Genomic DNA, 72,089 nt, shown 5'->3' with positions numbered 1-72,089 from the left:
GTACAGGTTATAGGTCACATTAAAGGTGGGAAATTTTTGAAATGATTTATTGTGGTCTCATTTTTTTATATCACAAAAACATGGCATTTTAACAGGGATGTGTAAACTTTTTATATACACTGTGTACACACACATATATATATATATATATATATATGTGTGTGTGTGTGTGTGTGTGTGTGTGTGTGTGTGTGTGTGTGTGTGTGTGTGCACGCAGTGTGAGTGTGTGTGTGTGTGTGTGTGTGTGTGTGTGTGTGTGTGTGTGTGTGTGTGTGTGTGTGTATGAGTGTATGCTGAAGGATGCGTAGCTTCAGTTGAATGTGTGTGTGTGGGGGTTGTTTACTTGGATGGTTACAGTAGTGAGATGTGGGATTAGTTAGTTGATAGGTAGAGTAACACACACACAGCACCACCACTACATATCTGGTAAACTCCCCAACACTTACCTCTAATGCAATCTCACCCCCTTTGGAAGCAATGGGTGAGCATGAGGTTTTGACAATGTTCATTAACACAGCCTGCCAAGGTAACTTAGCACATATGATTGATTCTCTGAATTGCTCAGCTGCATATATGCCTTACTAGATGCATTTTGGGGGAAATCACATGGCTGATTAATATAAACCACTACCCCAGAATGCCTTATTAGCATCTACTGTAGGGAGCAGAAACAGCCCACTGCAGAGCTAGACCATGTCATGGCACAACTCTGTGCTAGTGCTGCCTTTAAATTGGAAATAGTTACCACAAGATGTACACTAATCCTGCACCTCATGGAAAAAATGTAATTAGGCCATGTATCTTCCGAAAGATATAAAACGTGACCTATTACACTTAAACACTTGTTGTTTAAGGCTCTAGCTCATTGTTTTCTTCCTTATCACACATGATAATTCTCACTATAAACTGTAAGAGAAAATCCAACAAAACTGAATGTGAATTATTTATAATGCACATAATTCTGATATACAATTGGGGCAACTTATCAATTAATCAAAAGTGTATCTTAGAATTATTTAATTTTATTACGTTTAGTGACTATGTATGCCAACTATACATGAGCATATGCAATCTGTAGTGACCCAAAAGCATTCTCTGCTGTACAGAGTTTAATAAAAAAATAAATAAATAAACCTAAGAATACAGAATGAATCCATTAGCAGCTCTCAGCTTTATTGCTCTGAGCTGAACTGCCAGCTATAACTTAATAAGGGCTGTATCTGTAAACAGTTATCACCAATAATCCTACCTTATGAGCAACTAACAAAACAAAATATATACGAATTGTGACAGTTGTTTTGTTCTGAGTGTGGAATAATACAGAAAATATGCATAAGAATATAAATGCACAAAAACAGAAAACTAATTGTACAGAACAAATACTCTTGACATTGGCATACTAATTATTAAAATAGAATGTTGACAAAACTTATGTAAGATCCATGCCATAGATAACTTTTATTCTTATTAAAAATAAGAAAGCGATATTCAAGCTTAATGCTTGTTTAAACCATGGTTTATTGAATTAAAAGATAAGATTAGTGCTGTTGTCCTTGTCAGAGCTTCAGATCTAAGTTATATATAACAGTAAGAAGCAATATGTCCTTTTCTAGTTTTTATATGAAAAGCTAAGTAAATTACAGATAGGCTTTATTCTAAGTGCACTTAAACAGATCACATTCAGTGACAATGAGGGCAGCATACATAGTTTGCATCTTTATTATGACTGGTGCTTTTCACCCCTTATCCAAGTAATCAACTACAAAGTCATTGGGTATCTGGCAGTTGATTATTGTACTGTGTATAATGTCAACTTAACAATATAAGTATATAGTGCTGTGTTTTTGTTGCATACATACAGTATATAATAACAAAGATGACACTGAAGCTTCACCATTTCTTTTATAAAAAAAATATACTCGTCATGGTGAACTACTATGGGTGACCTCGGTGTGCCTGAGATTCAAATGTTGTGCATAAACTACCTAGTTTTAAGTTAGCATGATGTCAGAATAATGCAGTAATATTCTGTGCAGATGAGGGGATAAAACATAAGACTGGGAAGATGAATGCAATATTTTCATGTCTGAGTTGATACAGTAACTGCCACTGTATTTGTAAAGTTAGCCATCCAATTATTAACAATTGCTATAGTGAATGAAAGCTAAATCATTTGTAAAACTGTCTCTCTCTCTATATATATATATATATAAATATATATATATATATATATATATATATATATATATATATATATATATATATATATTATATATATATACATATCTATATGCAGATATAGATATAGACATTCTTAGATTAAATACTCTCTAGTATAAATAGAGTTGGGAGTGGAACCAAATAAACATAAGGATAGACAGATAGACAGATTCTTGTATTAAATACTCCCTAGCATGAAGTGAGTTGAGAGGTGAGTGGTGTGTTGTTCACTACTCTTAAGATTAAAAAACAATGGGCCAGATTTACAAAAGCTTGCACGGAGTGCAAGAAGAGTGTAGGAGCTCACGCCGGCAATATGTCTGCCATGCGATCCAGATACAGCCGGCAGGGGCGTGCACAAGAGCTGCTAAAGCTACTCTTGCACAGACAGCATCACGGTATGCAAATAACCTAATTTGTTGGTGAATGCCATGCAAATGAGGTAAATTTGTGATCCAGGAAACACTAACCTGTCCGTGGAAGATTAGTGTTAGCTGCAGAAATGTACTCTGTTGGTAACAGAGTACAGTTCTGCAAATTTCTAAAAGGAGCTAAGATAGCTCCAAATAAAGGATGCATACAGTTGAGGAACCATGCCAATGGCCAAATATAAGGCCACTGGCATTTATAGATGTTTAAAAATATAAAAATTTTACTTTTTTTTCCCCCGATCTCCAATGTTTAAGCATAGTGCAGCACAGCACAAACGTGTGACGCTTATAAAAACAAGAAAATAATTTAAAAAAAGCCAAAAATAGGCATTTTCACTAAAAAGCTTATTCTGCCATGCAGGTGAATGGCAGGCTGAAGACAACATGACCACTAAGTAGTGGTTGCTTGGAGGGGGGAGCTCAGTGTGAGAGATGTAACTATGCATTAGTAGGCAATCCTATGCAAATGAGGATAAGGATAGTGAATCCCAATTTTCCCCAGCATGTGAGCCATGTCCCAAGAGTGTAAGAGTAAGAGTAGGTGAGTAGTAGAGTAGAATATAGGTGACATCATGACGGTGTGTGTCAGACAGGCTGTAAGCTAATTGGAGCACAGTGGCTTATGTTTGCTTTGAGTTGCTCAGGATTGCAAGAGACGTGCCTACAGTTGTCCTATTTGAAAACCTCAAACCAAAGGTGCACACTGTTAAATGATACGAAACTCCTTGCAAACATGCACACAGCATGTGCGCACATGTGCGCACGTTTGCGTGGCGCTTCCCCCCCGGTGGAAACAGAAAGGCAAAAGGAAGGAAAGGAAGTAGTAGGAAGTTAACCAAGGAGAACTAGCAGAGCTGCCACGTGAAATATATCAGAATCAGCCAATTATACAGGCAGCAGACTAGCCCAGCCCAGCACTTTAAACTCTGTAAACAGCATCCCCCCTGTTTTTTCCCCAAGAACTCTGCAACACTGCAGTATATAAAGAGGGAAAGCTTAAAAAGCTTAAAACAGAAAAAATGTTAGAAACTGCTCTTGCTATCATAAACCAACATGTGCAAGGTGCTGAGGGTGGTGATGTTGTGAATGCTGCTGAGCAACCCACAGTGAGGAGATGGAGAAAAGTGTACAGACCCAGGGTAACCTACCAGGAGCTACATGAGCTGGAGATAGTGGAGCGCTATAGGGTGGACAGAGACCTCCTACAGCAAATTGTTGAGCTGTGCCAGCCACACCTCGCACACAGAACCAACAGAGGGAAACCCATCCCAGTGGATACCAAGGTATGTGTTGGCCTAAGAATACTAGCTACAGGTACCTTCCAAAGACCAACTGGTGATATGATGGGGATTTCACAGGCATCAGCATCCAGGGTACTCCACCAGTTTCTGGATGCCATGTCAGCACATGTCGGTGACCACGTATATTTCCTCAATTCCCGTGAGGCATTGGCCAGCAATATGCGTCTTTTCCACCAAATAGCAGAATACCCTGAGGTAGTGGGTGCAATAGACTGCACGCACATACACATCAGAGCATCACCCAGTGAGTGGGGTAAGGTCTACATCAACCGCAAGGGCTTCCCCTCCATCAACTGCCAGGTCATGTATGATGCCCAGGGCATAATAATGAATGTGTGTGCTGGCTGCCCTGGAAGCTGTCATGATTCCCACATCTGGCATCTGTTGCAGCTGTACCACAGATTTGCCGATGGGGACATCCCTGATGGTCACCTAGTGGGGAATGCTGGATACGCACTGGAGCCGTGGCTGATGACACCCATCAGAAATGCACACACACCTGAACAAGAACTCCATAATGAGGCACACGCACAAACAAGAAACATAATTGAGCATGTGTTTGGGATGCTCAAGTCATGGTTCCAGTGCCTGGACACATCTGGTGGAGCCTTGTAGTACCCAGATTGTTATGGAATGTGCCATGCTACACAATATGATCCTGTGGAAACAGCTGCAGCAGGAACAGCATGGGGAAGGACCAAACAGCCCCCCACCATTGCCAAGGCCTGCACAGGCACAGCATGACTTGGAGGAGGAACAACCTGAGCCTGCCCCAGTAGGCTGAAGGAGGCGTGCCCAGTATGCCCTGGCCTTGGCAAAAAGGCAACACATAGCACATACACTGACTCAGTAGGAACCCTGGAAATGACACCTCTCTCTGACTCTCACATACAGTAAAAGGGATGCCTAACTTGACACTACCTGTTTTCAAACATGTATAGGGAGTGTACTATATGCATCTGACATAGGCAGCCCTGCAGCTCCACCTGAGGCATGAGTGCCCTATTTTAAGCAATATAAAGCACTGCTAAGCACATTTTATCAGTATTGAGCATATTTAAATACAATTGTGCATAGTTGCGCACCAAGCTAACCAGCGCAACATCGGGCAGCGTCGGGCAACATAAGGCAATGTTGGGCAAAGTCGGGCAAAGTCAGGCAAAGCTGAGCAAAGTCAGGTAAACACGCTCACACCTGCTTTACTGTTCCTTAACCAGTCAGGTCTGCCCAGCAGGAAAATAAAAAGCAGTGACAGGGCTTGAACACAGGACACTGTGCACTATAGTCACAGTACTGAACCACTAAGCCATGACAGAATTTCACTGGCACAGACACAACTTAAGTCACTCACACATACCAGTTGAGGGGGTCACATACCTAACAATCACAGCCAGCAGGACAATTGTAGACAAACGCAAACACAAACAAATGTTGTATCATGCCCTCTGAAGAGGCATATGAGTAACCTCCCCAAAGGCCTATGCAGACAGATAACAGCAGGCCAGGCAGTGTGATGTGGGTTAAGTAGGCTATGAAGTCACAAACTAATATGCGTGTAATTGGAAGCTAAGGTTTGTAGTACAGTGGTATGCCTCAAGCCAGTATGATAGGCAATGGTACAGACTGAAATGGAACACCTGACCTTGGCACACTCCACAAGTGTTGTTGCACAACAGACCATGGGAACTATTGTTGTATATGCCTAATAAGCCTGAAGTGCAAGGCCATGGAGTCCATCATTATGGAACCCATAAACAGAGCTATTGGGAGCCTACAAACACCCAACCCTACCCATTTTGGTTTGGTCAGGGGCAGATCATGGTCCCTAAACCTGCTAGACAGTTTTCAAGGCAGTCACCCAGGACACACATCAATGAAATGAGTTCCACACAGCCTACATAGACCTTGAAAAGCCCTTTTCTAACATCCCACACACATGTCATATCCACAAATTCAACAACCTGTGCATAAACAAGTATGTCATCTGATGGATTGCCAACTGGGGCACAGATAGATACCACAAGGTAATAATTGTGGCCTCCCTGTTGGACTGTAAGCTGGTAACAACTGCTGTCCCCCATGGCTCAGTCCTGGGACCCCTCCTGTCTGGTGTATACTTTTCAGAAATGCAGTCAAACACACGAGGGCTATGGTTAGCAAAGTATGTGGATGACTGCAAAAAGGTTGTCATAATCAATGTTTGGGACAATATAGACATCCTTAAAAAGGGTCTCAGTCAGACAGATGTGGTGTCAAAAGTATGGCCTCGAGCTACAGTCATACAAATACCACATAGGTGCCAACACCCTAAATATGGAGTTAATAATAAAGGATCTATGGACACATGTGGATAGTCATCTCTACTTTCAGAAACATTCACAAAGTGGTTAGAAAATCATGCTATGTGTTCCCACAAATTGCCAAAGTCTTTGCATGTAGGTTAAAGGAGGTTCCCTCTACTCATCAGTCATCAGACCCATCAGAGAGTACCAAGACACACTTGCGATGAATCTGACTAGGCACCTTCAGCAGCTGGAAAGACCACTGAAGTACCTCAACAAGAGGATTACTGGCCTCAAACAGTTACCCCATGAAACAAGACTGAAGTAACTTAATCTGTACTCTGTTGCATACTGTCTACGCAGGCGATCTCTGCCCATCAGACAGGTCCATGTCCAATGCAGAACTGATGTACATGCTCTATCTGAAGTAAACCCAAGCTAATTGTGCAACATGCTCTAGGGATATAATCATCACAACAATAAATAGAACATGTTGGAGGGATACATTACTAACTCACAGACTTCCCTTCCTTTGGAATAGGCTTCCAACCTACATTAAGCTGAGTCCTTCACTGACACTCTTCCAGAGGAGCCTAGATGAGTGTATGTGAAACTGAACTATCACACCATGGATCACTTCATCAGCTCTACTACACAGAGGCATAGGGAACTAACCCCATGTGTGGTGATAGCTGCACACTCTAGCCATACTAATATATGCCTTCAGGCAGATAGCCTATTACCTACCTATGTACCTATATATATGTAGGTGGAACACAGTATAATAAGCCAAAGATGGATGGGCAGAGATGTGTGTAAGAGGGTGACCATGACAGGGAGCCATCCAGGACTGTCCCACCCAGCACACATCCCAATGGCACAAAAGACATGAGATGCACATCTCACCCACTGTACATAATAGCCACCAGTATCTGTAAGCATTGCAGTGTATGTGGTGCATGTGCCTTCTGTACAACATGACTGTACAATGAAGTACACATCTACTATCTGTAGACATGTACCTGTCACATAGGTTCATAGGTATGTAGTAGACTATCTTCATGAAGGCATATATTAGCCTAGGCAAGTTGTGCAGCTTTCACCACCCCATTGGTTAGTCTCCTACGCCCTAGTTCTAATAGTTAGTACCCTAAGCCCCTTTCTAGTGGGGCTGTTGATGTGATGCCTGGTGTGAATTGTCTGTTTCCCATCCACTCATCAAGTTTCCTATTGAAGAGTGTCAGCAAGGGGCTCTGTCTGATGTGCATTGGGACTCTGTTCCACAGTAAGACAAGTGTCTGGGATGGTACTCTATCTCACCAGCATGTTGTATTCATTGTTGTGATGAGGTTCATATCCCTGGAGTGTGTAGTGCGACTCAATTTTGTTATCCTTAGATGGAGCATGTTCAACAGTTATGTGTTGGACATGGCTCTGTATGTTAGGCAGAGTGTGCCTCTGAGTAGGCGGTACGCAACGGAGAACAGATTTAGTTTTACCAGTTGTGTTGCATAACACAACTGTTTGAGGCCAGTAATCCTCTTGGTGAGGTACCTTTGTGGTCTCTCCAGCTGCTGGATATGCTTAGTCGAGTACATCCAAAATGGTGCATTGTACTGAATGATGGGTCTGATGACTTAAGAGTAGAGGGCCACCACTACCTCTTTTGATCCCGATGCAAACCGTTTGTTGATTAGGTGGGCCACATAGGATTTCCTAATCACTTTGGCAGCATGGTTGTCAAAGGAAAGACGACTATCTACTTGTGTCCCCAGATCCCTGATTACCTTGTCAGTTTTTAGGGGGTAACACCTATGTGGTAGTTTGTGGGTACTTTGTTTTCCCCAAAGGGGATTACTATGCATTCTTTCACATTGAGCTTGAGGCCATGATTCTGACACCACACATCTGTCTCATAGAGTCCCTTCTGGAGAATATTTGTGTAATCCGGGAATCTATTATAGCAAACACTTTACAGTTTCCAGCATACTTAGTCAACCACAACCCTCCTGTGTTGGCATGTACTTCTGAGAAGTCTATACCAAACAAGAGGGGCCCCAGGACTGAACCCTGGGGACACCAGTTGTTACTGGTTTAGAGTCTGACAAGTAGCCAGCAACTCTTAATTTGTGGGCTCTATCTGTGAGCCAGTTTGCAATCCATCTTGTGATATATGGATTTATGTCCAGGTTGGTGAGTTCATCTATGATACCTGACTGGGGAATGGTGTCAAAGGCCTTAGCAAGGTATAGGTAGGCTGTGTGGAGCTCCTTTCAATCATCTGTAGCCTGGGTAACTGTCTCAAAGAAATCCACCCAGTTCATGAGGCATGATCTGCATTTGACAAAGCCAAACTGGGTGTGCTTAACTGTGCGAAGGTTCCCATTGACTTTATTGTTGACTTCCATTATGATTGGCTACATTGCCTTGCAGATCAGACTCGTTAGGGTCATAGAGCAGGAATGCCAAGAGTCTTTTGTGGCCCCACCCCTGTGGAGTGGGAAAAATGTTCCTATGCAACATTCTATGGGTACATATCCTGTAGAGAGGATGTAGAGAGGGGTGTAGGTATTCTTGATGAATATGGATGCATCCCCACCCTATGTGCTATGATCCAGGTTCTGATGCTGGAAGGTATGGAATGAGTAGTATCCTAGTAGTGCTGGTGTGCTCTCTGGAGCCTTGAACTAGGTTTCTGTTACTGCACAGATATCAATATTCTCCATACTGAGAAGTGCCTCGAGTGTGTGCATTTGGAGGCTGAGACTTCTGGAAATGAGTAGCATTTAGCTCACTTTGTGGTTATTTGTGTTGGTTACGGGGTTTGGTTTGTCTTGTGTGACTGGTGTTCCACACCTGAAGTCAATGCCTCATTGGTCCGATCCGACCATAAGCTAATTACCCTACATATCCACATTCTGCCCCCCCCCCCATTAAGGAAACCATGTTAAAAAATTTCTCCAAAGCCAACTTCATGCTTCTTAAGACAGAAGTGGTGAACTTTATGACACCCATGCAGATGGACAATACAGTTACGACTACTGAGTACTACACAATTGCACTGTATAAGCACTTACATGAGTACATGGATCGGGCTATCCCAAACAGAACCAAGATGCTATCCTACAAAAAAAGGAAGCCAATCTGGTGGTCCCCTGCCACAAACAAACTGTACAACAGAAGGAAGAAACTGTTGCAAAAAAGAGTAAAATCCCATGAGTGGAGGAGCTCCCTGGTCAGCCTCAGTAAGAAGCTGTGATCCCTGATAAAATCCTCCAAAGCTAGTTACGAAAACAAAATCACCACTGATTCTAAAGACATCCACAAAGCATTCTATAGCTATGTCAAGAATCTCAATGGCAACACTCAGATCTGCTCTAAGTTACAGCACAATGGCACTAAATATACAGACCCAACTGATATTGCTAACATCCTGGCAGATAGATTCAGTGCTAACTTTATCCCCCTCTCACCCATTAAAGAGCCCATCTCTATACCAGAAGAATGCAAAGTTCCTGTAATCACGGCTGCAAAGGTAAAACCACACTCTCCAAAGCCAGGAATACAGCATCCATGGGACCAGACAATATCCAAGGCTGCATTCTACATGAACTACAGAATGAACTGGCACCACACCTAAGTACCATGTTCAATCATAGCCTCACCTCAGTCTTTGTGCCTACTGAATGACGCACAGCGACGGTTATCCCACTACACAAGGGGGAGCCACCATGGACCCCGGGAACTAGCACTCCATTAGCCTGATGAGCCTGGTCTGCAAGGCCATGGAACGTATCATCATGGAACTTATAAACAAAGACATTGGTAATCTCCAAACTCTGGACCCCAACCAGTTTGGATTTGTAAAAGGCAGATCATGTCTCCTAAACCTGATAGACTTCTTTGAAGCAGTCACCAAAGCCATAGACAAGGGTAAGGTGGTTCACACAGCCTATCTAGATCTTGCTAAAGCTTTCGACACCATCCCCCATTCTGGAATTATAGATAAACTCATTAAACTAGGTATAAATCCCTATGTCACAAGATGGGTTGCCAATCGGCTCACTGACAGAACCCACACTGTGAAAGTAGCAGACTCCAAATCTGACTTCAGACCAGTGACAAGTGGAGTACCACAGGGTTCAGTCCTGGGTCCTGTCCTGTTTGGTATCTACTTCCCTGAAGTGCGGGCTAACACAGAAGGTCTTTGGGTAATGAAGTTCACAGATGATTGCAAACTAGGAGCTATAATCAAAACTACTAACGATGTGGTCATCCTACAAAAGGGCCTCACTGAGACAGATGCCTGGTGTCAAAGCCATGACCTCAAGCTCAATGCCAAAAAGTGCATTGTCATCTCCTTTGGTAAAAACTCTGTACCCATGATCTACAACATAGGCGGTAGTATACTTAACATCGAAAGTGTGATAAGAGACCTTGGGACACAGGTGGACAGTAGTCTCTCCTTTGATAATCACATCACCACAGTAGTCAGGAAATCATTCTACATGGCACACCTCATCATAAAAGGTTTCTCATGCAGGAAAAAAAGAGGTCATTGTTCCCCTCTACTCATCACTCATTAGATCCATTATAGAGTACAACGCCCCTTTTGGTATGTACCTCATAAGACATCTACAACAACTGGAAAGGCTGCAGAAATACCTCACAAAGAGGATTACCGGCTTCAAACACATGCCATAAACAGACCGCCTTAAAAAACTCCAGCTTTACTCCATCGCATATCACCTACTCAGAGGTGATCTCTGCCTAACATACAAAGCTATGTCAAACCCAGAGCCTTAAAGAAATCCCAATCCCTCTGAGCTACACGCTCTAGGGACATAAACCTTGTCACCACAATAAACAGAACAATGCCGGTGGGGTAGATTCCTGTCCCTGAGACTTCCCATACTTCGGAATAAACTACCTATCTATATCAAACAAAGCTCCTCATTAGCACTCTTCAAGAAAAATCTTGATGACTGGATGGGAAATAGGAAATTCACCCCGAGGATCACTTCTGTGTCTCTGCTCGACAGTGGCACAGGAAAATAAATTTCTTGGGTGGCAAAAGCCAGGGTACCTTTTTGGCTGGGCTTGTATAGGCCCCAGGGTCAATAGCCTAGTACCTACCTATGAACCTATGAACTTTGATCCTTGCCTAAAAAAAGTAATATGGGGACAGGAAGAGCCTTGGCTACTATTCAGAAGCATAGCGGCGACAGGTGCAAACCATCTCTAGCAAAGCAATGAGGCTTGTCTATCATGTCTTCACAGGCAGACAGAGACTAGATCCCCTTTGAATGACACCAGAAGCTCAGCCAATTGTTGAAGTTTATCATCTTTCTGTTATATTGAAGTATCATGTAGGTGAAGGTAAGATGCTACTCAAAGTCATGGTCATACCAGCCTGGGCTACATAATCATAGAGCTACTATATATCTCTTGTCATGTTGTCCTGGGAGGTATGTCTCAGATCATTCACACTGACATGTACAAAGAACATGTCATATATGTACCTGTTCTGGAGTGATGTAAGTGCTTGTGTTATGTGGCGGATCATAGCACCTGAGAGACAACTGACAGTAACCTTCCCCTTGTCCAGCCGAGTGAGTGGAACATCTGTGTGCCTGTCTATGGGGTCAATTATTACTAGTGTATTGGGTATGTTGTTTTGCCTTAGGGCCTGTTGTGAGGCACACTGCTTTGGCGTATTATGTGTTTTCTGGTGTGTGCTTGGAGGTGCATGTTACTTGTTTGTCTGCTTAGGAGGACACTCTCTCTTTTTCAGATTAATATTTGTATTCCCCGAGTATGGTAATGTGCATTTATGTGTGTGTTTTGCTGGTGCTTATATTGTAGGTCTATGTGAGACTGTTGGTGTTGTGGTTGTATGACCCTACTCCTCTTGACTGTATTGTCCAGTATTGGGTTGACAGAGCTTAGCCACCAGTTTGACCCTGTGTGTGCCAGCATGTGGTGCATCAACCCATATATGATATGGTCATGGCCTATGCGTACAATATGCTCATAATACACTAGTATGCTAAGCCTGCTGAGGTTAACAAATGTGAAAAAAGCCTTTGGGCAAACTGTCAGCAAGTAATGTCTGTATTGCACCCTGTAACTCCATATTGCTTGCTGAAGTGTAAAGACATACTTAGTTTCGATTAAGAACCCTGCACTTGCCAACTGTGTGGGAGAGAGCAACCTTTTTGGAGACTACTCATACCCCTTAAAAGTGGTATATTCCTCTTTGTCAAGTCTGATGATTTCACCATCCTACAAATATACCTGTGGAAAGTTGAAATCTCAGTAATGTATATAGCGTGTCATGTAAATGCATACTGTTGCAATATCATAATGCTGTTATATAGGGGTTTGATTTCTGCACTTGCCAACTGTGTGTGTTTTTCCCTGGGGAAGAACAACCTTTTTGGAGACTACTCACACCCCTTAAAAGTGGTATACACATCTTTGTCAAGTCTGATGATGTCACCATCCTACAAATATACCTGTGGAAAGATTAAAGTCCAGTAATGTGTATAGTGTGTTGTGTAAATGCGTACTGCTGTAATATTGTAATATAGTTAAATAGGGGTTTGATTCCTACACTTAGCATCTGTGTCTTCTTGGGGAGAAGCAACCTTTTTGGAGACTACTCACACCCCTTAAAAGTGGTATACTCATCTTTATTAAGTATGATGATGTCACCATCCTACAAATATACCTGTGGAAAGATAAAATCCCAGTAATGTTTACAGTGTGTTGTATAAATCCGTACTGCTATTGTATCGTAATATAATTAGGTAGGGGTTTGATTCCTGCACTTACCAATTGTGTATGAGTGGGTCTTCCAGCAAAAAAGCAACCTTTTTGGAGACTACTCACACCCCTTAAAAGTGGTATACTCATCTTTGTCAAGACAGATCATGTCACCATCCTACAAATATACCTGTGGAAAAATGAAATACCGGCAATGTGTATAGTGCGTTGTGTAAATGCAAACCCTCAGATATGCTCAGAGTTGGTTCACAACAACATAAAATACACTGAACCCACAGATATTGCCAACATTTTGGCTGACAGGTTCAGTGCAAATTTCTCCCCTCCTTCACCCCCAAAAGAAGAAATACTTATCCCAGCTGAATGTAATCTCCCTGTCATCTCAGATGTCCAAGTGAGAACCGCCCTAAACAAAGCAAAAAACACAGCATCAATGGGACCTGACGGTATCCCGGGTTGCGTGTTACGTGAACTCCAAGAGGAGCTAAACCCACACATAAAAATGCTATTTAACCTTAGCCTTACTTCGGGATATGTACCTGAACACTGGAGTACAGCAACAGTGGTCCCACCCCACAAGGGGTTGCCTCTACAGACCCTGGAAACTACCGCCCCATAAGCTTAACCAGCCTGGTCTGCAAAGCTATGGAAATCATTATGGAACTCATAAACAGAGACATAGGGGACCTACAGACACTTGACCCCACCCAGTTTGGCTTTGTAAAGGGCAGATCCTGCCTTTTAAACCTGGTTGACTTTTTCGAAACAGTCACTAGAGCCATTGATGAGGGCAAAGCAGTCCATACAGCATACCTGGACTTGGCTAAGGCCTTCGACACAATACCCCACTCAGGCATCATAGATAAGCTCAACAGCTTAAAAGTAAACCCTTATGTCACTAGATGGGTTGCAAACTGGCTAAAGGACAGAACCCATAAAGTTAAAATCGCTGGAGCAATGTCAGACTCAAAGCCAGTCACAAGTGGTGTCCCACAGGGATCTGTCCTGGGACCCCTCTTGTTAGGCATTTATTTCTCAGATGTTAAAGCAAACATGGGAGGGCTGTGGCTGACAAAGTTCGCAGATGACTGCAAACTAGGTGCCATAGTCGATACGCCAGCAGACACACACATCCTACAAAAAGGCCTCACAGAAACGGACAGCTGGTGCCGGAGTCACGGCCTTAAACTAAATGCCAAAAAATGTATAGTCATCCCCTTTGGGAAAAACAAAGTACCCACAAATTATCACATAGACAGCAACCCACTGAGTACGGAAAAAGTAATCAGAGACCTAGGGACCTAAGTCAACAGCGACCTCTCATTTGACACCCACGTTGCCAAAGTGGTTAGAAAAACATTCTACCTTGCACACCTCATCATGAAGGGATTCACATCCAGATCCAAGGATGTCATTGTACCCCTATATTCCTCCCTCATCAGACCCATGATTGAGTACAATGCCTCATTTGGTATGTACCTCACCCGGCATTTGCAACAGCTGGAGAGACCACAAAAGTACTTCACCAAGAGGATCAAGGGTCTCCAACATATGTCTTATTCTGCCAGACTAAAGAAACTTCAGCTCTATTCAGTAGCATACCGCCTGCTCAGAGGTGATCTCTGCCTGACGTACAAGGCCATGTCCAATCAGGATCTGATGGACATGCTCCACCTCAAAAAATCCAAATCCATCAGGACCACGAGAGCTAAAGACTTAAACCTCGGCACAAGTATGAATAGGACATGCTGGAGGGATAGATTCATAACCCAGAGGCTTCCCATGCTTTGGAACAAGATCCCAGTTCGTATTAGGCAGAGCCCCTCACTGACTCTTTTCAAGAGAAATCTTGATGAGTGGATGGGAGATCGTAAGTTTACCCCAGGGGTCACATCTGTGTCACTGCTAGACAGGGGCACAGTAAACTAATTCTATTATATAAGGGGACATTCATTGTGTCACTACTAGACAGAGGCACAGTATTCTAAATTTATTCTGTACATTTTTTGTACCATTTCATGGGGTGGCAAAAGCCACATCACTATGGCTAGGCTTACAAATGCCCCAGGGCAGATAGCCTAGTACTATACTATGAAACTATGCTGTAGTATCATAATGTAGTTAGGAAGGCGTTTGAATCTTGCACTTGCTGACTGAGTGTGTGACACTGTTGGTCAATGTGGATTGGGTTTTGATTTTTCTAGTGTATGATATATCACAATGACAACTGTATGTGCATTACACATGTAAGGTAGCTGTGGGGAAAAGCCATATACATACATGTGACCTAAATTATTTCATAGGTGGGTACTCATCATTTAACAATCGTTTATGGTCAGTCTGTTGAGGATATGTGTAATACCAGAATGTGGGATAGGTATGAAGTGCTGGTGAGCTATAGCTTGGCTGTGTGGACCTCCCCTCCCTCACCTATAGCCTTGTTAACTGGCTTGAAGTCTACTAGGTGTAGGAGCCATGATCTGGCCTTTAGAGAATCTAAGTGGGTATGGTGCAGTGTTTGCAGGTTCATAATGTCTCTGTTAATGAGTTCCATAATGCTGTGCTCCATAGCCTTCCAGATAACATTTGTCTGGCTTATAGGGTGAGAGTTTCCAGGATCTGTTGTAGTTCTACCCCTAATCAATTTATGTTAACATTTGCACTGGGTGTGATGAGGGTGGACAGGATTAGGAATAAGTATATTAGAGGGTCAGCCCAGGTTTAAAGGTTAGTAGACCAAGCCAGATAGCCAGGATTAAGTTGGTTTGTACATGTGCTGAGGAGGGATGCAGAGTATATTGTGAAATAGATGCTAAGGATGAAGCCACCAGGTAACAGGAAAAGAGTAATGCCTAAGATGAGGTTTATGGCTGTGGCGAGAGAGGACATGCAGGTGGATGGTGTGACAGTGCAAGATGCAGAGGGCAGGAAGACATGGAAACAGATGATCTACTGTGGAAACCCCTAATAGGAGCATCCAAAAGGAGAAGAAGAAGAAGACGACGTTGTAGCTCAACCCTTGTGGACTGTGAACACCATTACCGTGCATCATTCCACAAGTATGTAACCTGTATAGAGGCTGCATCTGGACAGAGTGTTTAGGTGAGTGGTGACTTCATATGTCAGCTTGTGTATGCACAGCCAGGGACATTATCCAGTACCATTGCCACTGTGGTTTGGACTTTGGTAAAGAGATGGTTTAACTAGAGTGTCTGTGAATCATCAGGTTTTACATTCTTCAGGTCTGGAAATGTGGCCCTTGTGTAATGGCAGGGTGGTAAAATCCGCATTCACACTGTCTGAAAAGAAATTGGTAATGTCAGTCAGATAAGTGTACTTTGTGACCCGATCTGAGATTTCCCCTGTATATTATAAACAACACTAAATAAAGCTTTAGTGTTGTGTTTGGAATCCTTGCCATTTTGTATTTTGAAGCTTGCCTTGTATGTTTAATGAGGGCTTGTATTTTCCCAATGATACTGACCAGAGAGGTTACCCCTTCTTAGTATGTAACTCTTTTTTGGTGCAACTTCACATCTTCTATTATATATTTAGTTTATGGCATGGGTCCATGAGACTAATGTACTTTTACTGTATAAGTGAGAATTTCTTGCGATTGTGATAACACGGTCCATGCAACCCTGTATGTGAAAAGTGGGCATTACTAAAGGATTATGCAGCTGGGACAGTGTTAACCTTAGTAAAGCAAACCAATGATAGATAGCAACAACAGCATCACCCACAGCACAGTGTCAACCCATGTCATACACACATGTGTACTCAAGTTCCAAAATATGTGTAGTACAATGCATACAGGTCACCAATAGAAGCTATGGAGTGTTAACACTGGCCAATTCAGGGCATGTCACCCTGCCAATGTGTCCAATATGCATGTACATGCAGACAGTACACCTCCACCATGTTCACAAATGGATACCTGCAAACGTGTGTTGCACAACCCCCACACTTACTGTCTACTGTATAACGCATGCTGACACAACTACACACATCAGCCAAGTGGCACATGGGCAAACAAAACACAATTGGAATAAACACTGGTGAAAACAATACAACATTGGTAATTACAGCTTTAATGCATCATGCCTGCTCAGCTACACCTTCAAGGATATCATTACACTTTACTGCTGACAACATACTACACATCCAACCATTGCTATACTTTATTAAAGTCATGCTGTGCATCACCACCATGTTAGCCTGTTCAAGCATCAATGTTACAGATGACGGGAGGTGGCACAGGTTTCATCATATGCACAGGATGTGTTGTTGGTTTGTTAGAGGCCTACACTGAGCCATACAATCGACATGTGTGTGTGAGTGAGTGTGTGTGCGTGTGAGGGCCATGAGTACTGTTATGGGCCAATGTTGATGTCATGTGTGCGGGTATGTGTTTGCCATAGGTTTCTGGTTTATGTGTGTGTGTCTGAATGCACACAGTTCCACCATGTGGCTGCCATATATGGGGATTTGTGAGACAGCTACAGACTGTACCTGGCAGGCTTTACAGATCACCATCTCTGGCCACGGATACGGAACCTGTGCCTGGCAGGGGTGCTACAGAGAGTATCAGGTACTAATCCAGATTGAGTACTATCCGAAGAGGTTGACATATGTTCACTGGATCCAGGTCTCTGCTGGGACTGGCCAGAGCCACGTGCACGTGGTCTGCTAGGACGATCTATGGACAGCCCCCCAACATTGCTGGGGCTGGTACTGGCACTATGGGAGCGGCTGTGACTTGCTGGACATCCACGGAGACCTCCAGCTAGTAATATTGCTGGCATACGTCCACATCGAAGTCTCAACCGTCCCACACTGTCCTAACACATGGACATGACATTGTGGAGGACATCCAATGTCTCACCCCAACGTCTATCAATGACCTCAGTGTAGTTACGTATGGCACCTGCTAGGTCACAGATACTGTCATTTATAGAGGTGTAATGAGCCCTCTGTGCCCTTAGCCCCTGTCTGGTGTACCGCTCCATTCATGTTTGTGCCTCCATGAAAGCCTGGAACATGCATGTGGTAGAAAAAGGTGTGGCACATCTGCCAGGGGTATGATGACCAGCAGTGCTCTGACGAGAACCCCTGGGCATCTGCCTATGTGGTACCATTCCAGACATCTGGCTATGGCTGCTGTGCTCTGATACATGTGCCATAGATACCACACTGTCCTGGCCAGTGCCAACCGTACACTGTTCCTCAGCTAAGGGCAATGGTGATGATGGATGTACAGGCAGTATGACTCTGTGCATGGATGGGGTAGAGACATGTGTATTGTCAATTGGTGGCCCAACAACAGACCCTGTCAAACCTACCTGTGCCTCAACATACCTATCCTCATCATCACTGTCTGTCTCAGTGACATCAGGTTCCCTGCTGTACTGAACCAGCCCCACCTCACCACCTGTGAGAAGAAAACAGGAAACACACTTTAAGACCTGAACATTACTTCAGACCACATGCACACATGCACACATGCACACACACAAAACTACGCTCCTCCCAAAAGCAGACACACACACCACCAGCAATCACAGAATATACACAATAGGAGGTGATGGTGGGGTACAGTATCACAAACAAAACAATCATATCACACGTCAGCATGCAGGACATGTGTTGCTCAACAGCATGCAGTGCAAGTGTAGTCAGTCCTTCTTACTAACAGTATATATTGCTTTGATTCATACGTTTTGTTATTAGGTGATGGCCCTCTCCCTGAAACACAATTTCCTACATGGACACAACATTGCTGTGCAGACATTCATAACCCTGTGATGTACTGTGAACCATAAGTCACAGGTGTACATACCATTGCTGGATGTGTATCTGTGTCAAACAGGTATCCAATGCTGATTACAGCCTCTGTGTCTTTAGTAAATAATTGTAAACACATTTTTAGCACATGCATGATGACTATTCACACAACATCATCTGTGTGCATGGATAATTGATGGAATACCATTCGGCCACATACCCAATGTACAGTACTTATGGTCAGTGTAGATCATATTGTGAACATGCCAGTCTCATCCATGACATGGCATGCTAAAACACAACTGCATATTTAAACACTACACATACCCAATATCTGTCATATGACATAGCCACTCAATAGCATCACAAAACATATATGTGTCAGTTGTGCAAATGGTGATTGGTATGCATACTGTTTAGAGGTGCATATGTGTGCACATACGCATCATTATAGTGTGTAGCAATGACAGCTATGTGTAGTACTGTGGTTACAATGACTGGATGGGGTATAGTACCATAGGCCATCATCATGAAGCATAAGGTGGTCACTCAAGGCTACAAATGTTTCACAAACCAGCACTAATCATGCTGTGCTGGAAATGTACTACCTTGGCTAAATTCACAATTTCACAACCAGTTGTCACGTGAGTTTGTAAGGAGGCCAGTAAGGAGCATTCCCTGACATGAATGTGTAGTGTGTTGCAGAGTGTTTAAATGCCCCAGGATAGGCCTCTACCCCTCAGGTATATTATGTGTAATGTGTGGATGAGATTTTGGATACTGGAGTGTGTCTTTACAGAGGGTTTGGGAATCCTTTATGTGTAGCATGTTAAAATACTCTGTGAATGACATAGATGTGTATGTTATGTGCATGTTGAGTATCAACTGTGCCTATCCAATGGTCACTACAGTCTAATCACATTTGTTTGAGATGGTCTGGGTATTGCATGTGTTTGAGGCAGCTAATCACATTAGTGAGATGTGCATACTATTACACCAAAATTGCACAGCATGCGTTATGTGTAGGTGTGTTACATGTGTACATGGCCTACACCTTAACGATGACATGCACTTTTTATTTACAATAATAAATGTAGAACACACTCAACAGCATGTGTCCGCTGCCTTGATGTCACCCCACAGGGACCTACATAGAGATGAGGCAGTTTGTCAGTGGCCACAACTGTGGCATTGCTACTGTGTGTTTGCAATCTTACAGTACAACAACAGTTTACATTCACAGGGCTACCGATTATGTTCCAAATTATCAGTATTGCACAACAACAGGCTCCACATGTTTGAAGGACACACTCCACATCTCACATATTTCCGTTTGGAGCAACACAATTACTCACGTCCACAAAAACCAAACAGATGCTTCCTCACACTGCAATTTCAGCAAAATAAATCCACCGTTTGTTAGGATAAAAAGAATTTAATGCGTACGATACTGAATTTTATGTTGAGCACTTTCACTCGTCACAGCGAGTTTCATCAGAACACAATAAAATGATTACTGAGGTCTATTTTTATACATAAAAAGGTGCCAAAATGGCTCATTGATTTTAAAAAAACTTTTTCATGTTAAAATACTTTTTTCATATAAGATGTAATGAAATAACTTCCTAGTAAAAACTAAGAAGCACCATATCTCCTGTATAAATGTTCAAATGACTTGTTACACAATGTAAAATCCACATTTTTCTTAATATAGGGAGCAAAATGTATGCATTTAACATTAGCAATGGTCTGATAGAGATAGTATCATTAATTCCAGGTTCTGTTGTGGCATCTGTTAACACCTGCCAATATAACTCCCTATATAGCAAATAGTTCTTCACATTTCCTCCCCTGGGGTCATTTTTAACTCTTTCTAAAATAGCAAACTTAAATTTATGTTCCGTTCCTTTCTCCACTATATGCCTAGCAAGGGCATTCTTTGTATCTCTGCATCTAATACTGTATAAATGTGAGTATATTCTCTGTCTTAGTTGTCTTTCGGTCTTCCCTATGTAAAATGAGGGACAGACCAAACAAATTGCAATATATACCAGCAGATTAGTCCTACAATTACCTTTAGGTAATACAATTTTAGTATTACTTATATTTTGTAGTATTACCTGGTTCTTTTCATATATGCTGGAACATTGATTGCATGACCACATTTTGCTGTATGTGTCACCTTCATTCTTAGTTGTTAACTTAATTTCTAACAATTTCTTAATGTTCTTACCCATTTTATTTATAAATGTGGGACCTGTTCCTACAATTTCTGCTACAGCCTGTTCATCTGTTAATAAATGCCAATTTTTTATCAAAATGTCTTTTATAATATGGCTGAATGGGCCATATTCTATGACGCATGCTTTATTATATTTGTTGTTATTGTTACTAACTGCAGGAACTAGTTCATTCATCTCATGAACTTGTGTAATATTGGGTCCCGATGTACAAGAATCCTTCGATTCTGTTGTCTTATTACTTCCCAATAATGATGTATACCTGTTGTCCCTTTGACTTAAAACATATGCAGAAATATCATTCATACTTTCAATATCATATCCCCTAGCCGAGAATAATCCTGTAATAAATTCTATCTCTATAATCATATCTAGGTAATTGGAAGTCATTCGTATGGCTCTTATACATTGGCCTTTGAAGATATTCTTTTTCACCCTTACTGGATGAAAACTACTGTAGTCCAAGTAAGAGTTGGTGAAGGTGGCTTTTCTATGTATTCTAGATTTTAAACAACCATCTTCTACACTTACTAAGGTGTCTAAGTAGGGCACCCCTGTGTTGTTTACTTCAGATGTAAATTTTAAAAATTCACTGCTTCCATTGATATATGCCAAAAATTCAGAATATGAGCTGTTGTCTCCTTTCCACAATATATATATATCGTCCAAGAATCGAGAGTAGTATAGTATAGATGGAAAATATGTACTATTGAAGATAGTATTTTCCTCCCAGTCCAACATTACCAAGTTGGCAAATATGGGTGCGCAAGCCGCACCCATAGCCACACCCCTGGTTTGTTTGAACATTTCTCCCTCATAGTATATAAAATTGTTCTGCAATACTATGCTCATTAATTCAGCCAATAGGGAGATCCTATCCCACGTCATATCAGTGTGTTTTCTCAAACTTCTTGTAAAGGCTTTTATTCCTTCTTCTATCGGTATACAACTGAATAAATCGATCACATCAATTGTACCGAAGAGCGTATTTTCTTGATGTTCAAAAATGGGAAAGTTCCTAAGAAAATCCCAAGAGTCCTTTACAAGGTGCTTCACCTCCTTATATATAGGTTTTACCAAGGTGTCAATAACCTTAGGAAATAGGAAATTGCACTGACATAAATTTGTAAAGATCTTCAGAGATTCTTTGTTCGATATAATATTCTTCTAGATACATATCTATTCTCCTATAGGCTATATTGATCTCATTTAGGGATATAGTATCATAATGGCCTGAATTGTACAATTTCCTATTTTGTCAACTATAGTAGGGATACCCAAGGTACATAAAGACATCGAGAACCCTCCATTTCGTCCCATTATATCTGGGAGTAAATCGAAGACGTTTCCCATTGGAGTGGTTATTGACACCTTGGTAAAACCTATATATAAGGAGGTGAAGCACCTTGTAAAGGACTCTTGGGATTTTCTTAGGAACTTTCCCATTTTTGAACATCAAGAAAATACGCTCTTCGGTACAATTGATGTGATTGATTTATTCAGTTGTATACCGATAGAAGAAGGAATAGAAGCCTTTACAAGAAGTTTGAGAAAACACACTGATATGACGTGGGATAGGATCTCCCTATTGGCTGAATTAAAGAGCATAGTATTGCAGAACAATTTTATATACTATGAGGGAGATGGACTGGGAGGAAAATAGTATCTTCAATAGTACATATTTTCCATCTATACTATACTACTCTCGATTCTTGGACGATATATATATATTGTGGAAAGGAGACAACAGCTCATATTCTGAATTTTTGGCATATATCAATGGAAGCAGTGAATTTTTAAAATTTACATCTGAAGTAAACAACACAGGGGTGCCCTACTTAGACACCTTAGTAAGTGTAGAAGATGGTTGTTTAAAATCTAGAATACATAGAAAAGCCACCTTCACCAACTCTTACTTGGACTACAGTAGTTTTCATCCAGTAAGGGTGAAAAAGAATATCTTCAAAGGCCAATGTATAAGAGCCATACGAATGACTTCCAATTACCTAGATATGATTAATGAGATAGAATTTATTACAGGATTATTCTCGGCTAGGGGATATGATATTGAAAGTATGAATGATATTTCTGCATATGTTTTAAGTCAAAGGGACAACAGGTATACATCATTATTGGGAAGTAATAAGACAACAGAATCGAAGGATTCTTGTACATCGGGACCCAATATTACACAAGTTCATGAGATGAATGAACTAGTTCCTGCAGTTAGTAACAATAACAACAAATATAATAAAGCATGCGTCATAGAATATGGCCCATTCAGCCATATTATAAAAGACATTTTGATAAAAAATTGGCATTTATTAACAGATGAACAGGCTGTAGCAGAAATTGTAGGAACAGGTCCCACATTTATAAATAAAATGGGTAAGAACATTAAGAAATTGTTAGAAATTAAGTTAACAACTAAGAATGAAGGTGACACGCATACAGCAAAATGTGGGTCATGCAATCAATGTTCCAGCATATATGAAAAGAACCAGGTAATACTACAAAATATAAGTAATACTAAAATTGTATTACCTAAAGGTAATTGTAGGACTAATATGCTGGTATATATTGCAATTTGTTCGGTCTGTCCCTCATTTTACATAGGGAAGACCGAAAGACAACTAAGACAGAGAATATACTCACATTTATACAGTATTAGATGCAGAGATACAAAGAATGCCCTTGCTAGGCATATAGTGGAGAAAGGAACGGAACATAAATTTAAGTTTGCTATTTTAGAAAGAGTTAAAAATGACCCCAGGGGAGGAAATGTGAAGAACTATTTGCTATATAGGGAGTTATATTGGCAGGTGTTAACAGATGCCACAACAGAACCTGGAATTAATGGTACTATCTCTATCAGACCATTGCTAATGTTAAATGCATAAATTTTGCTCCCTATATTAAGAAAAATGTGGATTTTACATTGTGTAACAAGTCATTTGAACATTTATACAGGAGATATGGTGCTTCTTAGTTTTTACTAGGAAGTTATTTCATTACATCTTATATGAAAAAAGTATTTTAACATGAAAAAGTTTTTTTAAAATCAATGAGCCATTTTGGCGCCTTTTTATGTATAAAAATAGACCTCAGTAATCATTTTATTGTGTTCTGATGAAACTCGCTGTGACGAGTGAAAGCGCTCAACATAAAATTCAGTATCGTACGCATTAAATTCTTTTTATCCTAACAAACGGTGGATTTATTTTGCTGAAATTGCAGTGTGAGGAAGCATCTGTTTGGTTTTTGTGCACATCTCACATATGCATGAACTACCAATACAGATAACAATAGTCTACAGATATGCCATGTTACCTGCATGCTCCATTTGTGCTTGCTGGGTGGCTCCAACCTCTATCATGGTGTATGTCTGCTGCTGTTGTTGTTGGGCAGGTGCCACCAGGCTCATGAGCAGCTCTTCCACTCTGGTGAGGGGGAGATGGATATTAATACCACTCCCTGTTGCAAGCTGTTGTCTATGCACATCAGCGGCATGCTGACTGACATGTCTGAAAAGATCACTGCAGTGGTGGCGTACCTGCTCATATGTCCGGTTATGCAGGCCTACCTCATTGACCCTGTGGACAACATCTTGTCACATTGCAGTACGCCCCTGCTGGTCCTGGCTGGTTCGTGAGAACATGAGATGGTAGTGCTGAATCATACTGCTAGTAATGATATCATCTTCAGCACTACTGTAACTCGGGTTCCTGTGGTGGGCCATGATACCTGGAAGACATAAATACAAAAATATTTATGAGCAAGTTATATGGCACATTTAACATTATACAGTACAGATATCACTGAACTGCCATATACAGCATCCTATAAGCTAACCGAGAGTGAAACACTGTAACTGCCACTTATCACTGCTCACCCCACAACTGCTTGAAAGTGGCTTGCTCTCTGTCTACCTAATGAACCATGTTCTGCACAGCAACAAAATAAAATCACTATATAAGACTATACAATCTGTATGCAACACAATGCACCACCTAACCACAGCAGATGTACATCAAGCTGATGTGTAAAGAAATGTATCATCCATCACAATCAGTATAAGGTCCAGTAAATGTACTACTATTATACCACACAACTTTTTAATGCCAAACCCATGGCCAAGATATGTGCACAATTGGGAATATATGTCAGATACTGCTGTAGTACACTATGAATGTTGCTAGATACACAGTTATATGTATTACCACACATATGTCAAAGGACATGTTACAGACATACCCACACACACATCAGACATAATTACACAACACAAAGGTATGACAACCCAGATAAGCTTTCAGTGTGTACTGTACAGTACTGTGTGTCAGTACTTACGCAACCTTAATCTTGAGAAATGTAATCTGTGATGAATACAGGGACCACACAAAACAGTGGATGCAAGCAATGTGGACATACACCATACTTTGCTGTACAGGCCCAGAGCTTCAATTAGTACTACACTACACGAAGGATCTGCATTCAACATCGGTACCAATCAATAATTATAGATGTAGTGCTTTAGCCTCCAGTGACACATCCTAATTAAAACCAAGGGACTTAATCACACTGGTTGCAATAGCACTTGTTCTGCCTAGCAACAGAATACACAGCTTTTGCTAGGATCAAAACAAGGACCCATAATACCATAACATAAACAGTTTTCCACTAAGCTATCCCACAGATACATATCTTTGACGTATTCACAAACATATTGACCATCACAGTCAGTCAACAGTACAGAGAATCTATTGCAACAAGTAGATGTAGGTGTGTATGATATATATATATATATATATATATATATATATATATATATACATACACACACACACACACACACACACACATATATATATATATATATATATATATATATATATATATGTATATATATATATATATATTATATATATATATATATATATATATATATATATATATATATATATATATATATATATATATATATATATACATATATATATATATATATATATATATATATATATATATATATATATATATATATATATATATATATATATATATATATATATATATATATATATATATATATATATATATATATATATATATATATATATATATATATATATATATATATATATATATATATGTATATATATATATATATATATATATGTATATATATATATATATATATATATATATATATATGTATATATATATATATATATATATATATATATGTATATATATATATATATATATATATATATATATATATATATACATACACATCCATTTGTCTACATATACATATATATGTAGGCACATATACATTTCACCTTTCATAGTGAGAATATCAATTATACAAAGGATGTAAGGTGTACAGTAATGTAATAAAATCGCACAGTCTTGGGATAAATGCATTAAAGGTGTTCACAGCCCAGGTAGCTTTAGCAGGCCTTACTGGCTTCAACATTGCAAACTGAACAAACCACCCACAGTGTTTAACCACCACATGTCATATACCAGCACTGTATGCTGTCTTGTTTGTCACACACTAAAACCTACATACAAATATGCACATACTAACCTTCAACAGCATATATATCTCCCCCCTTCGCAAACAGTTGCAATATGTCCCCTGCTCTATGCACATATACAGATGTGAATATATATGACACATATATATTTCAACATATGTGTTTGGCATACACACACATAGTCCACACTGTTGTAAGTCCCTGGACCTCAGAACTGAACTGCTGGGCTTTGCTGCAACACAAACAGGTGTCACATATGAACACAGACTAACATTAGGGGGGTATATATGGCAACAGATGCTAGATAAGCATACTAGACTGCTACAGCAGTTGTCATTGCTAAGCTACACTTCAATATGACTATCATACATGTGTTATTCTGTCACACCCATGTTTATATAATGTCAGCGCTAATCCCCCCAACAGCCATTGGCCACACTACTGTGCAGAACACAGATAACATGGATCAGATCTTTGACATTTAATGCTGAGCTACACATTTCACAGGTATGTCCCACTGCCCACAGGTACACACAGTATTGTCCATAGCAATAGTTAAGCAGAACATCTGTGCATAAAGACGTACTGCTGCCACATATGAATATTTCACATTATGTAGACTATTCTTCAATAACATCTACTACATGCCAGTAAATACATATGTGTCACATACCTTTCCTATATATAATTTGGTAATATTTCTTTTTCCTTTTCTCTGTCTCTCTCTAGCTCTCTCTCTGTCAGTCTCTGCAATAGAGTGATTGAGTTTGTTGGCAGAGATTGCAGCCTGCTTTTGTAGGAATTTGCAAATGAGCATGTGATGGCCTCTGCACCAATTAGTGGCCACCATTTGCTAATTGCATGCAGCCTGCTGTGTAGTAATTGCAGTTATCACCGTCATAGCAACCCAGTACTATAAATTGCTGACTCATGTAGGCGTGGCCCTTTTAGCTTTCCAAGATGGAGATCATCCTTGTTTGACGTGGACGTCATTGTTTAAGACAGAAGGTTGGCATAGTTCTTATATCAGAAGCCAGCGGTGTAGCCAGAGATTTATATTTTGTACTCAGGCCTAATGTTGCTGATTCTAGTACCCACTTGTCAGTGTAGAAATGTACTCACCCCTCAAAATGCTACCCCAAGATACAGGGAAAGATGTACTTTTTTTCAACTGTTACAATTAACTGCCATACAAAGCTAGTTATAGAGATGTATTCCTTTTGCACAAGAATTGTTTGTGAACTGCTATATTGTGAATATTCATTTACTCAGTTCTAAACAGTTTGTGCTTTTTTAGTGTTGACATTAGCACAAGCTGCTCAGAAAAAATGGACACATTTAAGTACTGTGAGTAGGCTTACCTACATTCTTTGTAGACCCTGCACACACATGTATATTCTATATTTGGGTAGGGTTGCAGAAGTACAGAGAGCGTAAGTAGTATCATGTGGATTTTATCTTGCTGGACTTACAGGGTTGCTGTGTATATGTTAATTTATCAAGGCAAGTAGTCTGACTTCGTAACTCCCAACTGTGGACCTATCCGCATGATAGCCAGAGAGTAGCCTATTATTTTTTGTCTGTTCGCCACACAGGTCTTTTCAGCAATAGTGCAATGGCATTCTAACAGTTGGTTGCTACCAGAACATGGCTACATCCATTTGTATTTCAGTGTTGTATTCCTAAATAAGGGTATGCTTCCGAAACTCCTTCCAAAGCTATTTGCACGGTATGTAACAGCAGAAAGGCTAATATCCCTCTGTGTTTCTGCCTCTGCCAGACCTCTCAACCAATCAGGTACATATTTGAACAGACTCAGGGAAAAGTAAAGTAAAAGTCAGGGACAATCAGGGACACCTTTAAAATATTAGTGCCATTAAGTTGAAACATTGAGAGAATCAGAGCATATGAATTAATACACTTTTTCTGAAATAAAAGAAGTGTGTAACTCTTAATTATTGTCATTATTCATTAAGTGTAATTCACCACTTTTCTGCCCAAATTCAGTAGTTTTAGGAGGGATTCAGAGGGACAGAGCTAGAATTTGTGTCAAAATCAGGGACATCCCTGAAAATTAGGGACAGTTGTGAGGTATGGCCTCTGGCCTAAACAGATATGCCAGTGTTTGTCCTGCTGTGATACTGTGTGGGGTTGTAAAGTGATGGTGTAACATTATTTCCTACTAGAATGACAGCTTCTCTTATCACAGTCATGTAATGTAATCCCACAACAACTGTTGGTCAACATCCATAGAACAAGTTGTGTGGTATGGTATTCCTAATTTTCCTTTACATTCACTCATTCTGATGGATGATATAATTATTTAAGCACCAGCTAGATGAATGTTTACTGTGGCTTAGTGGTACTTCATGTTGTATAGTGGGTGCAAGGTCCAGGGTTTGAGACTTACAGAGGTGTTTTATTTTACTCCTGAGCAGAACAAGGGCCCTCACATACAGAGTGACTAAGGCACTTTTAAGCAGTTGTAAGCAGGTTTGCGCATTGCTGTGCATTGCTTAGCCAAGCACAAACAAGGGCAAACTGGCGCAAACCCGCTAACTACTCCTTAATAGTGCTTACTCCCGCTCACCCCTGCGCTAATTTCTTTGAAAGAAAAGAAAAATGGGGAGATAGGAAAATGGTGAAAAAGTGGCACAAAGAGGGAAAGACAGTATGGAAAATAGCTTGGGATGTGCAGGACAAGTGTAGGGAAGGTCCATAGCTGTCCATTTATTCAACAGCAACAGCTTTGCATATGCAATAAATTTGGAGGTGGATATGAACCCTTCAACCCCTGAGAGAGTGGTGAGGACAACAAAGTATGTTGTAATTCCAATTAAATAACATTTCATGTGTCCAGTGGACATGCATGCAAAATGGGCAGTTATGTATGGGGCGTAATTTTATTTTGGGAGCAGATTGCCCTTTTTTTTTCAGGTGAGAATGGAATGTGGGGTAGGGGAAGTAGGTATATTTGGGGAGGTAGGTTGGGGAGGTAAACAGACAAGACAAACAAGATGCATACAGGGGCGGTATATGACACGTGGTGGGTGAACACCTTTGACGGGGAGGGATGTTTGGAAATCGCAAGCCCATGAGCCCCCAGATGGAAACAGTGGGACTGAGGTCCCCACCCATGGGCAGTCACCACTGCACCTTTACAGCCCCAAGGGGGCTGTGCTGGGGGCTGTGTAGGAGGGACAGGCTGTCCCAGGAGTTGTGCCACTCGGGCCTCAAGCTGGCGTAGAGGTTCTGCAACAGAATGTTCAATCTCTATACGCACCACAGCCCGGACCGTTCAAAGGGTGATAGGTGCCCCTCCGCCCACCCTTGCACGGGGTGACCGAGCCCCATCCCCTGCAGCACTTCCACCCGAAGGTGGCACAGGGCCAACAGAGGTAGAGGTCCGAGGCTGGGCACCAGATCTGCTGGTGCCAGGTGCCATAGCTAACTGAGGTGGAACAGGTGGGTCCACTGGGACCGGCCTTCCCATGTGAACTATTTTATGCAGAGTTTAATAAAGATATGGGTTAGTAACAGTCAACAGCATTCCCAGTTAGTTATAACAGCATGCAGAAGTATTCCCATTAAACCAACACACCAGATTTTCATCAGTTGAAAAGCAAGCATAACACATGCATATATAGAACAATAGTGGACATTATAACAGCATGCAGGTTGAATTGATGGCAATAGGCCACCAATATTATGGTATTTTAACAGGGCACATGCATAGAAATAAATGCAAATATTTATAAACCAATAGGACATATGTCCCAACAAATGTTTTGAGATTAGACATGCCGATTGAGGTGTGGAATTGCATTTTTTTATGCACATACAGTAGGGTGGGAAAAGATAGCTCAATTAACAACTTATATATCCTTCTAGTTTTCACTACATTCCAATTAACTGCAGTTATATGTCCCTTACATGTATTATTACACTACCCAATGTCCTTATATTGTGCAATTGGATTTTGCTAGATCATTATATACATGAGCTGTATCTTACATACAAACTGTCCAAGATGCAGATGTTACTGCAACATATTTTGAGAGTTGCTCACACACACTACTGTTAAGATGGTACACTGACAGATCTACTTTCATATAATTATCTAGATATGTTTAGGTGAAAGTATGTTATATGTTAACAGCTCCCTACATTTCTGGCAGCACACTGACATTTCTGGGGAACACAATACCAAGCTACTCATGTGCCAGATTAACCTGTACATGCTGGCCATGAACCAACAGTTGAGGGCTGTACATATGCATACAAGCTACTGGCACTCCCTTCATCCACATTATATGGGCCTACCCAAGTGTGGGATGACACTGCTTAATACAACACGACTATTTGTAGAATGAAACAGTACAACAACATATCAAAGAAAATGACACAGATGCACTTCATGAATCATACATTTATTAAAGGATTATTACACCTTTATTGATTGAGTTAAAAGACTTTTTGAAGGCTCTCTCATTTATTTTATATAACAGTACATGCAGAATAATTACTAACCTGCCTCATGATGCAGCCTTTGCAGCCTATCTTCATGGGCTTGCTGGTTCATAGCCTGAACACCTGCAGCTGTGAAGTAAATGCAGTGATATTGAGACATACCTATCCATAGTATAGACAAGCATAGCAATTCTTAACTACTTAATACAATGGCTACTTACTCAGTACTGGGGCATTAGGCATCGTACAGGATTCCTGGATCCACTGGTCCAGTTGATCCTCCCTACGTTGCTTCAGGTCAGAATAATGGTGCCTGACCTGCTCATCAGTCCGAGGAACACCAGTGGCACTGGTGAGATCATGGGCCAGACTGATCCAGGCCTCCATTTTGCATTGGGTATCCTGGTACTGGCCCCACGGGAGTCTTTCCTCATGATTGTGGACAAGGAGCCAAACCATTACTTTGGACTCCTGGATGCCCCAGCATTGTGCTCTATAGCCATGCTGACTGCAGAAGTAAGCTACAACCAGTTATAGCAAGTATTCTTGCCTGTGGAGCTTAAATATGCCTCATTTCCTGCACTTATTTGTGATTGGCCAGTTTTGGAAAAACTCAGCTGTAGGCACACCTGCTTAGCTGATGTTGGCAATGTTTAAAATTGCTTTGATAGATATGTGTCTGTTGAAAGTGCATGTTTGTGAAGTGCTGTCATGGCTTAGTGGTAAAGTACTGTGGCTATAGTGCGCAGTATCCTGAGTTCGAGTCCTGTCACTGCTTTTTATTTTCCTGCTTGGCAGACCTGACTAGTTAAGGTACACTAAAGGAGGTGTGAGCGTGTTTAACTGACTTTGCTCAACTTTGCCCGACTTTGCTCAACATTGCTCAATGTTGCTCTACGTTGCTCGACATTGCCCGACGTTGCCCGACGTTGCGCTGGTTAGTGCGGTGCGCAGCTACTCTCAAATACATTGTGGTTGCGCTGGTTAGCACAGTGCACAGCTACACGCAATTGTATTTAAATATGCTCAATAATGGTAAAATGTGCTTAGCAGTGCTTTATATTGCTTAAATAGGGTACTCATGCCTCAGAATGCATAACCATTTCACCTTCATATATATATAATTTGTTCACTACTGCATTTAACATTTCAATGCTTTTTTACAAAACTTATACATAAAAATTTCAGGAAATATTTTTGTATACAGATTTCCAACAGAAAATGGAATGTGCAGTAGTGGGACTCGAACTGGGAATGCCTCCTCTTTGTGCAAAGGGTCTAACCACTATGCTATCGCTATTTTGCTTAATTTGCATATATTTTTCATATTATTCTCTTCTGGTGTCTAAGCTGCTAACTGTAGCTAAGCAATGGGCAAACCCACGCAAACCCACGCAAATACGGGCAGCTATATTGGAAGAAAAAAAATCTTTTTATTTTTAATTTTGTCAGTTGTTTAACATATGGGGGAGTGTAGTGTTGCATTGTACATATGTGAGCAGACTCACTCATGTCACTCGAAATTGCAGTGTTTCTTCATTGCAGGGGCGTGAATTTTTGGACTGCTCGGCAGTCCGACACGCCCCCTACACTCGTCCACGCTCCATGTAAGCTTTAGAGTTGAGGCAGTGCGCCTTCATTAATATGCATGGCATGCTGCCATCATACTCTTACACTGGCGCTTCCGTGTAAGACTAATCTAGTCTTACACAGAAGCTTAGTAAATCTGGGAGAATATTTGTTCTTTCTGATTAAACATATAAATGAATGCAAACATACTTTAAAGCTCATTAACAATCAAGTAATGCCAATGTAGCTACTGCCCAGATTTTTTTTTATACATTTTTTGCAATCCATCTTAGGAAAAGGTTATTGGAAAAAAAAGCTGAAAAATATTCTCACTGCAAATGCAAAAAAATTATCTGAAAAATCTTATGTGTGAAATATAAATGATTGTGGAATGTCTTTGAGATATGTTTTTTGTAAAATGCAAAATTCAGATAGCATTTGTGATTAACAAAATAATTTGCTATCAATGGTTGTCATTTTGTATTATTATATGCCATGTTTTCAATATTACTTTACAATGATTTAAACTGCATATAATACTGCATTTTGATGTAAAATAATCCTTCCTCTAAAGCTTAGATATGAATTTGAGGTGAAAAATATGGTGGAGGATCACAAAACTAAACAAGAAAAAAATGATTCCTTTAATTTATCAAGCTGGTAGGTTAGCTATGTTGTGCAAATCTGAAATGTACATGTACTGCTGTGTTTTTCTGTATCCTATATGCTTGGGGTCTGCCACATTTGAATCTGAGCAAAAGTAAGCTTGAACTTATTGAATATGTGAGATTAACTGTCTCCATTTCTTCTGCTAAACCATAGAGACTGATAATTTTCAGGTTGCATTTTACAATCTTTCTGTATGAAACTATAAGAATGTGTGAAGTAATTACCACAGGATGCTTCCCTTACTTAAATACGGTCAAGTCAAAGAATGTATTATTTTGTTGAATAAACTATATTAACTTTGATGCATTTAATATTCATTGGCAGCTTCTCTAAAGATTGCCAAGTTCACATTCCCCTGGCATGAAGTGCCCAATTCACAAGACAACAGGGCTCAAAATGCCAATGATAGCCATTGACAATTACTGCTGCCATGGTTTCTGTGTGTGCACATGCATAGATGCCTTTGTATTAGTAAGTTTCTTCCTTCCTCAAGCTTGTGTGACCTTGGAGTTGTTATATAAGTATGGGGATGTCGGAGGGCTTGACCTCCGTGCAAAAAAGCTTGCACTTTGAGTTTTCACCCTTGTGTGTTTTCTGTTGGGTGGTGTGGTTCATCTGCTTTTTGTCATTTGAGGTTTCTAATTGGAATCAAGCAGTGGACGAATTTGCAGTGGACAAAGTAATTATCTTGAAAAATGAGTTTAAAATGTTTGTAATAATAAAGGGACATGTAATTTTTGAATAGTATAACAAACATTCCTGTGTTAAATAATGTGACTATAGGGGTTAACATTTTCTGTGCTTCCTCATTCTGTAAATGAAGAAGTAATTTAAAAGTAGCTCTACTGTTTGGAGATATATATTTGACTTTCAGCATGGTAAAGTATAAGCCTGCTAGTCATTTGCTACTGGTTTTAATAAAACATAGATATGGGGTCTGTAAGCCTCAAAAAATCTAGGTCACTTCAGGAAAATGCTTGCTTCAAAAATGGTGGTGGTGATGATTTATAACTTACTCACTTGAGCTGCAGTTAATCATCAACACTAATGTATGCTGATATTAGTGGTTACTGGGACAGTCTTCTGACACTGAAATATGGGTAGTAATGAGTCATGCCAGGCTAGTTAAACTGATTAAAAGGATGCTGGACTAGGAATATGGGAGATTTTCCTAAGCATGGTAGTTAAGTGGAACAATGAAAATCTTAACAGAAGAATGACAGACTGCTAGTTGGGGCACCAGTTTTTGCTTTAAAAGTTTACAGCAGGTATTACAAAATGGGCTGAAGGAAACAGAGAACCATGTGATATATTACCAAAATAACCTGAGTTTTTTTTAGTTTTCATTTTACCATTTGTCTGACTGTTTATGAGAAGAAAACATGGTGGCTGTTTACTTCTAAAGATCCTGCCGGCACCTTCCTTTCTATTGTCTTACTTTCTGAAAAGATTCTGCCCTTATTATTACTTATATTGTATAGCTGTATCTAGGGTAGCGTGGTCCAAACTAACATACCCCCCCAATAACCTCTATAGACTTCCTAATTAACACACCGCCACATAACCTCTAGAAACTTCCCAACTAACATACCCTTCCTAATAAATGCCCATGATACATAGGGGCACAACTGTGTTGGATTGCATGGCTATGCTTAAAAAGGCCCTGGTGTTGCTAGCCTAGTATATTCCTCTGAACTTATAAGCCTGTCAGCCCAGCAAATATTTATGTTTCTTAGCCAATTTTATAATGGAATATCATGTTTAGTAAGGACAAAAATTATTCCACTTAATATAGGTGCAATCTGTAACCTATGGGGTGTGCAGGACATGTAATTTTTGAATAATGTAACAAACTTGCCTGTACCTTTTGAACTTCTGTCTTTGTAAAAACAATGTGTAGCACGTGGTCTTTCTTCAGTGTCAGGGACAAAAAGTTTTAATGTAACTCTCAGATTACATGTAGGCATCATGAAGGTAGCATTGTCATTGAGTATATATAACACAGCTAACTAGATAACATTGTTTGACAATGTAGAAGGACTGCTCTGACAGGAAAGTGTTTTATCCATGGGGAGATATTGTAAATGAAAAGGAGCAATGGGAGGACAAACATCTTGATTTGGCTGAATGCTTCCAACATGTTAGGTCTTTGGCAAGGTGAGATGTTACCCAGAGAAAAGAATAAAGTGTGGCCATTTTCTGCATACTATATTATTACCTTTAGCATTTGTATTAAAACAAAAGGTTTTACATTGTTTTGAAGACAGTGCTTGTTTTTAGATTTGACTGTATATGTGTGTAGTGATATAGCTTGCAGACAAATGCTGCAAACAGATGTGCAACCTAACAGAACTGTTAAAGCAAAGTATAAACTAGAATCTGTACCCTGGCAAAGCTTTCCATACACAACAAATGTTATATAAACAGCAACTCTAAATTGCCGCATAAAGTAGAGAGAAAGCTGTCAGAAGATGGCCCCAGTCTGATATGTATTTGGTCACAAAACACATGAAAAAGCACAAGAGGTAATGTATCATATATCAGATAATGTCAAATGTGCTGGAACTACATGTATCCATGTACCTCCAGTTCTTTGGTAGAGGTTCTGAGATTTAAGAAGGCCAACAAAATGTAAGGCACCACTCTGTTTTGCCAATATCAGCAGTGAAAAAAAACATCCAACAAAAGCAGGTCTTGTTGCTTTATGTGCATTGTTTCAGTACCTGACAATAACACACAAGTTAATTTAGAAAACAAGAATATTACCCTGCCTTATATATACCGCCACAAATATAGACATGCAGACATCTATGTGCATGTAAATACACACACAAACACACACACACGCACACACACACACACACACACACACACACACACACACACACACACACACACACACACACTCACGCACATATGTTTTATATATATATATATAGATAGACATTTACAGAGAGAGACACATCTACCCATTTCCAAAAAACAGCCTGTTGATGACATGACAACACAACATCTATCTTGCACATGATATCATACATGCTAATACCTCAACTGTGCATAGCTCAACCACTAAAAATATGAACCTAACCAGACAGAGTGCCATACTAGATAGGACTACAATCCAAACCTGCAGTCAATACACCCTATGTAGAAACTACAGTCATGTAAGACTAAACAAAATGTGCATCTATTCCATGCATAATATATATCCTAAACTAGTCACAGCTCACACACCAGCATACCTACCATCAGGATTCCTACACCACAATATAAGAAGAAATTGGATGGCACAAGGCTCTGTGCCAGCAGTCTCACCCAACAACCACACCAATGACTCTTCATTATCATGTCCCTTCCCCAATCCAACTATCATATCACCCACTGTCACAAGCACTCTTCCCAGGGAGCAATTGGTGTATATAAAACTGTTCAATGAAGGAGAGAGTAGAAAAGGTTATGCATAGCAACTTTGCATTATCCTAGTAAAACAGTTTCATTTATGTATGTATGCATGTATGTATGTATGTATGCATATATGCATGTATGCTTTTACTGTGCAAGTGAACTGGTCTAAAGATCATTTTTAGCTACAAGCTACCGCAAGGGCAAGGTTGATTGAAAGCAAAGAATAGATTACATGTCCCAGCATAAAAGAGATCCTAGAATGACCCTGGAAAATACAGGCCCATCAGTCTCACTATCCTAATTCACAAGACCATGGAAGATTTATTTGACCTCTTAAGTCACAATATTACAAATCTTATACAAATGGACTTACAACAGTTTGGTTTTGTTAAGGATAAATCATGTCCACTTAGCTTGACAAACTTCTTTGAGAAGGTTCGAGAGACAGAGGACAATAGTCATTCACTCCATACAGCATATCTGGATCTGGCTAAGGCCTTTGTCACCAAACATGACATTTTAAACATGCTAAAAGGACTAAAGGTAGACCATTACATGGTAAGGTAGAATGCAAAATTGCTGAAGGATAGAACTCACACAATTAAGATGGAAGATAATGTTTCAGAAAGTAAGAAAGAAGCCAGTAGAATACTACAAGGCTCAGTACTAGGACTCTTCCTTTTTGTTTTACACTTTTACTATCGCCATACCATAAACTTTGACCTATGGCTAACCAAACACTGGTCATTGTCCATTCCCTCACTGATGCTGATCTCTTCACAATAATTAGTCCTCACAAATCAATGTTTTACAGATGAAAGGGTTCAAAATATATGTAAAAAAGTACAGCATTGTCACCTTTGGGAAATAAACTTCATCTACTCTTTACAACATGGTCAATACCCCACTTCACATGGATATACTAGTCAGAGATCTTGGCACATGAGTCAAAAATTCACTTGCCTTTGATCATCACTTTACAACTCTAGTTGGGAAATCCTTCTGTCTAGCACAATTGATTTCTAAAGGTATCCCATTTAGCTGAAGAGGTGTTATTCGTCTTTACTCTGCCCAAATTCGTCTAATTACCGACTACAATGCCTCTCATGGCATGTGTCTAACTTTATATGTCAAAGAGCTAGAAAGATCCCATATGTTCCTAATGGAAAAGATGATCTGTGAAAAAACCTTATCTACCAAGACAGACTAGAAGACATATAAATGATATACTTTCAGTCTGTTATAGTTACCTGCAAGGAGATCTATGCCTGGTATTCCATGCCATCAAAGACTCCACCCTGAAGGATCTCTTATACCTTCAAAAGATGAATGATTAAACAAACACCCTTGATCTACACCAGCATACAAATAAAGCATGTTTAAGGGGCAGATTAATTACCGTCAGTTGCCCCATTTGTAGAACATTCTGAATCTTTATATTAAGCACATTGACAATCCTGCCTCCTTCAAGACCAACCTTGATTGGATGTGTTCCCACAAGTTCATTAATAGTCCAACATGTTTTGCTCCCCTTGAAGTGGGGGTGCATCGTGAGGATGGTATCTGGAAAGGTACACATAGTTTCAGATTTACTTTCCTAGTAGTTCCCATGATCTTATGATCCTTTTATAAGAAGCCCCATTAGCATGTGAAAAAATAATACACAGAAAATGCATTTTATTTCATGAATAAATCAGAGAACAATATTGTCAACTCACTCTATCTCTCTCCCTGAAAGAGGGACTAAGAGAGCATTATTTATATTGTTTCCAGTTTTGCATGCTCACCATCCTGTACCCCAGTCTTTTTAAAACACCCCCCTAACAAGCTTCTCTATAGTGCTAGGTGGGATGTGGTGCAGAAAGGCGTCTTACATCAAAATGATGTCTTAAGATGTCATGCAAAAGATACAGAATGCAAATGGTATTTGAAAATAGTGAGATCACAGGCAACACTACAACTTTATTAATGTTGAAAGCCAATTTAGAAAGCAGCACTGGACATAAAGGTGCAGATGTCTTGGAGAAGTATCTTCAGTCACGTGGATCAGCAACCTGGCTGGAACACTGTCCACACCCATTCACAATCAGGTCTTTGTGCTAATCATTTATTTTATTTTGTTTACTGGGAAAGTCTGAATGGGTATATTGCCCATTTTCAGTGAAAGACCAGAGATTAAATCTCAAAAAAATAGGAGATGTACAATATTACAAAGTTTAAACAAGCTCTAAATAAAGATGAACACTTGTGCATTATTTAAAGGTGGATACAATTCAGAGTATGTTTCACACACTGATTCCTAAGCAGAAGTAACTCTAAGCTGTACCTCCCCAGCCCCACTTGCAAACATAGTTTAAAATGGTTTTGGAAAGACCAAGGATAGCAGTGATGGTGTGAGCAGATAAGATAACAATTTTATGTCATGTCTCAACAATCCATTATAAAGATCTATAAGGTAAGAATTTTTAAGGTTTATTAGGCAAGAAAGCCATAATAAAGTTTTTTGCTTCTTACACTGGATAAATTGTTTTGAATGAAGAGCATAGCATAGCTTGAAAGTTCCATTTTGTACTCATAGTCTCATATTGATTTCCTTATGACTCATCTTATGTAGCTCCACTTGTGTGAATTTAGAAAACATACAGTGCCAAAACGAATCCTTCTGTAGTATTATCTCAAGGAATGATTTAATATACTATCAACTGCATTGCAGGTTCACAGTTGTGTCAGTTGTTTTTCATCCTTACTGGGTGATTTTTATTTCCAAGTGTTGCATAAATCTGGGGATAGTCTTTATAAGAGCAAGTAAAGGAAAGAAGAAAGGGCAAATTCCCCCACATGGGGGAGAGCAAAGGGGTAGTATTTTCTCTGAACAATGGATAACTGTGTATTTCTGAAAATATTTTTCATACATTATTGGAAGAAGTCTGGTTTTTGCTTCATGCTGTGAATCACATTTTTATCTCTCTCAAATTTATACACATGTGTGTGTGTCTGTGTGAGTGTGTGTGTGTGTGTGTGTGTGTGTGTGTGTGTGTGTGTGTGTGTGTGTGTGTGTGTGTGTGTGTGTGTGTATCTTAATGTAAAATGGCTGATCTGTGTTTGATCAACAAATATTTAACAAAAACGACATAATGGGAATTCAACAAACCCTACATGGACTTTTTTCTGTGTAGGCATAGTGGTATGGTGTTTACATGGAAGTAAGCAGATGTGCGATCCAGTCAATAGAGCTGAGGGGCGTGCATGACCACGCCAACACGAAAGTGTCCATGGCATGCAAATCACTTCATAAGCAGGTGAATTGCATGCAAACGAGGGTGGTAGAGCAATCCAGCAAGCAGGTAGGCAGTCCTGCAGACCCTGTGTTGGTGTCTGAAAATTACATGGAAAAATTCCATGTACAGGATGTTAAACAGACAACAGGGGCTGTAAAAGTGCAGGTAGAAGGACAGAAATAGCATAGCAGATATCTACTGTGTGTCCGAAACCTAATTTATTTTATCATTTGTTAACTGGGAAAGTCCGACTTGGAACGAAACCAATTTTCAGCGGAGGCCTGGGGAGAAAAGCTCCAGATGCATGTCTTTGTAATGTGGGAGGAAACCAGAGCAAACCCACACAAACACAGGGAGGACATGCAGACTCCACACAGAAGGCACCCCAGCCGAGAATTAAACCTGAGAACCTCTTGCTGTGAGGTGACAATGCTACCGCTACACCACTGCGCCATCAATGCAAATGCTAATGCAAAATAATTTAAAATAATTTTTGTTTTAATAATTAGGCTATGTTTGCATGGCATGCTGCAGTATGCAAACATGCTGTTATGAAAAATAAAAAAATTAAAAAGTGTAAAAATGAAAATTAGTAGCATGTGACAGTAATGCAATATAGAACCCTGGGTGTAGTATGTACTATGATAAACTGCTGTGATTGCTAATGAGGCAGGGCCTGGAACTGTGTAGTTTCCAGGTTGTGTGTACAGATCCCTATGCAAATGAGCTGGGAATACTGAATAGCACAAATGGGTATCCGTGTCCGCAGATCACATACGTGTAGACAGAAAACTGTGCTGGTATCCACAGAAGAGGTAGCTCACATCAAAATGGGGTGTGTTCACATTCTTTAAGCTCATTGGAGCTCAGCAGCACCTGTTTGCATGGAGTGGCGCTCTGCTGAGCAGGAGGTATGTTCAGTGACTGCTAAGCTTTGTTTACCCTCGGGGTACATGTTTCAGCCTGTTTCCATGTGTTTGCATGGCACGCCACTGTGCTGAGTATGCCCATCCATGGGGATGTGTCTACTGATTGGTGAGCATTGTTTATCTTTGTGGAGTAGGTTTGCACAGTACACCACAGTGCTCAGCAAGGAAGGCTGTAAAAAATAAATTGGCTGAGAAAGCCAGTGATAAAATAAGTAGTGATGACCCTTGTTTCACTTAAACTTGGGCCATTAAAACCCCTTAATGATGTACTCGGCAGGTGGAATGCATCATAGGTAGCCAATCACACAGGCTGCACCTACAGCAGGGCACAATAAAGGTTGCATACACCCTATAATCTGATCTCACCCCCATACTCTGTACCAGTGGAGTACAAACTTGGGATTTTTAAATGAAGGAATGCTAGGGGCTGCTGCAGTTCTTCTATATCTCTATGTGTTAGATGCTGAGGTCAGTGCTGCTGCTGACAATAGGCATAGACTGAGAAGGAAAAGAGTGTTTAGGCCCAGACTAACCTTCCAGGAGCTACATGAGCTGGAGATTGTAGAGCACTACAGGGTGGACAAGGACATACTACAAGAACTCACTGAGCTCTACTGCCCTCAACTCAGACCCAGAGCCAACAGAGGGGAACCCATCCCAGTGGAAACAAAGGTATGTGTAGCCCATAGGATACTAGCTACAGGTACTTTCCAAAGACTAACTGGAGACATGATGAGGATCTCACAGACATCAGCATCCAGGGTTCTCCACCAGTTCCTGGATGCTATAATACCACATGTCAGTGAGCACATTTATTTACCCCAAACCCCTCAGGAGAAGGCCAGCAGTATGTGACTCTTCTTCCATGTAGCACACTACTCTGAGGTACTGGGTGCCATAGATTGCACTCATGTACACATTAAGGCACCACCCATTGAGGAGGGTAGAATCTACGTCAACCACAAGTGATATCACTCCATCAACTGCCAGCTCATCTGAAATGTCCAGGGCATTATTATGAATGTGTGTGCTGGCAGCCCTGGCAGTTATCACGACTCCCATATCTGGCATGCATTACAGCTGTACCAGATGCTTTTGTTTATGTTCTGAACTCAACAACAGAGTTCCTAAAATTCACATTCAATTTCTCATCATCCGAGATAGACTACTTGGATGTTAAGTTATTGAAGGATGTTGGAAGTAAGGTTCTAACGTCAACAGTTTTTAGGAAACCCACGTACTGCAATTCTTTCCTGCATTTCTCTAGTTTCCATCCGTACCAACAGAAACGTTCCATAGTAAAGGGACAATTGGTAAGGGCAGGGAGAATGTGCCGTACAATAAGTGACTTTAGAAAAGAATGTGAATTTCTGAGAGAATTGTTTACAAATTGAGGGTATCCTGCCTCATTACTGTCTGACCTGATTCAAGAAGTTGACAGCAAAAGGGTCAATGGCTTTTATAAACCTCTATAGGCCAACCTGTTTCTACCTCCATTGGCCCTACTGATGTTGGGTGTGCCAATGTTTTGAACATCAGCACTGGTTTAATAGTGGAAACACCTTCACCAGGTGAAGAATGTGACTTTTCCTTGAGTTTTATTACTACTTTTAGTAAGAACTCTAAAGGTATTTTATCTATAATACGTAAAAACTGGCATTTTATAGCCACTAACACCTTTTTAGTGGATAAGCTTGGTAGTGCACCCAAATTTGTGTTCAAAAGGGCCAGTAATCTTAAGGAACTGTTACAAAGGGACATGTCCCAATACATCTTTAACAAACAGAAAGGCATGTACCCCCTTGTGGATTTTGCAAATTTTGCAATAAGGTTAAATCAGGTGAAACGTTCACCGTTAGGGGTAAGAAATACACCATTTGTTTTCCATTGAATTGTGAGAGTAAGTCCATCATTTACATAGCTACGTGTGATTGTTGTCACGCTTTCTATGTCGGCAAAATGGACCGTAGAGTCCGTGACCGGGTATATGAACACATGTATGCTATCAAAAATAGGAAGAGTGACAATGCATTGGCCAAGCATATTGACCTCTACCCGGGTCATAGCTTTCATTTTATGGCCATAGACCATGTGCCATTGAAAGCTAGGGGGGGTCCATTCTCACTCATATTGGAGAACCGTGAATTGGAATGGCAACTGCGTCTAGATGCTTTCCGGCATCCTGGGCTTAACATTAATTGTAACATTACTCCTGTTTTGAAATTAAGGAGTTATTTAAGATAGGTACATTGTTGTAATCTTTGAAAATTTTAGTGAATGGTGCAAATTATGGTCGTATACATATCAAAATAACTTTTTGCTGCATAGGACAAATTGCATCTTTTGGTATTACATCTATTCTTGTTAATTCACAGAGAGGGTTGTTAATCCATTGAAAGTTTTACTATTTATATTATATTTTTTATAATTAAACATATATTACACTTTTTTAAGTGCAAGTAAATTAGTTAAGTTTTATAAAACTTTTAATTTCATTTTAATTTTATGTGTGTTTATATATGTTTTTCAAACTTTTAATTGATGGTATACGTCAGCGTTTAGTATTATCCTGTTTTCAGGAAGTTGATAATATGTAATTTCCTGGTTTTTTGAATATTTCTTGGGGCTGTTTGCCCGGGTCTCACCCATCAACCACACCAATGACTCTTCATTATCATGTCCCTTCCCCAATCCAACTATCATATCACCCACTGTCACAAGCACCCTTCCCAGGGAGCAATTGGTGTATATAAAACTGTTAAATGAAGGAGAGAGTAGAAAAGGTTATACATAGCAACTTTGCATTATCCTAGTAAAACAGTTTCATTTATGTATGTATGCATGTATGCTTTTACTGTGCAAGTGAACTGGTCTAAAGATCATTTTTAGCTACAAGCCACCGCAAGGGCAAGGTTGATTGAAAGCAAAGAATAGATTACATGTCCCAGCATAAAAGAGATCCTAGAATGACCCTGGAAAATACAGGCCCATCAGTCTCACTATCCTAATTCACAAGACCATGGAAGATTTATTTGACCTCTTAAGTCACAATATTACAAATCTTATACAAATGGACCTACAACAGTTTGGTTTTGTTAAGGATAAATCATGTCCACTTAGCTTGACAAACTTCTTTGAGAAGGTCGAGAGACAGAGGACAATAGCCATTCACTCCATACAGCATATCTGGATCTGGCTAAGGCCTTTGTCACCAAACATGACATTTTAAACATGCTAAAAGGACTAAAGGTAGACCATTACATGGTAAGGTAGAATGCAAAATTGCTGAAGGATAGAACTCACACAATTAAGATGGAAGATAATGTTTCAGAAAGTAAGAAAGAAGCCAGTAGAATACTACAAGGCTCAGTACTAGGACTCTTCCTTTTTGTTTTACACTTTTACTATCGCCATACCATAAACTTTGACCTATGGCTAACCAAACACTGGTCATTGTCCATTCCCTCACTGATGCTGATCTCTTCACAATAATTAGTCCTCACAAATCAATGTTTTACAGATGAAAGGGTTCAAAATATATGTAAAAAAGTACAGCATTGTCACCTTTGGGAAATAAACTTCATCTACTCTTTACAACATGGTCAATACCCCACTTCACATGGATATACTAGTCAGAGATCTTGGCACATGAGTCAAAAATTCACTTGCCTTTGATCATCACTTTACAACTCTAGTTGAGAAATCCTTCTGTCTAGCACAATTGATTTCTAAAGGTATCCCATTTAGCTGAAGAGGTGTTATTTGTCTTTACTCTGCCCAAATTCGTCTAATTACCGACTACAATGCCTCTCATGGCATGTGTCTAACTTTATATGTCAAAGAGCTAGAAAGATCCCATATGTTCCTAATGGAAAAGATGATCTGTGAAAAAACCTTATCTACCAAGACAGACTAGAAGCCATATAAATGATATACTTTCAGTCTGTTATAGTTACCTGCAAGGAGATCTATGCCTGGTATTCCATGCCATCAAAAACTCCACCCTGAAGGATCTCTTATACCTTCAAAAGATGAATGATTAAACAAACACCCTTGATCTACACCAGCATACAAATAAAGCATGTTTAAGGGGCAGATTAATTACCGTCAGTTGCCCCATTTGTAGAACATTCTGAATCTGTATATTAAGCACATTGACAATCCTGCCTCCTTCAAGACCAACCTTGATTGGATGTGTTCCCACAAGTTCATTAATAGTCCAACATGTTTTGCTCCCCTTGAAGTGGGGGTGCATCGTGAGGATGGTATCTGGAAAGGTACACATAGTTTCAGATTTACTTTCCTAGTAGTTCCCATGATCTTATGATCCTTTTATAAGAAGCCCCATTAGCATGTGAAAAAATAATACACAGAAAATGCATTTTATTTCATGAATAAATCAGAGAACAATATTGTCAACTCACTCTATCTCTCTCCCTGAAAGAGGGACTAAGAGAGCATTATTTATATTGTTTCCAGTTTTGCATGCTTGCCATCCTGTACCCCAGTCTTTTTAAAACACCCCCCTAACAAGCTTCTCTATAGTGCTAGGTGGGATGTGGTGCAGAAGGGAGTCTTACATCAAAATGATGTCTTAAGATGTCATGCAAAAGATACAGAATGCAAATGGTATTTGAAAATAGTGAGATCACAGGCAACGCTACAACTTCATTAATGCTGAAAGCCAATTTAGAAAGCAGCACTGGACATAAAGGTGCAGATGTCTTGGAGAAGTATCTTCAGTCGCGTGGATCAGCAACCTGGCTGGAACACTGTCCACACCCATTCACAATCAGGTCTTTGTGCTAATCATTTATTTTATTTTGTTTACTGGGAAAGTCTGAATGGGTATATTGCCCATTTTCAGTGAAAGACCAGAGATTAAATCTCCAAAAATAGGAGATGTACAATATTACAAAGTTTAAACAAGCTCTAAATAAAGATGAACACTTGTGCATTATTTACTTAAAGGTGGATACAATTCAGAGTATGTTTCACACACTGATTCCTAAGCAGAAGTAACTCTAAGCTGTACCTCCCCAGCCCCACTTGCAAACATAGTTTAAAATGGTTTTGGAAAGACCAAGGATAGCAGTGATGGTGTGAGCAGATAAGATAAAAATTTTGTGTCATGTCTCAACAATCCATTATAAAGATCTATAAGGTAAGAATTTTTAAGGTTTATTAGGCAAGAAAGCCATAATAAAGTTTTTTGCTTCTTACACTGGATAAATTGTTTTGAATGAAGAGCATAGCATAGCTTGAAAATTCCATTTTGTACTCATAGTCTCATATTGATTTCCTTATGACTCATCTTATGTAGCTCCACTTGTGTGAATTTAGACAACATACAGTGCCAAAACGAATCATTCTGTAGTATTATCTCAAGGAATGATTTAATATACTATCAACTGCATTGCAGGTTCACAGTTGTGTCAGTTGTTTTTCATCCTTACTTGGTGATTTTTATTTCCAAGTGTTGCATAAATCTGGGGATAGTCTTTATAAGAGCAAGTAAAGGAAAGAAGAAAGGGCAAATTCCCCCACATGGGGGAGAGCAAAGGGGTAATATTTTCTCTGAACAATGGATAACTGTGTATTTCTGAAAATATTTTTCATACATTATTGGAAGAAGTCTGGTTTTTGCTTCATGCTGTGAATCACATTTTTATCTCTCTCAAATTTATACACATGTGTGTGTGTCTGTGTGTGTGTGTGTGTGTGTGTGTGTGTGTGTGTGTGTGTGTGTGTGTGTGTGTGTGTGTGTGTGTGTGTGTATCTTAATGTAAAATGGCTGATCTGTGTTTGATCAACAAATATTTAACAAAAACGACATAATAGGAATTCAACAAACCCTACATGGACTTTTTTCTGTGTAGGCATAGTGGTATGGTGTTTACATGGAAGTAAGCAGATGTGTGATCCAGTCAATAGAGCTGAGGGGCGTGCATGAGCATGCCAACACGAAAGTGTCCATGGCATGCAAATCACCTCATAAGCAGGTGAATTGCATGCAAACGAGGGTGGTAGAGCAATCCAGCAAGCAGGTAGGCAGTCCTGCAGACCCTGTGTTGGTGTCTGAAAATTACATGGAAAAATTCCATGTACAGGATGTTAAACAGACAACAGGGGCTGTAAAAGTGCAGGTAGAAGGACAGAAATAGCATAGCAGATATCTACTGTGTGTGCGAAACCTAATTTATTTTATCATTTGTTAACCGGGAAAGTCCGACTTGAAACCAATTTTCAGCGGAGGCCTGGGGAGAAAAGCTCCAGATGCATGTCTTTGTAATGTGGGAGGAAACCAGAGCAAACCCACACAAACACAGGGAGGACATGCAGACTCCACACAGAAGGCACCCCAGCCGAGAATTAAACCGGAGAACCTCTTGCTGTGAGGTGACAACGCTACCGCTACACCACTGCGCCATCAATGCAAATGCTAATGCAAAATAATTTAAAATAATTTTTGTTTTAATAATTAGGCTATGTTTGCATGGCATGCTGCAGTATGCAAACATGCTGTTATGAAAAATAAAAAAATTAAAAAGTGTAAAAATGAAAATTAGTAGCATGTGACAGTAATGCAATATAGAACCCTGGGTGTAGTATGTACTATGGTAAACTGCTGTGGTTGCTAATGAGGCAGGGCCTGGAACTGTGTAGTTTCCAGGTTGTGTGTACAGATCCCTATGCAAATGAGCTGGGAATACTGAATAGCACAAATGGGTATCCGTGTCCGCAGATCACATACGTGTAGACAGAAAACTGTGTTGGTATCCACAGAAGAGGTAGCTCACATCAAAATGGGGTGTGTTCACATTCTTTAAGCTCATTGGAGCTCAGCAGCACCTGTTTGCATGGAGTGGCGCTCTGCTGAGCAGGAGGTATGTTCAGTGACTGCTAAGCTTTGTTTACCCTCGGGGTACATGTTTCAGCCTGTTTCCATGTGTTTGCATGGCACGCCACTGTGCTGAGTATGCCCATCCATGGGGATGTGTCTACTGATTGGTGAGTATTGTTTATCTTTGTGGAGTAGGTTTGCACAGTACACCACAGTGCTCAGCAAGGAAGGCTGTAAAAAATAAATTGGCTGAGAAAGCCAGTGATAAAATAAGTAGTGATGACCCTTGTTTCACTTAAACTTGGGCCATTAAAACCCCTTAATGATGTACTCGGCAGGTGGAATGCATCATAGGTAGCCAATCACACAGGCTGCACCTACAGCAGGGCACAATAAAGGTTGCATACACCCTATAATCTGATCTCACCCCCATACTCTGTACCAGTGGAGTACAAACTTGGGATTTTTAAATGAAGGAATGCTAGGGGCTGCTGCAGTTCTTCTATATCTGTATGTGTTAGATGCTGAGGTCAGTGCTGCTGCTGACAATAGGCCTAGGCTGAGAAGGAAAAGTGTGTTTAGGCCCAGAGTAACCTTCCAGGAGCTACATGAGCTGGAGATTGTAGAGCACTACAGGGTGGACAAGGACATACTACAAGAACTCACTGAGCTCTACTGCCCTCAACTCAGACCCAGAGCCAACAGAGGGGAACCCATCCCAGTGGAAACAAAGGTATGTGTAGCCCATAGGATACTAGCTACAGGTACTTTCCAAAGACTAACTGGAGACATGATGAGGATCTCACATACATCAGCATCCAGGGTTCTCCACCAGTTCCTGGATGCTATAATACCACATGTCAGTGAGCACATTTATTTACCCCAAACCCCTCAGGAGAAGGCCAGCAGTATGTGACTCTTCTTCCATGTAGCACAATACTCTGAGGTACTGGGTGCCATAGATTGCACTCATGTACACATTAAGGCACCACCCAGTGAGGAGGGTAGAATCTACGTCAACCACAAGTGATATCACTCCATCAACTGCCAGCTCATGTGAAATGTCCAGGGCATTATTATGAATGTGTGTGCTGGCAGCCCTGGCAGTTATCACGACTCCCATATCTGGCATGCATTACAGCTGTACCAGATGCTTTTGTGGATGTTCTGAACTCAACAACAGAGTTCCTAAAATTCAAATTCAATTTCTCATCATCCGAGATAGACTACTTGGATGTTAAGTTAGTGAAGGATGTTGGAAGTAAGGTTCTAACGTCAACAGTTTTTAGGAAACCCATGTACTGCAATTCTTTCCTGCATTTCTCTAGTTTCCATCTGTACCAACAGAAACGTTCCATAGTAAAGGGACAATTGGTAAGGGCAGGGAGAATGTGCAGTACAATAAGTGACTTTAGAAAAGAATGTGAATTTCTGAGAGAATTGTTTACAAATCGAGGGTATCCTGCCTCATTACTGTCTGACCTGATTCAAGAAGTTGACAGCAAAAGGGTCAATGGCTTTTATAAACCTCTATTGGCCCAACCTGTTTCTACCTCCATTGACCCTACTGATGTTGGGTGCGCCAATGTTTTGAACATCAGCACTGGTTTAATAGTGGAAACACCTTCACCAGGTGAAGAATGTGACTTTTCCTTGAGTTTTATTACTACTTTTAGTAAGAACTCTAAAGGTATTTTATCTATAATACGTAAAAACTGGCATTTTATAGCCACTAACACCTTTTTAGTGGATAAGCTTGGTAGTGCACCCAAATTTGTGTTCAAAAGGGCCAGTAATCTTAAGGAACTGTTACAAAGGGACATGTCCCAATACATCTTTAACAAACAGAAAGGCATGTACCCTTGTGGATTTTGCAAATTTTGCAATAAGGTTAAATCAGGTGAAACGTTCACCGTTAGGGGTAAGAAATACACCATTTGTTTTCCATTGAATTGTGAGAGTAAGTCCATCATTTACATAGCTACGTTTGATTGTTGTCACGCTTTTTATGTCGGCAAAATGGACCGTAGAGTCCGTGACCGGGTATATGAACACATGTATGCTATCAAAAATAGGAAGAGTGACAATGCATTGGCCAAGCATATTGACCTCTACCCGGGTCATAGCTTTCATTTTATGGCCATAGACCATGTGCCATTGAAAGCTAGGGGGGGTCCATTCTCACTCATATTGGAGAACCGTGAATTGGAATGGCAACTGCGTCTAGATGCTTTCCGGCATCCTGGGCTTAACATTAATTGTAACATTACTCCTGTTTTGAAATTAAGGAGTTATTTAAGATAGGTACATTGTTGTAATCTTTGAAAATTTTAGTGAATGGTGCAAATTATGGTCGTATACATATCAAAATAACTTTTTGCTGCATAGGACAAATTGCATCTTTTGGTATTACATCTATTCTTGTTAATTCACAGAGAGGGTTGTTAATCCATTGAAAGTTTTACTATTTATATTATATTTTTTATAATTAAACATATATTACACTTTTTTAAGTGTAAGTAAATTAGTTAAGTTTTATAAGACTTTTAATTTCATTTTAATTTTATGTGTGTTTATATATGTTTTTCAAACTTTTAATTGATGGTATACGTCAGCGTTTAGTATTATCCTGTTTTCAGGAAGTTGATAATATGTAATTTCCTGGTTTTTTGAATATTTCTTGGGGCTGTTTGCCCGGTTGTTGTATTTCTCTGATGAAGCCACAACATAGTTGTGGCGAAAATGCTTCATTTAATAATAAAAACGCGTTCAGTTTTATCGCAGGTTTGTTCTTCCGGACAAGGGTCCCGTGGATTGTGTTTTCTACTGGTTTCGTTTTTTACTATTTTGGTGTACCAGATGTTTGCTAGGGGAGACATCCTGTATGGCCATTTACTGGGGGATGCTGGTTTTGCACTGGAACCATGGATGATGACACCCATCAGAAATGCACACAGACCTACTGAAGAATGCCATAATGAAGCACAAGCGCAAACTAGGAACACCACAGAGTGTATGTTTAGGCTAATGAAGTCACTGTTCCAGTGCCTCATTATATCTGGTGGAATCCTGCAGTACTCTTCAGCCACATGTGCACAGATATTCACAGTATGTGCCATGCTACACAATATGATCCTGCGGAAATAGTTGCAGCAGGATCAGCAAAGGGAAGGGATACACATTCTCCCACCAGTGCCCAGGTCCCCATAACCACACCCACAGGGGGAATCAGAGAAGGAACCCCCTGAGGTTGTCCCTGTAGGCAGATGTGGGTGTGCCCATTATGCCCTAGCCTTGGCCAAGAAACAACACATATCACATGCACTGACAACCTAGGGCCCTATGGATTGACGCCTTACACTGACTCCCATACTAAAAATATCCCATCCAGCCCATACAAGCTGTACCTAACCATGTATTGGCTGTGTACTGCATGCATCAGACAGAGTCATCCCTGAACTGCAGGTCTGTCAACTGCTGCATTCACAAGGTAAGTCATTCTCCTATATGCCACTTGTATGGGGTACTAGACTATGCTAGCATATTTATGAACCTGTCACATGTATGCAATGGAATATTGTGGGCTACAGGGCTTCTTGCAGAGATCTATAGTGGGCTACTGGGCTACTTGCAGAGATCTAACAGCCACATGTGACAGCAGGTACTCTGTCCAATAGTATGCGCCTCATAATATTCACTAGGTCACATGGCTGGAAACTCCACTACATTATTCAAGGGAGATGTCAAACGTTGGGATCACAGGACAGTTGCATGACTGTATATGCCAGCAGAGCATGGGCTGGTCATCCCCCACCCCCAACACATCATTGTTCCCATACACCCATACAACTGCTGTAACAGTAAGTCTGCAATGATATATCAGCAGACCAGACAATTCCAGGGCTGAGACATAGAACCTGGCCACATGTTGTATTTCCCACATAATGCAGGGATGACAGTGTTTGTCTGTATGTTGTTGATAGTGTAATGAATAAAACCTCTCTGTCTGGCAGCTGATGTGGCTCACTGGGCTAGGGACATTAGCATGGGTGATAGTGTTGATGGCTTGAATCTGGCAGCATTTACATCTTTTTTTCATGTGAGGTACTTGTATGCTGGTATTCCCACAGACTGTCATTACCCCTCAATCGATTACTGCAAGAAAGCAGGACAAGCCAGATCGAACAGGAGGACAATGGACCAAATCTACAGAAAGACATTATACATGCTGTGAGTAACCTAAATGGCGGCTAATATAACAGCAGGTTGTAACAGGTCAGATTAACTGCAGGATGTAAATGCCATCACTTAAATGTGTCAGTAGTTAAATTCAGTGATGCATTTTACAGTATATTACCAGAAAAACATAACTTTAAGAGGAACAAAGCAGACATATGGGGCTGTCACCCTGTGTGTGGTGTTACATCATGTACCCTAGTCACATCATACCTCTCAACCTCTTAAAGAAAGAAATCTGGCCAAAGCCATGAATAAAAGTGGGACAAAGGCCCACACAAAGGGTCAAGTTTTAAATATTGCTCTTACAAATGTAGAAAGTTGATATAATAACAGGTTTTGTGTTAGCATGAATCTCCTGATGTGTATGGAGTCTGAATCTCACATGTCTGTAACAACAGTAACAAAGAAATACAGATAAGGGGTGGGAAGAGAGAGGAAAACAGTCCATTAGCACCAGTATAGGCTATTTACTTGCTAAAAGTACTACTATCTACTTTATGGGTCTGTCCTTTCTTTATGTGTACAAGTCCCCTATAGCTGCTGTAGCACATGCATAGTTCTCTTGCATGGGACAGTATAGGCCAAGCAATAACAACTGCGGGTACACAACTACACAGAACACTTGCACATAGGTGGAATTATACAACTACCAAGGTTCACTGTGAGCTGATGCAGTGATACTTTGCAATTTAGGTAAGCATGTCAATGGTAATCCTGTGACAGATTACGCACTACTAATTACAATATGTGACAGCATGACACTTGACAGACATGTATCTGTACAGTACAGAAACTAAACAACTATCATGTCTTGCTTGGCAGGCATGGGGATAGAATCCAGTAGCAGTGACTCCAGAGGACATCTGCATGGAATGTATGAATTGGCTGCAGCAATGTTTAACAGACACTCCAGACACACAACTGTACCAAGAGTACACATTTTATTTATTTCATGTTATTTTATTATTATTATATTTATTTCCTTTATTTTATGTTGTATTTTCACATCGTTGCTAATGATTTTAACAATCTGTGACACCTAAACACACAATTATTTACTCATAATATTGGCCACCTCTCCCATTTACCTGTAGTTCCTGTGGAGAGAGAATATATAACCATTACATGACTGATACTGTAATATTTAGTGCTGCATAGTATTGGATTTGATCCCTGGTCTTTGTGTTGCAAAATGTGCTATATACAGAGCATTTAACAAACTGAGCTGAACCACTGCTGATTACTGGCTAGCTGATATTTGCCTAGAGCTTACCTGGAACCAAAATATGACCTGGTAGTAGTACTACAGTTTTATTTTAGACTGCAATGACAGTAGAACACACATGCATGAAATGCAAGCATGACAGCAATAGTAGGTAACCTATACATTAGTATACATTAGTATACAAAATGCAGGTGTACACGATATATTGTTTGAAGAAGAAAAAACGCTGCTCCAAAGCACAAAAAAATGTATTTTAATAAAGAAATGTAAGAGCTTTCATTTCCATTGCTACAGAGACACAATCAAACATATATATATATATATATATATATATATATATATATATATATATATATATATATATATACAAACCTAGAAATTATGCTTTTTTAGTATACAAAGCAACTAATACAATTTTATTATTGACATTAACTTCTATGTTTGTTTATAATGTATATAAATTTCTTAGCTTTTAGTATTCAAAATGCACTAGGATTTTATGATGGTAACAAAATGTTTTGTAACTTTGTATCTTGCATTTTGGTGCCACCTTTCTTAGAAAGTGAGATGTTGCATAAGATGTTGTATAACATGCTTTGCACTTGGCCCCCACCCCCTTAAGGAAATGAGGTTCATCTCTTAAGGAAGTCATGTTTTATGGTATTTAAAGGATGTGAAGCAGTGTATCTGTTTGTCTGATGATGTTTCTGTAGCATTGGAAACCAAAGAGCTTACATTTGTTTATTAAAATACTGTTTTGTGTCTTTGGATCAGCATTATTTCTTCTTGCAGTCTCACTTTTCACTGTTGGACTTGGTTACTTGGTTACTTGGTTACAATATATTGTTTATGAGTTGAAATATCTGTGAAGTCAACAAACAGTATCATATCATGGAGTGGGCTACCTCACACATATACCTTGCTTACCTGCTGTTAGTGGGTCACAGAGCATTATGTGAACAATATTGGCCTAGAAACATCCTAGAAACAGCCTTGAACAGTACTGTATGTGCTACATACAGCTGTACTACGATGGTTAAAACAAGACAATCCTGATGTACACAATTTAACTTGGTGTTATTGGTATTGGTTCATGTGTTATTGCAGAGCATGTGGCATTATTCATCTTTTGCTAAACAGCTCTAATTCCACACTTATTGCACTACAGACTTTATTGTATATACTTTAATGCAGTTTCTGTTATTATTTTGAGTTTTCATTGCACAAAGTTGTCATTATTCAGGTCTAGCAATACAGCTCTACTTCCACAGTTATTGCAATACTGAAGTAAACAGTGTGGGAAGAAATATCCAGGGAATTATTATGGCGAGGCTTGTATAGGCCCCTAGGGCCGTTAGCCTAGTACCAACCTATGAACCTATGCACCTATATACTTTAATGCAGTTAATGGCATTGTTTCATGCTTTTATTGCACTACAGTTGGCATTATTTATTTATTGCAGTGCAGCTTTAAGCCCATATTTATTGCAATGCAAACTTTACTGTATATACTTTATTGCAGTTAATGGTTTACTCTTTCTTGCTTACTTCACTACAGATAGCATAATACATCTGTACTCACTGCACACACACCGCAACCTGGCCAAGTGCAGCAGCCACCTCCATGTTGCAAGCCCTCTCCTGTGTAGCTGTTTGGAGAGAAGCACACCATTAGGCATATCAGTTTAGCAAACATTAAGATTAGATATTGGTGAAACAGAGGTAAAATTACTTTCATACTTGTGGGGCATTCCCTGCCTGAGTTTCTTGGACCCAGGTGTCCAGGAGATTCCCCTTTCATCTCTTCAGGCCGTCATGGTGGTGACAAAACTGCTCACCTGTGCGTGGGATGCCAGTAGCACTGGTGAGTTCCCTTGCCAGCCATTCCGAGGCCTCTGTGTTACACTCCGAGCCCTGGAGACCTCAATGCAGCAGCATAATCATCATGTTTTTTTCAGTAAGAGTCTAACAATGTCCCTAGACTGCAGAATGCCCCAATACTGCACCCAAAAGCATGAACCCTCACCAATGCCTACCATAGCATTCTTCAGAGACAGAACTCAAATGGATTCTGCCATATTCTCATCTATTGGTCTTAATATAGGCTGTTTTCCCAACCTTACATGCCATTGGGGCAACAGTTAAAAAAATTGCCATGTCACTTTGCACAACACAGACCGGCACAGCTGAGATGAGCATTGCAAAACCCAAAGAACCATGTGCTTAGCAGTGCTTAGCAATGTGCAAACCAGCCAAGCAGAACCTAGTTGTGCATAAACATTTTTAGCTATTGTTGTGTTTATGTGGTGCTTCCCAGGTCTTAACAGGTCTTAGCAGAGCTTAGCAGAGTGCAGCGGACCATAATGTAAAATAATTGGTGTAGTTTGTTTTTCGAAAATTAATGCTCATTTTCCCTTCCATGTATTCAAATCCTGGACCAACCAGACATGAGGCCATAACTCTACCCATTTAGCTCTGTAGATATCTGAAACTCTGCTATACTTTTATGTATACCTCTGAGCTACCTATAAGCACTGCTGAGCACCTCAGCGAGCCATGCACACCCACTCAGCTATGCTTAAATATAACATAAAGTAAATAATTAAATGCATCTGGTTTCTAGTTTTAGATGTCTGGCAGGTGTCTTGCTACCACTTACCATTGCTGCACTCTGTGCCACACCATGCAAACATGCTTTTAAAAAAAAAAAACAATTGGAATAATACAATTGGAGAGTGCAGGGAGTGTCTTACTCATCTGAAGAAACAGTTAGCACTACACTCCCTACATTGATTCAATAGCCATGTTCCTCAGCTCTCCCTTAGCAGTGCAGCATCATTTCTATGCATGGCACACTGCTGAGGTAGAACCGTGTACACGGACATGATAACATTCCATGTAGGCTCTACACTGTGCCTACATGGAGTTTATTAAATCTTGGCGATACATCAAACAGCATGTTGTCTCCAACAATCAACCTTTGTTATTTTTTGGGGGGAGGGGTGATCAAGCTGTGAGGGGCTGTGGCATCTTTCACCTCCAAACTAATTATGTATTCCAACCCCAGGATCACACAATATCATGGAAAGGGCATATTTCCCATTCCTGGTGTTTCACCATATCCTACTACCAATGTCATCCAACTATTCTGTCAACCAAACGGAGTCAATAGAATACGTGTTGACCAAATATTGCTTAAGTATTTTACACTAAACTATCTATATATATATATATATATATATATATATATATATATATATATATATATATATATTATTTATTTATTTCACATTTGTTAACCGGGTTAGTCTAAATTAATCTGCAAACAATAGAGACACAAGGAGAAAAGCCCCAGCAAACATAAGTAAAGTAACAATATAGAAATATTAAATAACAATTTCAATACAAAATACTTGTAAAAAATAAAAGGTAATTAACTATTTGCATTGTATTGATAGTAAGCAACCTATTATCATTGGAGACCCAAGGGGAAAAAGCCCCAGGAAACATAAGCAAAGATAAACATACAGGACAAAAACTATTAAAAACAATGCAAATATGAAATTAATTATAAAGAGAAAAACAAAAGAAAAGAATTATGAACCTTAAGGGTTGCACTGGTATCAGTGGTATAAAATTTACTTCATATGAGAGTAAAAACAAAAGATAATTATTGTTCAAAAGAAGGACAATGTATAGACACTGATAGAAAGTGGGGGGGGGGATAAATAGTGTGGAGAATGGGAGGGGGAGAGAAAGGATGGGGTTATATTAGTGGGGGTTTAGGAGGGTAGTTTAAGCAGATGTTACTAACAGATGAAGAAAGTTAGAAGATGCAACAGGTTATACAGTAGGACATATTAAGACTGTGTGGTCAAGGCAACAGCATAATTTCAAGTTTAATAAGTGGGATTTAAGCTCCTTTTTAAAACAGGGAAAGGAAAAGTTGGATCTAATATAGAGAGGGAGTTTGTTCCAATTTAGTGAGACAGAGTGTTTGTAAAGTAGTTTGCCACAATTCCTTTTGGGTTTATAAACTGAGAGAAGATGCTGATCAGCACTCCGGAGAGGTCGGGGGGAGAGTAGAGAGCAACATGGAAGGTGAGACCAGGGTAGGAAGAGGGGTTGTTGAGTATGGAAAAGGTAGTGTGGAGTTGTGATTGTTGGAGAAGGTGTGGAAATTCCAGCCACTGATGTTTGTTTAGTTAGAGGCAATGATGTCAGGAGAGTGGTTTAGAATAAATCTGGCAATTTTGTTGTATGTTTGTTCCAGTTTCTGCACTGAGGTAGTTTGGAGATTGGTAAGGATGGGGGAAGTACATAGAAGACTAGGTAAGAGAAATGCCTGCATAAGAGTGCATTTAGTGACAGTATTGAAGAATATTTTGTTCCTGTAAAGTAGTCCAAGTTTTTGTTTGGTGCGTTTTTTTGATGGCCTGTTGTATGTGCAAGTCAAATATTAGTTGGTCATCAATTATTACCCCAAGGAGTTTGGTGTGTGAGGCTGGGGAGATAGTGGTGCCATCTAGGAAGGAAACAGAAAAGTTGGATTTAAGGTGAGAGAGTGTCTGAGGTAGGTAGGTAGGTATATATATATATATATATATATATATATATATATATATATATATATATATATATATAAATATGTGGGTCTGCTTTTGTTCATTAAAAGTACACCCTACTGAAAATTAAAAACCTGAGTTCTTTCGGTCTGGTGCTTCGTGGATCCTGTGGAGTAACAGGTAAGGTGTTACTTGTTATTTATGGTCATGTAGATCATGGTACAGTGTGGATAATGAAATGTACCCTTTTCCCCACTGTAGTATGATCTCAGAGTTAGTATATATAATAAGCAGGGCAAAGTTCACCATAGTGGTCAAGTGATTAGTTCCCCGGAGTTAAATTCTGATGATCTGGGTGTACATTAAACTAAATTTTCAGCAACATCATCTCGTCATTTTTTTATTTCAATTAAGTGGGAATTTGGGAAATAGAAGTAGAACCATATATATATATATATATATATATATATATATATATATATATATATATATGTGTGTGTGTGTGTGTGTGTGTGTGTGTGTGTGCTAGGAAAACACTGGAAAAAGCATATATAAGAATACATTTTATTCTTCATATTTAGAAAGGTAAGTGAAAAAAAACATAGTTCACACAACATTTAAAGCAAACAACACAGTACCTTTAATCTTAATCTTAAACAAATATTTACAGTTCTTTTTTTGCAAAGGGCTTACAGTCAAGCAAAACTCCAGGCTTTAGGCCTTGCCTACTCCAAGTCTGCGGGTCAAGGTATATTGAATAATAAGGAAGTATAGTACCAACTGTACCACATTTGCATTGCCATCAGTCTGCCTACTCACTATTAAAGAGGAGGATGGAGAGTTACAAAGGCAAAGTGCATACATAACAGGCATTGTCAGTAAATAGAAAGCTGTTTGGTTGCTAGGCTCTGTCAGTGACTGGGTATATCCTCTGAACATTGTACAACATCTTGATGATACAGCACACAGGAGGCTACTCACCATGAATATCTTGAGATAGTACAGTTCCCACACCTACATATAATGCATTTTTTAGTTAACTCAGAAGTACTAATACAGATTTGGGGCATTTCATACTTTGTAGTTCATGAAATGCTCTGTCTGCCTCAAGAGATCATTGCACTTTGACAAAGAGTTTTCCTTTTGAGAGGTCAATCAAAGGGCAGACAATCTTCACAAAATTGGGTGTAGACCTTTTGCAGTGAACAGTTAGCTGAACAACAGCATTCACTTGTCATTTAGTGGAGGCGGGGGGGCGGGTTCCTGGCCATATGTTTTTGCCTTAATTATTTACTTGTTTTCTTGCTCCTCTTCCTATAAGACATGCCAAAGACTAATCCTGTACTGTGCCCAATTTATATTTTTCTTAGCTTTCACAGGCTAGATTGCCTGTCTATTGGATTCTAACACAGCCTGCATTTAACCCCAATTCCTGGGCATGTACCCAGTCTTGTGGCTTCTTCTTTTTCAGTGCGACCTGATATGATGGCTTTGGCTGCCTATCATATACTTTCTTATACCTAAGGGCACACACACACACACACACACACACACACACGCACTTTGTAGTGGCAATCTGTTAGCTAGATAGTTGCACCTTGCTTACCATCTCCTTGGCAATGTTACACTCTCATTCTGCCAAAACAATCCTCACATCATCAGGCAAATTACTAAGGGCTGGTCTTATGACCATAAGATCTGCAAACATTTTAAATGTAGTAATGTTGTGTCCACTCACCTTTCTATCAAAATAAATTCTGATGTTTGCAATATATTCAGTTACTTTATCTGCCTTTTTTCTCTGGTCTCTAAACTTCTTTCTGCATATTTTGAGTGTGAGTTTAAAACAGATAAGCAAATATTGTTTAACTTTAAGATAGTTTAAGCATTCAACTTCACTAAGTATAGAAACTGCTTGCATTGCTTTGCACATGCTCAAGGGAGTTACTAACCTCACCCATTACCCTTGGCCAGCCTGGGGCTGATTACACACCCTTTCAAATGTGTTTATAAAGGAAGCAAAACCAGCCTCCCTCGTTATACTCTTTATAGGCAACTTATGCAATAAAGCTATCCTCCAGTGATAAAAGTGTGTGTGTGTGTGTGTGTGTGTGTGTGTGTGTGTGTGTGTGTGTGTGTGTGTGTGTGTGTGTGTGTGTGTGTGTGTGTGTGTGTGTGTGTGTGTGTGTGTGTGTGTGTGCGTGTGTGTGCGTGTGTGTGTGTGTGCCCGCATGCGCACACACGATTGTGTGTCTGTGTGTGAATGTGTTTGTTTTTGGTAGTATGCGATAGTGAGTATCCCAGTACTCTAAGACCATTGCACTGCTAAAAAATGCTCCTTTCTCCAAAATTTGAAAACCTTGGTACTGATTATATTAAGTAAGTGGTGCAGTAGAACAGCCCCCCTCCCCCATTACTCATTTACATTTTTGTGGTTTTCATTTCTTCAGTGAATATCTTTTCATTTACCAGCATTCCATGAATTCATACTGAAGCTGGAATTTGGCGATCTTAACAATTGATTAGCACAAAACATGAAGCTAATATTAGCATTCATTTGCCTAAAGAACTAACTATCCATACACTTTTTTTTTTTTTTTTTTTTATTAGCATTTTACAGTATGTTCAGGTGTATGTTCAGGTGTTAGCAACTGTTCAATAAAAAACACACAGCATGATTTTAAAACACATCAGCCCTCAAGTGCTAGCTACAAACAAGGGATATTGGATGATAAATGCCTTATCCACTTAAAATATCTTATGGTTCATTTTTGTTAGCTCCACCTAGTTGAAAACTCTCATGCCTTTCTAGATGCATATTGTTTTCATACTTCAGATATTGATGTTTTCAGCTGAGTGCTTGTCCATTGTAAGCACACCAATTTCTTTGTTAATAAGCTTAGACTATTTATTTAGTATTAGAATAAAAATTGTGTCTTTTAAGAGTGCTAAAATAGACACTATGAGAGCAATGTTCCTCTACGACAAGGCAAACATGAGAAAAACCTAATCAATGGAGTTTTCCTATTTTCTGCAATCATTAGTTCTGACCCAGTGAGTTAATGCACTTGAACAATCTCTTCATTATTTAACACTAGTCGTTAACTGGTGATATACCAACATTATCTATTGCTGCATTTTCATGAATGAAATTATATTTGTGCTGCCTTGACCATATTAAAGTGTATGTCTCATACATAATATATTTTACTACAGGTTTAATTAGAATGTAAACTTAATCTGTTGCTATGACTTGATCTGAAAGATAAGGCGATATATTTTGCCATTTTTCAAAGTAGTCATCCTTCGTGTAAAAATTAATAATAGGAACAGCGACATGCTTTATTGCATTGTCTACTACAGTAATGAAGTGTGCATATATTTCTAGTGTGAAAAACAAAACATCACAGATTAGAGCCCATGCTAAACCCTCCTCTAAGGCATGGCACTACATAATACTCATGAACACAGTTACAGCGGTAGTGTTTTGTACCACAAAGCATCTTATTCTGCAGTGCTTTACACTTTCACAGGTTCCTAAGATACTTGTTTAAAAAGTGACATAAAATACCCTGCCCATGGACATCAGCACCTTCCATCTTCAAACTGTATTCCTCTCTCATCATATGAAATTAAATGTTAGCAGTACAGCTCATACAAAATTTAACATTTGATCCAAATAATTTACATTCTTACAGGAACAAATAAGTTCTTGGGGAAAAAGGCATTTTACAATTCATCTCACATACTTTAGGGTCTCTCTAATTTATGCATTTTTATACATTCCCCCCCCCCCTCAGTTCAGCTGATGATCCTTATTCCCTTCTGTACATGATGCTTCCAGAGATGGAGAAACTGGCATCATATAGCAGCTGAGGGTAGAAAGCTTTTTCTTTATACAAGGAATAAAAAGTTTAAGGGACAACAGCCATTCTCACAGGAAGACAAGCACAGAGTGATAACTCTCATTGTGTTCCACCTTGCTTTCATGCTTGGGACTACTGACCATCTGCCCTTGCATCCTAGAATGTGTGCCGTGAGCATGTGAGGTACTGTACCCATCTTCTAGCCTCCCCCAAAGCATATCCTGGTTGCAGCAAAACACCAAGACTACCTCCCAAAGAAGGTAAACAGGCATCAGCCCCTTGTGTGAAACAGACACTGCTAGCTGCTTCACTGACAAGTCCTGATACTGAAATACAGGTCTTCTGTGTTACAGTCAGTGTTCCATTCCTCTGTAATACAAAGCTGTTCCCAATCTGTGGAGATTTCTACAACATAAGTGGGTATACCTGACTGTTTTGTACTAATGTGTTACTATGGTTTAGATCAGTGATGGCAAAGTTTTTGGGTTTGGCATGTCAAAAGCTCCTGGCACAAAATAATTTAATGCACATTCACATGAGCAATGAATGCAAAAACAATGCCTTTGGTAACTCTTTGTTGGTGATCGCTGGCATGTCACCCAAAACGTCGTGGCATGTGTCACCTTTGACACACATGTCATAGGTTCACCATCATAGGCTTAGATCCTGAAATTCTATGCCAAGATTTCAGAGTAATCTCAAAGATCATTTCTGATGACTTCTCTTTTGAATGAAGGTAACTTTGCATCTATCCCTAAACACACACACACACACACACACACACACACACACACACACACACACACACACACACACACACACTTTCCCCTCTACAGTATCCACTAATTTTTCTTACCCCTATTTTTCCATAACTCAGGAGACAGAATAATCACCACCCCATAAAAAAGATAACTGACTGGAATCATGAATGGCTAATTTCCATGGTGCTATCATGTATTATTGTGGTGTGCTATTTTGTATTCATTAACTATCTCTATATGTCATGTTGAGCTGCCAAACAAAGGTAAACAAAATATTATCTTAATGAAAGCATAAGCAGATGAATTACATGTTAATTCTCCAATCCAAGATGACAGTGCCATTCAGAAAGCTACACAGTAACTGTGTAGAGATGGTATACCCTTCTGTCATGAGCAACAAAACCTAGTGGAATACAACTACTATTGCTCTTAGATAAAAAAAATGTTAGGGGATGCGGCTGCTCACTTGCATGTGCATGTGCAATAGGCTGAAATCTATGTAGCTGCTGCTGATGATAGACCTCATCCAAGGAGAGGAAGAGTGTTCAGACCCTATTTAACATAGTGTGGGCTACATGATATTGAAATAGTAGAGCAATACGGGGTTAATAGGAAAACACTACAGGAAATGTGCTGCCAGTGCCACCTCTATATCAGACCTATGGGAAATTGAGGAGAACCTATGCCAGCAGAAACTAAGGCATGATTACCATTAAGGATATTAGCTACTGGTACATTCCAGATTTTCACAAGGGATATACTAGAGGTGTCACAGGACTCAGTGTCTGGAATATTGCACCAGTGTCTTAATGCTGTACTACAATATGCAAGGGGCTACATCTATTTTCCATGCACAGCATAGGCGAGAGCAAGAACAATGCAGGAATTGTATGCAGTTGCACACTTCCCTGACGTTTTGAGGCCATAGACTGCACTCACAAATAAAAGCCCCACCTGGTGATCAGGGAAGGAAATTCATCAACAGGAAGGGTTCCACTCAGTCAACAGCTAAGTTGCATGTAATGCCCAGGGGATCATCCTCAATGTGCATCCAGGTAACCCAGGCAGTTATCATGCCTCACACATATGGCATAGCCAACAGCCTTACACAATAGTTGCCAGGGCTGATATTCCACAAGGCTATCTACTGGGTGGTGCAGGGTAAGCATTGGAACTATGGCTCATTACACTCATCAGAAATGCACGCACATTGAACTAATATCATTCATCTCTAAGTTTACTGTAATTCTAATGCATATGCTAAAATAGGCTAATTTTTTCTTGTTCTTTTAAGCTACAAAAAGGTACAAAGCAAGGTTGTCCCATTGTCACCATTACTATTTGCAATAGGAGATATAGAAACATCATTAGAACACATACTTAGCTTTATGAAGAAATTTGAAACAATTTCTAATTTAACATCTAATGATAATAAAACTAATACATTATTAATTAATAAGTAGTTAAAAACTCATGCAAAAATATAATGATTTAATCTGGAACAATAATCAAATTAAATATCTTGGTATCACTATTACTTCCAATAGTAAAGATATGATTCTACTTAATTTCAAACAAGTTATTGATAAAATTGCACATTTAGTTGCTAGTTGGAAACATTTTCATTTACTATGGATGTAAGCCTAATGTTAATCAGGATGGTGATTCTCCCTAAAATCTTATTCCTTATATAGTAATTAGTTTTGCCTTCATCAAAAGTGTTAATTAAAAAAATAAATAATATCCTACTCAAATTTCTTTGACACCCAAATAAACTGAGAATTTCTATTAATTGGCACACAAAAGGTTGGTAAAATGGTGGAATAGGATTTCCTGATATTGAATTTTATGCCACTCCACCTATTATTAAAGCTATTGCACTGTGGATGAAAACATCAGATGAATCAAAATGGAAACAAATATACCAGGTAATACTATCCAAGAACAATAAACATTACAACATATCACATACAAATTGTTTCTAATAGTTCTGATTTGGCTTTTAAAATATTATTATATAAATGGAAATAATATCTCATATTTATTTCCCTACATAAACCATATTCTTTCTTCTTTTAGGAAGTTCATATATGCTAATCATTTTATCAAAGATTTAATCTTCTTGATATTTCCAATTGCTTATACAAATGAATGCCCATAAACATACAACTTCATTAGTATGATAGACCTAAAAGAACATGATAACATAATTTATTGACATCAATTCCTCGATGGAACTGAACTTTATACTGTTAAAAGCCTGCTGTCCAGGTGTAATCCTGATTCTAAAAATTGGTTAATATTACAGATATGTAGAAGATTTGTCAATACAAGGGTAGATAAAATATTTAATTCAGATATGAAATTGTTTCCTAAAATGTTGGAATTTTTAATTAATATTAACAATAGTCAAAGTCAAAAGTCAAAGTCATAGTCAAAGTAAACTTTATTGCCATTCAGAAATCACATAAGTGCAAAAACTGAATGAAATTCCATGTCTCTGGACTCAATGTGCAGATAACATATAGAATATTTTCACAGGCATTTACACATATAACACCTAACTATTACATCATGGAGATTCAAGTAGTCAAAATAATACTGCACATAATTAGAAACACATTTTAACACTTTTCACAGTGAATACTTAATTGCATTAGACTTTATTATTGCACAGGTACTTGGTTAAAACATTGCATTTATCCTTGCACAGAAAGAGACATTTAGATATTGCACTGTGAACATTAGATGATTGCCCTATGGACCTTAAAGCACTGCACTATGGTTAATTTACAAATTCGTAACATGTATTGCACTGAAAGAAGAGATATTTTACTGCATTGCTACTGCTCTAGATGGTCTGTAAGTTTACAGTCATGGTGAATATTGCACTAAGTATTAGATGGGACTGGTAACCAGGTTAATAGACAATATAAGACAAGCTACTACAGTTTCTACTGACCCAGATGGCCATCGTGGAGCATAGTTGTTACTAGAGTTCAGCAGCCTGATGACATTAGGGAAGAAGTTGTTCCTGAATCTCGTAGTCATGTAACGTATGCTTTGGAAGCACTTTGCAGATGATATATGCAGGAACAGTCTGTAAGCAGGGTGAGTGCAGTCTTTAATTATTCCTCTGGCCCTGCCGAGACATCTGGATAAGTATAAGTTGTGGAGAGATGGGGATTTGTGCTCAGAAGTAGAGCAGCTTCCATAAAATACTACAAGGTTGTTTATCAGGATGCTTTCTTTAGTATTTCTGTAGAAGGTAGTAGAAACTGTCAATGGGGGATTCACTTTCCTCAGCCTTCTCAAAAAGTGGAATCTCTGGTGCACTTTCTTGACTATGGCATTTGTATTGGTGTTCCAAGACAAGTCCTCATCGATGTGCACTCCCAGAAACTTTGTGCTTCTCACTCTTTCCACTGTTTCCCCATTGATGGTGAGGACAGAATGTCCCTTGTGATTTTCCTGTAGTTCACAATTATCTCTTATGTCTTGTTTACATTTAGTGCTAAGTTGTTATTTCCACACCAGACAATCGGTTGTTCCACCTCATCTCTATACGCTGTTTCATCATCGTTACTGAAGAGGCCCACCATTGTTGTGTCATCAGCAAACTTGATGAAGTGATTTGTATTGTACCTGGCTGTACAATCATGTGTTAACAGGGTGAACAGCAAGGGACTTAGTACACATCCTTATGGGAATCGAGTGTTAACAGTGATGCAATCTAAGGTGTTATTTCCTGCACACACTTTCTGAGGTCTGACTGTGAGAAAGTCAAGAATCCAGTTACAAAGTGGAGTGTTGATGCCTAATTGGAGCAGATTCATTGCCAGATGAAGAGGGATGAATGTGTTAAAAGCATAGCTGAAGCTGATGAATAGTACCCTCATGTAGGTGTTTTTATTCTTAAGGTGTTCCAAGGATAGATGGACTGCTAGAGAGATGGCACCTACCTTAGAACGGTTTGCTTGGTAAGCATACTGCAGAGGTTAAAGATCAGCAGTCAGCATCGATGTTATGGCATCCTTGACCAACCTTTTAAAGCACTTCATCACTGTGGAGGTGATGGCTACAGGGCGGTAGTCATTTAGGCAAGATGGTGGAGACTTCTTTGGTAATGGAATGCTTGTCATGTCCTTGAAGCATTATGGAACAATTTGCTGACTAAAAAAGTTATTGAAGATATCTGTGAGGACATTTGTTAGTTGGACTGCCCAGTCCCTGAGCAATCATCCTAGGATGTTATCAGGCCCAGCCACTTTTTGGGGGTTAACTCTGAGCAGTGCCCTCTGGACTTCAGCTGGGTTGAGGGTGAGCATCTTCTCATTATGGCCGATGGGCATTTTCATCACTGTTGTTCTGTTCCCTTCCTCAAAACTGCTGAAGTAGAAATTCAGCTTATTTAGGTATTACTTGTTGTCCTCACATTGGGAACATAGGGGTTTGTAGTCAGTTATGGACTGGATACCCTGCCGTAGGCGCCTGAGGTCTTTTTGGTCAGAGAAGTAGCTCGGGATCTTTCTTCCATAGGTGCGATAAAGCAATGAACAATAACTCTTACTTATCATTAATATATAAAATCCTTAGATCTGACTTTTTAGACCAAGATATCACCTACTGGAGTTATTCCACGAAAAGCAATAATGAATTTTTTACAGACGAAAATAAGTGAATAGTATTAAAGTCAACAGATAAAACCACATCCTTGTTATACTGGAAATGTTTCACTTGGAAATTATTACATGGAGCTTTTGTTACACCAAATAAAATTACAATAAAGTACAAATAAATTATAATAATGTACAAAACAGGATTAAATGCTGGAGATGTTATTTAGATATAATAGCAGATTCAGTGCATATGATGTATGAGTGTAATGTAATCTCTCCTTTTTGAAATGAAATTAATAACTTTACTCAAGCATTGCGGTTGGATAGGTGCAATATTTCTAAATCATTGATTCTATTTAATGCTCTGAGCCCTGAAATTATTCCTAAGACTCACGTGCCTCTTCTTTGGTCTTGATTTGCAGTAGCTAGAAAAAATAATAACCAAGAAACAGAAATGTAAAACTACTCCCTCATGTGCTGAATTTATTGGTTTGGCAAAAGTTATATGCAGAAATGAATTACATACTATAAATATGAGAACTACTAATTATACACATTTATATAAGTCTTGGCTTAAACTTAATGACTTACTTGAAAAATATTGTCTCCAAATGTGTATTTATGCATATATCTTACTCAGCTGTGGCATATGTATATAGTTTTTTGTTTGTTTTGTAAAAACTTTGTTCTTGTTATAAAAACTTCAATAAAAAATTAAAAGAACAAAGAAATGCACATGCACCCACAGAAGAAGGATAAAACAATGACCTGCTCAAACTAGAAACATCACAGAGCATGTGTTTGGCATGCTAAAGTCATGATTCCACTGTCTAGATACATCAGGGATGCCTTGCTACAACCCAGGCACCTGCATAAAAATTCTCACAGTCTGTGCCATGTTGCACAATATCATCTTGAGGAAACAGCTGCAACAGCAACAAGGGCCAGGACCACACATTCCTGAGTCATAAGCAGGGCCAGCACTTCCAGCACATACAAACGAGGATTCTGAGGGAGACCTCCAGCTGCAGAGGTGCCTGGCAAATGTAGACATACAGCATAGGCCCTTGCCCTGGCTAAGAGGCAAAGAATAGCAAACACATTCACTAACTAAGACTCAAAGGTTAGCGCATGTACTCAGCAAATACTCATCAAATAAGAGGCAAATGATAGCACAGATGCCCACCAGTGAAAGAATGCACATAACAACTTAAACACATGCAAATATTAAAAGTGATGCCATCCGTTGTGCAGAATTTTTATTTACCTATGTAATGTCTGTGTACGGGTAATGTCAGGCAGCAACAGCCCCTAAGCACATAACTTGTAACGGCAGTAATGTCAGAGTAAGTGCAGAATTTGTATTATACTAACAAGTGTAAGAAGATAAACTATCTGCATAATTTCAGTCATAAATGTACTCAATCAGAACCTGTGTGAGGTGTCCACCAAAGGCATTTTTGACTTACAGGAATGATATCTGCAATATATAGGTATGCATTACACACAATAACTGATATCAAGCTGGTACCTTACCCGCTGTACACAAAACAGTCAAAAGATCAATTATATCAACAGTTTCACAAGTAGAGAAATAAGCAGGAATGCAATATCACTGGTTTGAATCCATGATTTACAATGCTAAATGAAAAAAGACTTCCAAAATGAGTATTTAGAGAAACATCCAGAATCCTTTTATGCACTAAATATGCAATATAATCAACATACTCAGAAAAACTATCTTAGCTATCCACTCTGTGCATCAGACATATATGCACCCCTAAGTCAAACTCAAATAAACCAAGGGCATGGTACACTCATTATTTGTTCATGGTGTGGGGGGCATAGGGCAATGTTGACACCAAAGTAGTGAATATGTGTGAGTATGAAACACAGAACATTCATTAAAGTAGGAAATATTTCAGGGACACTAACTGGAGATATATCACAATCAACATTAAGGTTTTCTTAGCTTTCATGTATATGAGTTGGTATGGGCAGTCTTTGTGAAATGTGTGTGTGTGTGTGTTTGTGTGTGTGTGTGTGTGTGTGTGTCTGCTTGAACACAATCAAACTCTATGCTAACACTGCATCCTGCTATGTTGGATGGGTGTGAGACATGCATGGTAGATTTGTCAGTACAGTGTAATTGCCGCAGATCATGCAAATTGCCTCTGCTAGTAGTTGTACTGCCACTTCTACATCCCCAATTTGAAGTGGGGTTGCTACTTGTATGTGTGTGATGTCTGTTGGACAAGTTCTCTTCACAACTATGTCCAGAACCACGGCCCCATAGCCTACCATTTCTTGGTGCAGACACCTCAATCACTGATGGAACAAAGTACCTTCCTATGGGAATGGGATCTGGCACAGCCACATTGGCTAACATCAGGGGATATTGCAGCTCTATGGGCACTTTGATATTGGCCCTTCCCCACCACCCAATCTAGTATGTTACTCATCCTATCCAATGAGTCACTTGCATGGTTGAGGTAGTCAGGCACACCGGGATGTGCCACATTTATGACTTGCATAATCTCTTCTGTGGCCTTGAGAGAGCATGTCTATGCCTCCACGTTGGCCCTATACATACATCTGGTGGCACATAATGAAACAACAACATCAGGACAAGAGTGGACAGTTGGCCTCCACCTAGCACCTCTAGCAACCATCCTGTGTAGTGCAACTCCCTCATGATGGCAATAGGCAGTCTCAGCCAGCTCTACAACTGGAGTAACCACACTACCCCGATTAATGTGTAACCCTCAAGCTGTCTTATAGCTAAAGTCTGAGTGAAATGGGTATGAATAGGCATAATGACTGTGTCTGAAATGAGGGAAGTGGATGTGTGAGCCATAACCTCTATGTCAGACTGAGCCTCTGCACCCCCTGACTGTGCCTCTATATTATCACCATCATCATCAGAGGCTAATCATACCCTGACATCAGATGGTACAAGTTCTACACTGCTACTGTCAGAATCACCTCGGATAATAATCAATAAACACAAGCAGAAGAGAAAGTGGAAATGATCCAAACTTGGTTATACACACTCAAGTTATACAGTTTCAGATGTTAAAGGAATGCAATACATTTTACTCCCTCCTCAGACTTACATCTAATTAATGTTTATTACTAATTAAAGAAACTTTGTTGTTACCATCTGTAGGTGATCTTTCATATGGTGATTTTGATGTTCCTGGAAAAAGGGGAAGGCAGTGGAAAGAAGGCAAATGAGCATCACAATGCAAATTACACAAGGACAAGAGGACAATGTTCTGCCTATCTTTCCCTTAAGAAATATCTCAGAATCAATCAGACTAACCCTCCCCCCACACAATCTCTGTTGGCATATGACTATATATATATATATATATATATATATATATATATATATATATATATATGTGTGTGTATAGAGCATATAGCAGATATTTTATTGGGACCTGTTGTCCACAACAGCACCAACATCCAATAGTCTGTGTGAGCCCTCTGCTGAGCCATCTGGATTTCTGACAGTGGACAGAAAATTCTCATTTTCAGTGTGTCCTGGTTCCATAGCAGGACAGGATTCCCCTATAGCATCTGTTCTTGTACTACCAAAACTGCCCACCTGTGTGCAGTTGTAATCATACCAGTGGCATGATGATGCAGCTGATTATAATTTCTGACATGTCTGCACACTGCATTTGTGTCAGTGACAACCTATTGCCATATGCATTTCCTGGTTGACATATCACCCCAGTCTCTGTCGAGTAGGAAGGATCTATGGCAGCATAAGACTTCAGTGATGACCCCATTATCTACATCATTGAATGGTGGCTTTCATTGAGCAGGTGGTTTAGGTGCTATAATTCTGTGTGACATGAAACATAAAAAAAAATATATATAGCACATACACAAAGTATTTTCCTCAAACCAAATCTGTACACCTATCCTTAACATAAAGCAACTGAACACACAATGCTGTGGCAATTTTGGACTACACAGGAGCTAAGGGGGCCCCCCCACCCATAAAAAAGAAACATTAATACATTAGCATTGCATTCATTCTTTTATCGTGTGTAATGATGACAGCAGTTATGTAAATGCCTGCTTGATGGCAGGATGATCAATAACTAGGCAATAATTCAAAGTCCAACTGTCCAGACAATTTCCAATGGTATCTTCACTGTTGTGAAGATCACTACAGGCCATCAGAGAAGCCTAACACCTCCATTAGCTACACATGCACAACCTCTTGAAGTGAATGACAAACACAATGCAGTTATCTGCAGTACCTTGTGAAATTCCAATAGCAAATGATAACATAATTCTATGATTTAACCATATTAACTTAGGAAGCACGGCAAAAACTGACAAATATGCAGTATGCCAGCAGTGATTTTTTTTTAAATTGCATATATATCAAAATTTTCTATCTCATGTTAAAATACATTCAAAATTTGAACAAGAAAGCAGCTTACGAAGAGGACAAACATATCTTATGAATTAATGTAGTAGTTTGTAGAACAATCTCCTTCAAGTAACTAGCAGTAATGGTCTGTCTCTATCCAATTAGTCCCCCCTCCTACCACTTCCATAGCTACACCATTACTTTTATATGCTATAGATTCAGCCCTCTGAGCACTGTGAAAATGTAAATGAGGAGTAAAATCATTAGCGTTCCTGAATACCAAACAATCACTTGGTGTAAGAGATGTAAATTTGGTGTAGGTAACTGCATGACTACATGCACACACCCTAGGACTGCAGGGAGGAGCAATGCTTATTGTTTGGTGCTCATGGCTTGAATTGTTACTGATTGCTCTGACTACAACAATAAGCAATGATGGAGTGGCTCTTCTCTCTGATGTGTTTGTATAATATAGAGTAAACTTAAAAAAGTGTATGGACCTTGAGAGTTATGAGAACAACCTTAACAACATTGATAACCTTCTAGTAAAAGCACACTGTCTATCCTCTGCTTAAAATGTGTCTGCTGATCAGCTATATTAAACATTGAAACAATGATGCAAATAAATGTCCATGACATTGCATTGAGGTGGGAAAGATGC

The sequence above is a fragment of the Protopterus annectens genome, chromosome 2.part2, assembly GCF_019279795.1.
Source record: "Protopterus annectens isolate FY-2018-M chromosome 2.part2, PAN1.0, whole genome shotgun sequence".
Lineage (NCBI taxonomy): Eukaryota > Metazoa > Chordata > Ceratodontiformes > Protopteridae > Protopterus > Protopterus annectens.
This window is presented reverse-complemented; position numbering follows the sequence as displayed.